Here is a 72,089-nt window from a genome sequence, read left to right as displayed (position 1 = left end):
ATGGCATAATTACAACATAAATACCCCAACTTAGAAATAATAATTCGACCATTATATAAGTTACCACCTAATTTTCATTTTACGCGATTAAGTCTTTTATCAAATCAGACACTCAAACGACCAAATTAAATCACGAAAGTTTCACATATATAAATTCACACAAAATAAACATAAAAAATATTTTTTAAATATTTTTCTTACTCGAATTAGTAGTCCCGAAACTACCATTCTGATTAGGGTCTAAATCAGGCTGTTACACACATGGGCGTGTGTCTAGACCATGTGTGACACACGGCCTACATGGGTGTGTGGTTAGGCCATGTGTCCCCTACATTTTAATTCTGTGAATCAGAATGCTCAAAATTGAGCACATGAGCAGAGACACGGGCGTATGTCTTAGCTGTCTGTGCTACACGGCCTAGAGCACAGGCGTGTGTCTTGGTCGTGTGAAACTTGCACCTAATTTTGAATTGAATTAATTAACCACACAGCCTAACACACGGTGTGTGGCATGGTCGTGTCCACAAGTCGGAGAGTTACATAGGGTCAAACATGGCCTCTAGCACGGGTGTGTCCTAGGGTCACACGGGCGTGTCCCTTGGACCATACAGGTGTGCGAGCCCTACACCTTGGAAAATTTTTGAAATATCACGAAAAATTCTTACAGCTCCCGATTAAATTCTAATACTAGTATTGGGCCTCGAGGGCCCAATTAAGGGATGTTTTGAATGATCTCGGTTAATGAATAGTAATTTACATAAGTTATTTGTAAAATATTCTAAAAGTTTTGATAATGCTCTGAAACCCTATTCTGACGACGGATACTGGTTAGGGGTGTTACAATGAGAGTTGAATTAAACTCACAAAGATGTATAAATTCATAATAGTATCAAAAGTTTTCTTAACCAAAATAATATCTTCTTACAATCTATTTATAGGTTTTGGATGTCTATTTGTGACCTTTCATCTTCAACAATTAACTAAGGTTATTACAAGTTTTAATGTCGTTTTTAACTCATATAGGAAATCCAATGGTCATGTCTCTTCATTTGATCCTGGTGTAGATGAAAAGGCATGACTCTATCCATTAATGAAGACTTAATGTGTTCTTATTGTGTTTGGTTGATGTCCCTTCAACACCCTTATAACCGAATCATAAAGCTTGTGTAACTTCCTCTTTTAATGTGTCATAATGAAGGAAAAGCTACCATAATGAGCTTTGAGTGCTTCAATATTCAACAAAAACTTTCCCTTTATGCACCAGCAATTAAGTGACCAAATGCACAATCTTTTATGCCAAAACTGAACAGCCATTTGAATGTGATAGCATTTGATTCTTCTTGACAAATGAACAACCCTATTGTAGCTTTAAAATATGTGTCCAACCTTTTGAACTTTCCTACAACAAAAATTGAACACACAATTAATTTTATTTAAGAAAATTAAACACACTATAACTTTTGTATTAAAAAGTAATGCTAAATTAAATAACACTCTAATACAAACAAATAAGATGTTTAAATCATAATTTAATTAAGATGTAAACTAAATGAACAAATGAGTTACTTAATGCATGACTTAATTTAATGATGCAAACTTAACTAACATGAAAGTTATATAATGCATGACTTTATTAAATGCAGAACACATATTAATGACGTTCAAACTATGACATAATTAAAGACACAAACTAAAAAACTAAAATGGATTGAAATCCTTATTTCTAGTAACAAAATATTGCTAAGTTAAAAACGAGCTGGAGTTGAGCTCAATAGGCTATGAATGAACAAGATGGGCCTGTAAAAGGTTGCAAGCTTAGTTAGGTGACTTGTCCACATTCGTTCAATGAGCCCAACAACATTCTCTCCCCATACTCGATCAGCTAAATCTGAAACAACCTCTTTGAATCTTTTTGCTTGAGCTCGAGTTATCGGTTCTAAAGGCAGCTCCAAAGGTTCCTTGTCAGCCCTTGATGAGTCTCGGGGCTTGGCCGTATCAAATGATATGAGCTGTATATGAGCACTCAATACACAAGAGGAATTCTTCCTTAAGTATTCATGCTTGGTCTAGGAGGGAAGAATGTGTCCATTCATGTGTTCATTGAATTTGATTTTATTCATGAATGTAATTTAATTTCCATGCAAGAATCACTTAATGGCCGAATGTGGGCTTTAGTCTCCTAGGTCTATATATTTTTTGTTATGCCATTGTAAATAGTTACACAATTTTGAATATAAAACTATTTGTGAGAACTTTCTCTCTCGATTCTTAACTGAACTTTAGAACTTATCAAAACTTAACGGTTTTGTGGCGTTCAGCTTTATCTTATAACTCTGTTCCAACCCATCCCATAATATGGTGACTTAACATACCAAGGTTTGTGATGCGATCCCGACCGCATCATGTTTTGAAATAATACAACGACATCGGGATTGGCCGAAACTCAATGGGCCCAAGTGCAAAATGAAGCTTTTGATTCCAGTTTGTTAATTTGGTTGCTGGAATAAAGACTTTGATTTATTTATTTTAGTTATTTAGTTATTATAATGTGAGTATTTAATTATGTCTTGTTTATTAAATGCATCTTTAATTAATGTCTTGCATTATTGATCTACATCTTTTAATTATTATATGCATTATGTGTTTTGCGTTTAATAAAGTCATGCATTATGTAACTCCCATGTTAATTAAAGTTTGCATCTTTTAATGAAGTCATGCATTAACTAATTCATTGTTCATTTAGTTTACATCTTAATTAAACCAATCATTTAAGCATCTTAGTTGTTAAATATGTTTGAGTTTGTTTATATCAGTATGTTATTTAATTTGGCTGTTATTTTTTAATGCTTAAGTTATAGTGTGTTTATTTTTTCTTAAATAAATTGATAGTGTAATTATTGTAGGAAAGTCCAAAAGGCTGGTCACATAGCTACAAAAGGGTTTTTCGTTTGCCAATAAGAATCAAATGCTGTCACATTCAATTGGCTGTCTAGTTTTGGCATAAAAGAGTGTGCATTTCGTCACTTATTTTCTAGTGCATATTTGGAACGTTTTTAGTGGATATTGAAGCACTCAAAGCTCATTATGGTGACCTTTCAAATGAACAAAGAGTGACTCTTCAAGTCTGATCGATTTCATGCACTCAAAGCTAGTTATGGTGTCAATCAAGAGATGAATACACAAACATTAAAGCATTTGGTTAAATGGAAAACGAAGGGACATCAAGCAGCACATTTAATGGACCATTAAGCCTTCATCAAGTGAAGAGGCATGACTTTTCAGCTATGCATGAGTCAAGTGAAAAGACATGACTCTTTGGCTACCCATTAAGAGTTATAACCGAATTTTAATATTTTGTTAAATAGCTGGTATGAATGTTGAACTTGAATAGTCATATTAGTGCCTATAAATAGCTTGTAAAAGGACAAGGTTAGGCAACTTTTGCTCAATTAATGAAATACTTGAAACTTGTGAGAGTTCAAATCTCCTTGTTCTTTTTGGGACTAATCTAACTTATCAAGCTAGGCTTGTGGCGTCTTATCCCTCCTTTGTTTACCGAACTTATCACTTCAAGTGTGGTGTTCTTTATACCTTCGGTTCCTATCTCATTAAATAGCATGTCAAGGTCTATCCTATCTTCCAAATCACCTTAAAAGTCCTATAAGTCTCGGGTCAACACTCATATATAGTGCTGGTTCATTCTTGACCCTTAAGCCCATTTCGTGCCATCACCCCAAACTTTATACATTTGGTTCTTACCTTCCTAGGTAATGGGTCAAGGTTTATTTGCTATTTCCTAAACCGAATTATCCAGCTTAGTGCTTTTAAGACTTGAGTTAAGAATCATCCATATTGTTGGTTCAGCCTTTGCCTTAGCCAAACTGATCCATCCATTTCCTAAACATTCCTTGAACATCTGTTTGAAGGCATCTTCTACCCGTTTGCAACCTTTCTTAAAACGAAGCACAACTTACTCAATTTCTCAATTGGGCAATCTAGACAACTCGAATCAACACCGAACCGAGTTCGTATCAGTTTGGGTAATTTGTCAAGTCTTTTATCTGGTCGGGTTCTATATAGCTCTGGTTCCTTAAAACTTCAAGTTACTAGACTCAAGGTTCCATACAATTGTTCCTAATCAATATGATCCTTAACAAAATAGTGAATTTTTTTAACTATCGAATACGAGTATCATTGCTTTATTATCGAGGTTCTATTCAGGTTTCAAAATTCATGTCAAGGAGTCCAAGAACAAGTGGGATAGGGTTTCTTGGATGAAAAGTGTAACAACCTATTTTTAGTAAAAGTTGAATAATGGTTTTGAGACCACAAATCGATGAGTAAATTAGTATTTTATTATTATTTTAATGTTTATGGATGTTAGTAAGGTAGTATTAAAATTTTGGTAAGAAATTTTAATGTTTGCATGATTAATTAGGTAAAAAGACTAAAATGTAAAAAGTGTAAAAGTTGAATTATAATAGCTAAAGGAGTCAAATAGCTATGGAACCTTAAGTTAAAAGACTTAAATAGTAATTAGTCCATTTAAGTAGTAAGTGGATATACATGGCATGTTTTTATTGAAATTTGAATGGTTTTAAAAGGTTAAATTAGTCATTTAGTAATTAAAAAGAAAATTATATAACAAAAGATGAGATAACATTTTCATCTTCATCTTTTTTTTACTTATAAAAACCTAAAAAAACACCATTGGAGAAAGGGGATATTCGGCCCAGCAATCCTTGTGTGCATGGCATGTAATTTTGCCTTGCTTTTAATGATTTTTATATTTTTGAAGTTGTTTTAACTAAATCTAGCTAGCCTGGGATTAATTTGTAAAACTATTAAAGGTTAAGGGTGATGTCATGAATGTTCTTGAATAACGTTTGATGTTTAACGCTAGATTATGAATCTTTATTGTTAAATAAACAAATTTTGTTAAGTGAGTTTTGATGAAATTTGTATCTAGGGATTGATTTGTAAAAATGGTAAAATGCATGTTAAATTTATGAAATAAGGGTTTATTTGAGTTGATATAAGTCCCCAGTAAACTTGGTTAGCTTGAATGGGGATTTAAATGTTTAGATTTCAATTTATGAGTTTAAGGACTAAATTATGAAAAGTTAAAATGATAGGGGCAAAATAACAATTTTGCATAAAAATGAATTATGGATTAAACTGATATAGAGAAGTAATCAATTGAATGAAACTATTGTTTTGAGCCGGCTTTGAGCCGGTGTATTAAAAGTTAACATCCATTTGAAAATTTGTAGTTGATAACAAATGAATCTATTATTGAACTTACTAAGCTCTATTGTGCTTATTAGTGTGATTTGATTTTGTAGGACTTTTGGAATCATTGCTTTGATTAGATCAACTCGAAAGCTCAGACACTATCATCATCATCTTGGTAGTCATTTTGGTTCTTGCTGTAGTTGGTTAAAGTGGCAAATATTAGGAAAGGTCCTTAGTAATATGATATTTTAGTGAATATGTAAATATTAAAAGTTGATATGTTTATGCTTGTTGATATTGAATGGTATTTGAACTGGTGTTGCATAATTAGGTAAGCCTTTTTGAACACTTATATGTAGAAGATGTATAAGCTTTTTGGTGCAAGTGTTAGAGTATGAATGCTTCAATTGTGTGTTTGTAGTAGCTTAATAAGTAATGAGATATGATGTTTGATTTGTGTTAGATTTTTGACATGTTTAGATAAGAGGTGGTTGAATGCATTTGAGGTGCCTTATTGGCATATTGCTTGGATGGATTTATGGTCTATTCAAAATTGGTTGTTTCATGTATGATTTGGTATGTTTTTGATGCCTGGAATTTGGGTGCAAAATTCCTGTAGGTATATGTTTGGGTTGGTGATGGAAATGGCTTGAATTTGGCCAATTTCATGTCCACACAGCCTAAGATATGGGCGTGTGTCTTAGCCGTGTGTGACATAGGGCCTTGCGACACGACCGTGTGTCCCCTGTAGGTTTTAAAGGCATTCAAGTCAGTCAGTTACATGCCCTAGCATACGGTCTAGCACACAGGCATGTGAAGCCATTTCGAGTGTTACACGGCTTGGCACACAGGCATGTGCCTTGGCTTTGTGACCCAATTTCAAAAGTTACACAAGCACAGACACTGGCTGAGACACGGACACGTGTCTCTATTTCGATTGTTACACAGCTTGAGACACGGGGGTGTGTCTCAACAGTGTGAGTCATACAGCCTAGCCACACGGCTGTGTGATCCCTACAATTCAATTTTTCCAACTTTTTCTTAATTGTTCCAAATGTGTTTGATTTAATCCTGATTTGTTTCTAAAGTGTTTCTAAGGCCTCAAGGGCTCGATTAAGGGATGTTATACAAGTATATGACTAATGATTGATATGTTTATGTTGAGGATTGAAATGTATGTTTTAAAGTTACGCTTTTACGGTAATTCTTTGTAACCCTATTTTAGCGATAGGTTAGGGGTGTTGTAACACCCCTTACCCATGTCCGACGTTGGAACAGGGTACGAGGCATTACCAGACTTAAACATACACATTCATGCAAAAATCAAGCCATAAAATCTCTTTTTATCCAAAACCTTTCAAACACATGTATGTCGTCGCTTATTTGGGTCTACGAAGTCCAAAACATTCATCGGAATAGATTCGGGACTAAACCGAGAACTTTAAGAAGTTTTATGAAAACTTAGAAAATTTTCCCATGAAACAAGGTCACATGCCCATGTGGACATAGGAACACACCCGTGTGCCTTTGGCATGCTCGTGTCCTCAGGCCATGTAACTCTCTATTTATGAAATCAGCATGCACATCGAACTACACGGTCAGACCACACACCGATGTCTTCAGGCCATGTCCCTCATACGGTTGAGACACACGGCAGTGTCTCAGCCCGTGTGGCCAACACTTAGGCTATTTTCCAAGCCTTCATGTTACCTATAATATTTTACAATGTTATGCACATCAAAATCGCAAATCATGGCATCATTTTAGTGATTAAACACTCTTTATTAAGACACATCCTTAACATTAACAGGTCCTCTTACAAGTAATGCATCTACTCATGCAATACCAATTCTAGACTCCTTATTTCACATTCATAAGACTTGTCATTTTGATGACCACTTTTATCATTATACTATGGTTTCCAACTTATTCATCAAGCACTCATGTTTAATCATTATCACATTGTGTTTATAACATGCAAATACTATATGGCTATGACCACCTCAGTTGGTCATAGAGCATACATCCAACACACATGTCATATTACTAACCATGCACGGTAAACAAACATAATCACATTATAAACATTAGACATGACATGAATAGATAGGCTTACAAGCCATAATCAATATGAGCCACATCTCATGGCCATATACATATAACTCAATATAAGCCAACACATTTGGCCAAAGCAAAATAATACATGTCAATCAACTAGATCCCTATACATGCCACTCACTTGAAATTTCTAATATATGCTTCATTATTCCAAAGATAGTGACTTGATAGTGTGATGCTGCCTCCGACTATCTCCAACCCCGAGCTAACCTGAAAACACTAAAGGAAAGGAAAGGAAGGTAGTAAGCTTTATATCTTAGTAATACCTATGAAAATAATAAGCAATTTGTCAACTTGCTTCTCATGGTAATACAACCATATTTGCATTTTCACTCATGTTCCAGTCAAGCTATTTTCTTGAGTCATAGTCACTAAATTATTTATATCTGGAGCTACAGAACACCAAATTAAATTCTGCTAATTTTCCCTGAAATTAGACTCACATATATTCTTACCATAAAATTTTCAAAATTTTTGGTTTAGTCAATTAGTATATTTTATTCCTTAAAGTTACCCCTTTTTCACTATCTATCAATTTCGATCCCTCTTCACTAGAAATTAATTATCTCATAGTACGAGACTCAGATGATGTTTCCATCTATTTCTCTTGAAAATAGACTCATTAATAATTATAAGCATATAAATTATAACTCATAACTATGTTTTTACAATTTTTAATGATTTTCTCAAATCAAAATAGGGGATTTCGAAATTATTCTGACTCTGTCTCACAGCAATTAAAATATTTCATAATATGAAACTCTTTTTCTTACACCATTTCTTCTATGTGAAGCTAGACTCATTAGGATTTAATTTAATATTTTATTCAGACACTAACTCAATTTCCACAATTTTTGATGGATTTTTAAATTCGGACTATGGTTGCTGTCCAAAACTGTTTTAGTGTAAATTAACGATACTATGTTTATCACACATTCATTTTCACCACATTGGTAAGGTTACAGATTCATACATCATAAGTATAGCCTATAATCACAAGGTCATCACAAAATCATTCTCATAAGCATGAATTTCCTATTTACATCTTCACTAAATGTGCATCATAAACTGAAATCATTTCTCATGAGTATGGCATACATACCTGTGTTACTAACATGCTCATATTCATTCCTTACTAATCATATAACATGAATTGAATTCACATCTCATCAATTTCATGTAAGTACCTGTACCACTCACAATATGGTCATAACCTTTCTCATTTAGCTTAAACCGTAACTCTCACTGTTGAACCATTCGGAAAGTTATCGGATATTCACTAAGCCTTAAACATAGGGTATAATGCCGATGCCATGTCCCATACATGGTCTTACACTGGCTCATCCATCAAGTCGATGCCATGTCCCAGACATGGTCTTACACTACCTCTGACATATCTGTGCCGATGCCATGTTCTAGATAAGGTCTTATACGGACACATCTTGTAGCCGATGCATGTCCTAGACATGTCTTACACTGGCATTCTATAATGCGGCCGATCATGTCCCAGACAGGTCTTACACTAGCACACACATATCACCCAAATGTCATGGCATGAATATCCGTTTATTCCTAAGGTTCAACCGGGAGGTTCCTCTACGTTAATTCTCATCATACATAATCATTTTCACAATCAAGAAATTTATGCTATATCTATTCAAATATGTGTAATAACGATGTAGTTATATTATTTACATACGACTTACTCATTTCTATGGGATATCACATTCCATTGAATTTCTAATGTATTCTACCATCACGTGAATGTTATTAACTTTTGGCATCACTTTCATCATACTCAATATCATCAACATATAATTCAATATAACCGAAGCAAGATAGATTCAAGTATATTAACAATAACATGGATAACATTCTTATTTATTCATACGAACTTACCTCAAATACGAAAATAGTAATTTTACCATTAGTCCATAACCTTGTATTTTTCTTGATTTAAGTCTGAATCTCGATTTCCTTAATCTATCATTTCAAATATAGCCCATTTAGGACTCACGTTATTCAAATTGACCCAAAAATCATATTTTGGCAAATTTATAATTTCGCCTCAAAACTTTTCCAAAATTATGCTTTTGCCCCTAGGATCGTAAAATGATTTTTATTCAATTTTCTTACTCTTTAAGCCTAGCCGAACCATTTTGATAACTATAGCAACTCAAGATTTCAATTATTACACTCATTTACTCTCTATTTTACAAACTTTATTAAATGATACTTTTAGGTGTTTTCATGCTAACACCTTTCACAAAAGTTGTTTATTTCACAACTATGATTCATTTTCTTCTATAAAAATGCAGCAAACAACATGAATATTCTCATGGTAAAACCCTAGACTTTCAATCATTTTGCAAAATACTCCCCTCATTAGCTAGATTAAGCTACAAAGGTTCCAAAAGTATAAAAATTATGAAAACTAAGCATCTAAATCACTTACTTGTGAGGGTGAAGAGTTTGCTGAAATTTCAAGCTTCCAAACCCTTATTTTTTCTGGTATATTCGGTGAACAAAGATGGAGAAGAAGGGTGGCTACTTTTGTTTTATTTTATTAGTGTTTGCTTATATCATCAAATACCAACCATACCACTTTTCAACTCTTTTGCTCCCCCTATGGCTGACCATCACTTATTTAATGGCCTAATTTCACTTTAAAGGCCCCCAATTAAGGTTCTCTAACAATTTGACACCTTTGACTATTAAAACAAAACTTTTGCCCTTTATGCAATTTAGTTCTTTTTCGTGATTAAACATTCAAACGCCAAAATTAATTCACCAAAATTTTCATGCACTTATAGAATCATGCTATAACACATAAAATAATATTAAAATAATTTCTTAACCTCGGATTTGTGGTTCTGAAACCACTATTCTGACTAAGCCCTATTTCAGGATGTTACAGGTGTTACAAGAAGAAACTATTCTTGAACCAGAAGAAGGCCTCCAACTAGATTTGATATTAAAAGAACAAAATAAATTGTTAGAATGAATTTTTAAGCCATAACTGATGCGTGATTGTAATCATGAATTCGATTACAATATGCAAAATTTCTCGATTGTCTAATTCTGTATCGTCTCGATTTAGCATTCAATGTGAAATTCTGGATCATGGAAACTTGGTTGATGAAAATGACAAAAGTAGGTTGGATGAATGAGTTGTATGAATTAAAACACTTAGAAATGAACCAATAATATGAGAGATCGTGACCCAATTTCTATAAAGTGAAACAACAAACAAATCTTTGAAGAAAAAGAAGTAAATAAGGAGAGAATGGAAGTGATAAGGTCAAAAAGAAAGGGTTTGACACCACAAAGAGAACCTTGATAAGTCCAAGTAAGTTAGACCAAGATCAAAAAGATAGAATTCTCACACAAAACTCAGAAATATTCATTAGCTCAATCAAAGTGTTGTTTATAGGATATTTATAGGCATTTTTGTGACTATTCAAATGCCTATGTGAGACTTTTCATATTCGGCCATTAACTAGTATTATTACAAGAACTTATTTCATTTTAGCTTTTGTAAGGAAGCCAATGAGTCATGTCTCTTCTTTGGAATCTGATGTAGTTGAAAACGCATGCCAATTCTCCCTAATGAAGACTTAATGAATCCTTAATGTGTTTAATTGATGTCCCTTCAGCTCCCTTGAAACCAAATTATAAAAGCTTGTGTAACATCCTTTTAAATGGCATCATGATGAAGGTTTAAGACACAAAAAACGTTCAGACTTGAAGAGTCTCCTTTGGTCCATTAAACAACTTCCATAATGTTTTTAAAAAGCTTTGAAACTGTCCAACTTAAAGAGTCTTTAATCATATGAAAAGTCATCTGCTGTAACACCACTCACCAGTATCTGACGCCGGGATAGGGCTCGAGGCGTTACTAAGATTTCACATTCATAAACGTATTAAATCAAGTCACTAAGTTGCGCTCTAATTTAAAACTTTTCAAATATGTAAATCCTTTCCCTTAAACAGGCCTTCGAGACCAAAAACATGCCTAGAGGCGGTGCGGAACAAAACCAAGAACGTTTGGTAAACTTTGGGCACCTCAGAAAATTTCTTTTAACTTGAAGTGTCACATGCCCGTGTGACTTGGGACACGCCGATGCAATCACCCCGTGTCCAAGACTTGAGCATTCTGTTAAATTCACACGACCAAGACACACGCCCTAGTGTCTAGCCCGTGTTCATTTAAAAGGCTTACCATTTTAGATGCAGGGGACACACGACCATGCCACACGCCCACGGGTGTGTCCTGTGGGACACACACGGCCTAGGCACAAGCTCGTGTACCCAACCATGTAGACCCTATTAGGCTATTTTCCAAACCTACGGTCACCCCCTTTTAACACTTATACTTAATGAATATTAAAAACAAAGTAAAACATAATAATGCTCTCATAAATGATCTTTGCAAAAACTTATTGCATGGAAACCTCATATCATTGGTTTTGTTCATGCTAGGTTATTTCCTATCTTGTATTCATGTGTTGTCATACCATTTTAATACATTCAAGATTGGCTCGTTCTTATGACTCATTACCAATTGGAATTCAACCATCGCACATGATTAAAAACTTGCATGGAAATTTTGTAAGTCATAGCCTACTTCAAAACAAGTCAATACATATGGCCATAAACAAAAAGATAGATTTATCTTTACAAGCCTTCATTTGGCAAATTAAATGACACATATAACAAAATACTCAAAAGACCTTTACATGCCATTGAACAATTTAGAAAGGTTTTTATACCAAAGCTGGTCTATTTGATAGTATGCTGACTCTCTAACAGTCTTCCAATCTTTACGAGTCCTCGAGCTCTGAGAGCGACAGGGAAAAGAGAGGGGTAAGCATTTTCATGCCTAGTAAGCTCGAATAACCGGAAAGTAAACTTACCAAGTAATTAGCCTGCAATCAAATTGGGTAATAAATTCAATGAGCATAGGATGGCTTCCCTAGCACTTACACTCAATCAATGAGTTAGTCACCTAACAATGCACTATGAAAGTTATCTTAGATGAGCTCATCATTCAACATCTCATTTGTATATATATATGTCACAATAATCTCGTTGAGTTTCTAGGAAATCTCGATGGAATATCCATTTACGGTCAATTCGTACTATGATCGTTTCAAATATGCACTCCCACGAACCTCACATCTTATGGCGGGATTACCAGTCCAAGCTAAATCCCCTATTTTATGAACTCATAAGGTGATGTTGGGATTACCAGTCCAGGCTAAATCCCTTACAATGACAAACACCTTTATTGAGCTCGGATCTGAGTTACCAGTCCAAGCTAAATTCAGATCCTAATCGGATTGCCCGTCCAGGCTAAATCCATAATGCACACATATTCTTCGGGAGGCTCGACCATTTAAAGGAACACCCGTCCGGGCTAGATTCTTTTGTAAATGAGATCAACAGATTACCCGCCCGAGCTAAATCCTTACTATAACACATGCAGGACCTCATTACACATGTCAATCATGGTTTATCCATCGAATTCCCTTTTTAACCTCAATCGAGACATTTATCATAATTCATACTTAAACATGCATTTCATAGAATTTCATGTTATTAATAAATGCAATCATCATGCATTCATAAATCATATAATTAGGCACATTGAGTATTTACTTTAAGTTATCCAAACTTACTTGGTATTTGTTTCAGTGTCGTGTTTCGGTTATTCCGAACCTTTCGTGTTCCTTGATCGACCTCTAGAATTTGTTCCTCAAGGTCTATAACAATAAAAATAGATCATTAACACTCCACATTATACATTTCAAGTCTAAATTCCACCCCCGGTCCAAATGACCGTTTTACCCCTAACCTCACATTTTTACGATTTAGTCCCTAGGCTCGTATAATGAAACGCATGCAATTTCTACCTTAAACAAGCCTAGCCAAATACTTTTCCCTCTTATGGTAGCCCACATTTTCCATTATTTTCACGTTTCTACCACACATTTTACAACTTGTGCAAAAAGGTCCCTTTAGGGGTTTTTTCATGAAAATCACCTAGGAAAAGTTGTTTAACACACCTCAAACTTTCGTATTCCTCCATAAAACTACAAGTAACTCATGCATGGGTAAATTTTTAAACATGAACCCTAGCATGAAATATGGGTAGAAATGGAGAGAGTAAGCTATCGAGATCTCAAAATTACAAAGAACAATAAAAAAAGGAGGCTTGGGAGCACTTACTAATGAGCTTGAAAAGCTTGGAAACCTAGCTATGGTGGCTTAGGAATTTTGGCTGGACAAGGGAGAATAATGGCTGATTTTTTCCTTCTTTTTCCCATTTTATTTCATTAATATGGCAAATGACCAAAATGCCCTTAAGCCCTTTCTTTGAAATTTCATCCATACAAGCCCATTTTTGTCCAAAAACTTAGAAATTAGGAAAATTTCTCCCTAAGACCTTCTATTTTATAAGCTGAAGCAATTTCATGCAAATTGCTTCTATAATCCAAGTTTTTCAATTTATTCAATTTAGTCCCTAATTTTCCAATTAGGCACTTACTCAAAGAATTCCTTCATGAAACTTTAACACATGCATATTCTCATATTCTAAGCATCGTAATAATCATAAAATAAATATTTTGATGTCAGATTTGTGGTTCGAAAACCACTATTCCGTCTAAGCCCTATTTTGGGATGTTACATTTCTCCCCCCTTAGGGACTTTCATCCTCGAAAGTCTTACCAGCGAACAGATTTGGATATTGGCTTCTCATGGTTTCTTCTTGTTCCTATGTAGCCTCTTCTACACCATGTCGATGCCATGAAACTTTTACTAAGGCCATATCTTTATTCCTCAGTTGTTTAACCTCACGAGCCAATATCTTAACTGGTTCCTCTCCATAGGTCATGTTTGGTCGAATTTCAATCTCAGTCGGTGAAATCAAGTGAATGGGGTCAGATCGGTATCGCATTAACATAGATACGTAGAACACATTGTGAATCTTTTCCAGTTCAGGTGGCAATGCTAAGCGATAGGCTAACGGTCCAACTCTTTCATTGATCTCCTACGGTCCGATAAATCGCGGACTCAGTTTGCCTTTCTGGCCAAATCTCAACACCTTTTTCCATGGAGACACTTTCAAGAATACTCTATCTCCAACTTGAAATTCAATTTCCTTTCTTTTTAGATCAGCATATGACTTTTTCCTATCCGATGCCACTTTCAAACAGTCTCGTATCACTTTAACTTTCTCTTCAGTTTCTTTAATCAAATCAACTCCATGAATATGATTTTCCTTAAGTTTTGTCTAGTACAATGGATTTCGGCACTTCCTGCCATACAAGGCCTCATAAGGTGCCATCTTCAAACTCGTCTGAAAACAGTTGTTGTAGGCGAATTCTACTAGCGGCAAATATTTTTCCCAGCTACCCTAAAATTCAAGGATGTAACATCGCAACATATCCTCAAGAATCTGAATCATCCGCCGACCGACCATCCGTCGAGGGTGAAAAGTCAGATAAAGCTTAACCCGTGCATCAAGGCTTCTTGTAATTTCTTCTAGAATCTCGAAGTGAACCTCAAGTTTCTGTTTGAAATAATCGACAGTGGTACCCCAAGCAATCTTACAATCTCAGAAATGTACAAGTCGGCCAATCTATCAAGGGAGTAATCTGTCCTCATCGGAATAGAATTAGCCGACTTCGTCAACTTATCTACTACGACCCATATGGCATCTTTCTTCTTCAGAGTCAATGGCAACCCTGTCACGAAATCCATAGTAACTCTATCCTACTTCGATTCGGGGACCATCACAGGCTGTAGCAAACCTGAAGGCACTTGATGTTCAGCTTTAACTTGCTGACATACTAGGCATTTCGACACAAATTCAGAAATATCTCTTTTCATGCCGTTCCATCAGTACGTTTTCTTCAAACCGTTGTACATCTTGGTACTTCCTGGGTGAATTGATAAATGGCTATTATGTGCTTCTTGCAAAAGTTTTCAAATAAGTTCATTATTTTTGGGTACAAAAACCCTATCTCTGAACATCAAATATCCATCAGAACCAATTCAAAAATCTGATTCAATACCTGACTCACTTTGAGTTCTTTTAGCATGTTAGTCATCATCATTAGTTTGAGCATCATAGATGTCTTGAAGAAATGTCGGCCTAGCTTCTAGCTCAGCCAAGACTGAACCATCATCAAGCAACGCCAAACGAGCATCCATGGCCCTTAATGCAAACAAGGATTTTCTGCTCAACACGTCAGCAACCACATTTGCCTTTCCCGGGTGATAGTCAATAATCAGTTCGTAATCCTTGATTAACTCTAGCCACCTCCGCTGCCTCAAATTTAATTCTTTTTGAGTCATCAAATACTTCAAACTCTTGTAGTCAGTGAATATGCGGCAAGTCTCACCATATAAATACTGCCTCCAAATTTTCAAAGCAAAAACGATGACGGCAAGTTCTAGGTCGTGTGCAGGATAGTTCTTCTCATGCGGCTTCAAATGTCGTAAAGAATAGGCTATTGCTTTACCATCTTGCATAAGTACACAACCCAGTCCATTTGAGGATGCGTCACTATAGACTACAAATTCTTTTCTCGACTCAGGCAATACTAAAGCAGGAGCTTCAGTTAACAGTGTCTTTAACTTCTTAAAACTTTGTTGACACCTTTCTGTCCATTCAAACTTAACATTTTTCTATAACAATCTTGTCATCGAAATTGCTATCATGGAGAATCATTTCACAAATCTTCGAAAGTAACTAGCTAAGCCCAAAAAGCCTTTAACCTTGGTTACATTTTTAGGTGGTTTCCATTTGATGATAACAGAAATCTTACTTGGATCGACTCGGATGCCTTCACCCGAAACAATATGACCCAAAAATCCAACTTTCTGATGTCAAAACTCACTCTTGCTAAACTTAGCATACAACTACTTTTCCCGCAAAGTCTATAACACAATTCTCAAGTGCTTTGCATATTCTGACTCATCTTTGGAATAAATCAAGATGTCGTCAATGAACACAACGAAAAACTTATCCAAATATGACTGGAAGATCCTATTCATTAGATCCATGAATACGACTGGTGCATTTGTTAACCTAAATGGCATGACGAGAAATTCATAATGACTGTACCTCATTTTGAAAGTTGTCTTAGGTACATCCGATTCTTTAACTTTCAACTGATAATAGTCAGACCTCAAGTCTATCTTAGAGAACACGGTGGCTCCTCTCAACTGATCAAATAAATCATTGATCCTTGGTAAAGGTTACTTATTCTTGATAGTTACCTTTTTCAGTTGGTGGTAATCTATACGTAACCTCATCGAACCATCTTTCTTCCTTACAGATATAACGGGAGCACCCCAAGGTGAAAAGCTCTGCCTTACAAAACCTTTATCCGTCAGCTCTTGCAACTATGCTTTCAACTCTCTCAGTTCAGTTGGTGCCATCCTATACGGAGTAATTGAAATAGGAGCTATCCCTGGTACCAGCTCAATACCAAATTCTATTTCCCTTTTAGGATGTAATCCGAATAATTCTTCTGGAAATACATCTAGGTACTCACATACTGTAGGCACAGACTCAATCTTCAACTCTATTTCCTTAGTGTTCAATACAATTGCAAGGTAGGCTTCATACCCTTTTCTCATTTATCTCTGAGCAACAATTGCCATGATCACAACCGGAGGCGTACCTAACTCTTTTGAATCAACCCGTAGAATCTCACCATCTGGGCATTTCAATTTAATATACTTACTACCACAATTTACAATTACATCATGTAGTGCTAACCAATCCATACCAAGTATTACATCAAATTCATCTGATGGTAACAACATAAGATTAGCCGAAAAATAATGACCCTGAATCGTCAAAGGACAATTCTTACAGACTTTATCAACCATGACTGATTTGCCTAGTGGGTTCAGCACTTTAATAATAAATTTCGTAGGATCAATAAGTATGTTCATTCTAGATACTAAGCTCATGCAAATGTATGAATGCGTCGACCTCGGGTCAATTAAGGCAATAACACATATATCGAAAAGAGAAAAAGTACCGTGATAACATCAAGAGCAGAGACTTCCTCTCCAGTGCGTATCGCATACGTTCTTGCTGGGGCTCGAACCTCTAGTTTTGCAGCGTCTTTAGCTGTAACTTGACTACCACTAGCACTTCTAGGATATCTCGGAGGTCTACCTTATGAAATGGGAGTACTCGACTTCGACGCTACTTCCACTTCTTTCTCGACTCACTCTGGGCAATCTTTGAGAAAGTGGTCAAGAGATCCATATCTGAAACATGCACCGCTCTTCACTCGGCGTTCTCCATAGTGAAATTTGTTGCAACTCTTACACTTCGGCTTTTGATCATCTACACTCCCCACACTAGTTACCATCGGGGAGGAAGACTTTTGGCTTCATCGTTTAGAGCATCTCGCTCTACCCGAATATCCTACTGATGAAATGGAGCGTTCATGCTAGCTCCTTGATTTCTTTGTGGGAAACAAGAGTGTTTTACCAGTGGACCTCTTGCTCGCGACTCGGGCGTCTCTCTTTGCTTGCTTTCTTTCGTTGTTAAGCTCCTCGTGTAATATCCTGATTTTGGGCCTAGTCGGAATAGTGGTTTCGTGACCACAAAATCCGAGATAGAAATAATTATTTTATGATTATTTTAAGGTCTATGATATGATTGAATAATTGTGTGAAAATTTCGTGAAGAAATTTTATGCATAAAGTGCTTAAATTGAAATTAGGGACTAAATCGAATAATTTACAAAACTTGCATTCTAGAAGTTTCTAGTATGAAATTGTTTTGAAATATTAATTAGGAGGTCTTAAATAGAATTTTACCAATTTATAAGTCTATGGACAAAAATTGGACATGGATGGAATTTTTGGAAAGTTTAGTAGTAAGGGCATTTTGGTCATTTAGAGGTAAAATGAATTAAAATACAAAATTAAAAGCCAATTTTGCTCATCTTCAACCCCATGGCTGACTATAGCAAGGAGAAACCATGGCTAGGGTTTTTCAAGCTTCCAAGCTTGATTAGCAAGGAAAATTGAAATTCGGGCTAAAATGGAAAAATACCAAGTTGTGGATGAAATGGTAAAAGTAGCCATTTTCGCATACGAGGTAAGTTCATATGTAAATGTTGGTAACATAGTTATTATTTTAAATGTTTTTATGTTATTTAAATGATATGATAATTATTATGAAATACTATACTCGTGATAATTGTTTGATAATATGTCAAATTGTGTGATATACTTGGAAAATGTGAAATACTACCGAGTATCGGTATCGGTATTCCGTAAAAGATGGTTGAGACACATGATTGGGAAAAAGGTCCCATTGAACCTTAGGAATGTATTAGGATACAAGTGACATGTCACTAGGATGTTTGGGCATCCGAACTCGTTGAGTTGAGTCCGAGTTCACTTATGGATGTGAATGTTTGAACTCGTTGAGTTGAGTCCGAGTTCGAGAGATGTAACTAGGCATCCGAGCTCGTTGAGTTGAGTCCGAGTTCACTTATGGATGCAAAAGCCCGAGCTCGTTGAGTTGAGTCTGAGTTCACTTATGGGCGGGTTACATGGTAGCTTGGCTACATATGTAGCACTTATGTGCAAACTTTCCATGTATCCGAATTATATTCCGATGTGTTCAACGGGTAAAATTCTACTCAAGCGGAGGAATACTCGAGATGAAAGGGATGTATTGGTAAGTGTTGTGAAATGAATACTTTGAACAGGTATGTACTTAACCCTCGCGTTGAAAACTCGATATAACAACAATATGGTAAGATGATAAATGAAAATGTGATATGAATGTCTCGGTGATGATTATGCAAATGGTGTTTTATGTTTGCTTATATAGTTATGTTACTTGCTATTTGCATGTGAACTTATTAAGCATTTATGCTTACTCCCTCCTTTTCATTCCTTGTAGTGTTGACAAGCCAGCTCGAAAATCGGAAACGGTCGGAGGCACGCTCACACTATCCGTATACCATCTTGGCATAATGGCTTGTATATTTTGAGTATGGCATGTATAGCATTATAACCATTTTGTGCATATGGTATTATGATATGGTTATTGAGTGGTATGGAAATGCTTGGTAATGATTAGCCATTGGAATGGCTAATCATGATCATATTTGGTGTTATGTATGCTAAATTACTAGCTAATCCATGGAAACCATGAAATAGGTAAAATTTACCATAAAATAGATTCAGACAGCAGCAGTGACGTGAGTTTGAAAAATCACTAAAAATAGTAGAGATACAATTAGATGATGAATAATATATGGAATTGAAGAATTATGAGTCTATTTTCATATGGATTGAACAAAACAGGTATATGAATTATATTTTATGAGATATTTGAATTTTTGTGAAACAGGGCCAGAGTGATTTCTGGATCCCCTGTTCTGACTTTAAAAATTTATCATAACTTGTATAAATATAATTAGAAGTCATTGTTTATATGTACAGATTCCTTATTGAGTCTAGTTTTAAGAGAAACAAACTTCATAGTCATTGAAATTCTATACAGAGAGATATCTGATTCGTAATACACAGAGGTCAGAGCAGTCGAACCCTGAAACAGGGGAGACTTTAACTAATAAACTGTACTAATTGGCTTGACCAAAAATTCTATAAAAAAATTAGTAAATAGATAAATGAGTATATTTTCAGGTAAAATTTACAGAATTGGATTTTGAGTTTCTTAACTCGAGATATGAATTTTTAAGCGACTGTGATGTAGATTGCTAGTTTAATTGGAAATTTTAAAAATAAATTGTTTGAGCTATTTAAGTAATGAATTAAGCCTGTTAACACCTCGTGTTGACTCTGCGATAGTCTTGGGTATGGGGCATTATATTTGGTGGTATCAGAGCAGGTTTAGTCGGTTCTCGAACTAACCTAGCATGTGTAAAAGTTTAGCTATACATGCCACTGATCTATGATAGTGTAATGTCTTCGACGCGTATGAGCACAAGATCATGCCTTATTTAGACAGATACTCTCCAACCGAAATGCTACGACCATGTTCAATGTTATGTGAATGTATTTGAGTAAAATTATGATTATGATAAGTCTCGGTTTAGAAAAGTATGAATAAAAGTTTATGATACATATGTGATAAATATCCATACTTGCTTAATGCTCATATGATGTAGTGTATATGGCTTACTTGATAAGATGAACGGAATAAATAGAAAGTAGTAGAGGTATGAATAAAAGTCATAATATCATGACACGAATGAAAATGTCCCTGTCTTGATTGGACGTTGAATGTTGATGAATGTTAATGATATACAATTTTTATGAGATAAAGGATTATAATGAAATGAACTTATCTATGTTAAATTGTTGGACTGAATTCTATGATTGTAATGATATGTATATGATGATGCACGAAATGAAAGTTGTGATTGTGATGCAAATATCTATGTTTGTTTGGTCTTATATGATGTCATGAGCATGAATTAATTTAATTAAATGAATGGATAAGTAAAGCTATCTAGAAAACATGGAATGTATGCATAAGTATATTGTCTAAATGGGACAATAGGAAAATTTGTGTAAGCCAACATGAATGTTGCATTGCCCAATGAATGACATGATTTTGATGATGTTGCTATGATGATGGAAGTTGTGTCATATGTGTATGTATAAGAAAGTCGAGTCGAGGTCCTACAACCCTCCCCTCACCAAGTGGTACTTATAATGGAATTTCATGAGATTTGTATTGAATAAGTTTCGGTTGAGAACCCAAAGAGTTCAAGGATAGAATAATTATAAGTATGATCGAGATTGAAAATGAGCTGATAAGTAAAGTCGAGCCAAGAAAGTATCGATTGATATAAAGATTATTGGAATTATGCATTGTCCCAGTTAGAGAAGGAATTCTCTTTGGTAAATCGAATTAGTCAGGTGCAAGGTCGAGAAAAGTGTAAATCAAAATTTATTCAGAACTGGCCTTCTTTAGTGAATGGTTTAATATGAAATTTGTGATGGCAGAACTAGTTGGGGAAATAATATTTGAAATGTGAACTATCTGAGTGTGATAGTTATGACTGGACAAATTTAGCAGTCTCTTTTGAGATGTTCTATGTGTTTACCCGTTCTCAGAAATATTTCTATGGCTATTGATCTTCTGAAGAAATTCTTGTTATATGGGAATGTCTTCTAATTCGGTGTTGGATGAAAGCATTGGTAGTCCGATCGGTTTATAATATATATTGCTCTATTTCATCGGGTATTCTATTTCATTTCGTCTGATAAGAATTGATGAGAGAATACGTAAGATATTATGTTTCTGTTTCTTCTACTTGATGCTTCATCTGATATATATGTATGGGAAGATATATTGTTCTTGTTATATTTGATTCCAGTGGGATTAAATGATGTTTTCTTTTGGACTTTCTTTCTTTGAAGAATTATCGGGGTATTCTGTATTTTCTCTATGAGTTTGGTTTTCGATTCTCCAGCATAGTATCATATCTTGGGTTTCTTTATCCTGGATCTCTTTATTCTGGATTTCTTTATTTTGGGTTTCTCTATCTTGGATTTCTTTATTCGGTTTTCTTGTTATTTTGTTCCATAATTTGTCAATTAAGACTCATGTTCGAAGTGCGTTCTTCAGCTCGTGATAATCATGTCAAATATGACTATACTTCTAATTTGATCTTGGTAATGTGGTGATTTTAGTATTGGGATTTTTCTAATTTCGTAAGGATTTGACATCAAGAAAGGCATAAGTGATAAAAGCGAGTTTCAAATCAAGAGGGTGAATTATTTATTTGAAAGATTTCATGTGACAATTATGTTAGGATTATTTTTCTCAAGTCTGATAATAGAATTTCATTTTGTACAGATAAAAGAGTAAATAGTCTGAACGAGAAGTGTATATTTATTAGAAAGAGTTGGATATTAGTTAAAGTTACTATGAATGATAAGGTTTTCGTCTTGTGAAAGCTGAAAAGTTTATTAGATGTTGATAGAGTTCGGATAGATGAGAATATCGGTAACCGAAGCGTCTGAACTAGACTAGTCTACATTGAGCAAAGAGTTCCTGACTTTCAGTAATGTACTGTTGTATGAATTGTGATGTGTTTCAAGATAGTGAGGTAATGTGATAGTTTAGAACATTCGATGTTACATAAAATCTGAGTTGTTAAAGAGGTTAAAGCCGAGCATTGGGATCTATCAAAATTATCCTTGCCAGTGTTGATATTGGGATGGAAATGAGAAGGATTATTCTTGAGGCCATATCAGAATTATTTCCATGGCGGAAAGAGGAAAATGTGATGTATCCTATTGTTAAATGTTTGGCGAGATCTATAAATCATATCAATATTGAATGAATTCCTACTCATCAGATTCATGGAATTTCAGGTCTTTTTGATTGTTGAATTTCTTGGAATTCTAGTCTCCATTAACCAAATTGAGATTTGGTTTTATGTCAAGATGACAAGGAAACGGAGAAGGGTTGAAAATTTAAGAATAATTAAGAGATGAGTTCGTAAACTTTCGAATATATGAGAAATTAATGAGATATATTGGAGGCACCACCGAGTGAAAGTTCTTCAAAGACCGAATATGAAATTGAGGAATCTAAGTGAAGACCACTTTTTCGGTAAGATTTTCGGGACGAAAATCCCTAAAGGGGGAGAGTTGTAATATCCTGATTTTGGGCCTAGTCGGAATAGTGATTTCGTGACCACAAAATCCGAGATAGAAATAGTTATTTTATGATTATTTTAAGGTCTATGATATGATTGCATAATTGTGTGAAAATTTCATGAAGAAATTTTTTTCATAAAGTGCTTAAATTGAAATTAGGGACTAAATCGAATAATTTGCAAAACTTGCATTCTAGAAGTTTCTAGTATGAAATTGTTTTGAAATATTAATTAGGAGGTCTTAAATAGCAATTTTACCAATTTATAAGTCTATGGACAAAAATTGGACATGGATGGAATTTTTGGAAAGTTTAGTAGTAAGGGCATTTTGGTCATTTAGGGGTAAAATGAATTAAAATACAAAATTAAAAGCCAATTTTGCTCATCTTCAACCCCATGGCCGAATATAGCAAGGAGAAACCATGGCTAGGATTTTTCAAGCTTCCAAGCTCGATTAGCAAGGAAAACTGAAATTCGGGCTAAAATGGAAAAATACCAAGTTGTGGACGAAATGGTAAAAGTAGCCATTTTCGCATAAGAGGTAAGTACATATGTAAATGTTGGTAACATAGTTATTATTTTAAATTGTTTTATGTTATTTAAATGATATGATAATTATTATGAAATACTATACTCGTGATAATTGTTTGATAATATGTCAAATTGTGTGATATACTTGGAAAATGTGAAATACTACCGAGTATCGGTATCGATATTCCGTAGAAGATGGTTGAGACACATGATTAGGAAAAAGGTCCCGTTGAACCTTAGGAATGGATTAGGATACAAGTGACATGTCACTAGGATGTTTGGGCATCCGAACTCGTTGAGTGAGTCCGAGTTCACTTATGAATGCGAATGTCTAAACTCGTTGAGTTGAGTCCGAGTTCGAGAGATGTAACTAGGCATCCGAGCTCATTGAGTTGAGTCCGAGTTCACTTATGGGCGGGTTACATGGTAGCTTGGCTACATATGTAGCACTTATGTGCAAACTTTCCATGTATCCGAATTATATTTCGATGTGTTCAACGGGTAAAATTCTACTCAAGCGGAGGAATACTCGAGATGAAAGGGACGTATTGGTAAGTGTTGTGAAATGAATACTTTGAACAGGTATGTACTTAACCCTAGCGTTGAAAACTCGATATAACAACAATATGGTAAGATGATAAATGAAAATGTGATATGAATGTCTCGGTGATGATTATGCAAATGGTGTTTTATGTTTGCCTATATAGTTATGTTACTTGCTATTTGCATGTGAACTTACTAAGCATTTATGCTTACTCCCTCCTTTTCATTCCTTGTAGTGTTGACAAGCCAGCTCGAAAATCGGAAACGGTCGGAGGCACGCTCACACTATCCGTATACCATCTTGGCATAATGGCTTGTATATTTTGAGTATGGCATGTATAGCATTATAACCATTTTGTGTATATGGTATTATGATATGGTTATTGAGTGGCATGGAAATGCTTGGTAATGATTAGCCATTGGAATGGCTAATCATGATCATATTTGGTGTTATGTATGCTAAATTACTAGCTAATCCATGGAAACCATGAAATAGGTAAAATTTACCATAAAATAGATTCAGACAGCAGTAGTGACGTGAGTTTGAAAAATCACTAAAAATAGTAGAGATACATTTAGATGATGAATAATATATGGAATTTAAGAATTATGAGTCTATTTTCATATGGATTGAACAAAACAGGTATATGAATTATATTTTATGAGATATTTGAATTTTTGTGAAATAGGGCCAGAGTGATTTCTGGATCCCCTGTTCTGACTTTAAAAATTTATCATAACTTGTACAAATATAATTAGAAGTCATTGTTTATATGTACAGATTCCTTATTGAGTCTAGTTTTAAGAGAAACAAACTTCATTGTCATTGAAATTCTGTATAGAGAGATATCTGATTCGTAATACACAGAGGTCAGAGCAGTCGAACCCTGAAACAGGGGAGACTTTAACTAATAAACTGTACTAATTGGCTTGACCAAAAATTCTATAAAAAAATTAGTAAATAGATAAATGAGTATATTTTCAGGTAAAATTTACAGAATTGGATTTTGAGTTTCTTAACTCGAGATATGAATTTTTAAGTGACTATGACGCAGATTTCTAGTTTAACTAGAAATTTTAAAAATAAATTGTTTGAGCTGTTTAAGTAATGAATTAAGCCTGTTAACACCTCGTGTTGACTCTGGCGACGGTCTCGGGTATGGGGCGTTACACCTCGGCCTTCGTGGCCCGATAAGCCAATGCAGTAAACTCCTGTATTTCTAGGATCCCAACCAACAACTTAATTTCCTCATTCAAACCTTCCTCAAAGCGTTTACACATTTCTGACTCAGTTTGGACCCATTCAGTTGTGTACTGACTTAGCCTCACGAACTCTCATTCGTATTCTACTACAGTCTTCCCTTATTTGAGTTCCAGGAACTCCTTTCACTTCGAGTCTAGAAAACGTTGGCTAATGTATTTCTTCCTAAACTCTGCTTGGAAGAAATCCTAAGTGATATTTTCCTTTGGCACTACTGAGGATACAGTCTTCCACCAATGATACGCAGTATCTTTCAGGAGGGACACGGCACACTTCAAACACTCCTCAGGTGTGCACGACAAATCATCTAACACCCGTGTAGTGTTCTCGAGCCAAAACTCGGCTCTTTCAGCATCATCATCAACTTTAGCTCTGAATTCCTCAGCCCCATACTTTCCAAGCTTATCAACAGAAGCTTTACCAATTCTTACCGGTGCCATACCTCGTGGCACATCCTCATCAGGTTGGTTAGGGGGCGGGGGAGGTCTTGGTATGTTGGGGCGATTCCTCAGGTAATCCCTAAACCATTCGTCCATCATATCAAATAAGGTAGCTCGGGCCTCTTAAGCCTTCTACTACTACTAGATACAGCTCATTGTACGAAAGCTGGAGCACTGCTCTAGGCTCCCTAGAACTCATCTTGTGCTTGATTGGAAGACATTTACTATATTCAAAACAATTTAAACAGTTAGGAGACATCACACTATTAATATTCGAATAATGGCATGTATAACAAACCTCAATACTCTCTATAGTAGTCCTAGAACCGACTAAACTGTAGCTCTGAAACCACTAAATGTAATACCCCTCACTCGTATCTGACACCGAGATAGGCTCGAGGCATTACCGGGATTTCACGTTCATAAACGTATTAAATCAAGTCACTAAGTTGCGCTCTAATTTAAAACTTTTCAAATATGTATATCCTTTCACTTAAACAGGCCTTCGAGACCAAAAATATGCCTAGAGGTGGTGCGAAACACAACCAAGAACATTTGATAAACTTTGGGCACCTTGGAAAATTTCTTTTAACTTGAAGTGTCACACACCTGTGTGACTTGGGACACGTCCGTGCAATCACCCCATGTCCAAGACTTGAGCATTCTGTTAAATTCACATGACCAAGACACACACCCGTGTGTCTAGCCCGTGTTCATTTAATAGACTTACCATTTTAGATGCAGGGGACACACGACCATGCCATACACCCACGGGTGTGGCCCGTGTGTCACACACGGCCTAGGCACACGCCCGTGTACCCAACCGTGTAGACCCCATTAGGCTATTTTCCAAACCTACGGTCACCCTTTTTTAACACTTATACTTAATGAATATTAAAAACAAAGTAAAACATAATTATGCTCTCATAAATGATCTTTGCAAAAACTCATTGCATGGAAACCACATATCATTGGTTTCGTACATGCTAGGTTATTTCCCATCTTGTATTTATGTGTTGTCATACCACTTTAATACATTCAAGATTGGCTCGTTCTTATGACTCATTGCCAATTGGAATTCAACCATCGCACATGATTACAAACTTGCATGGAAATTTTGTAGGTCATAGCTTACTTCAAAACAAGCCGATCTCTATGACCATAAACAAAAAGATAGATTTATCTTTACAAGCTTTCATTTGGCAAATCAAATGACACATATAACAAAATACTCAAAAGACCTATACACGCCATTGAACAAGTTAGAAAGGTTTTTATACCAAAGTTGGTCTATTTGATAGTATGCTGACTCTCCAACCGTCTTCTAATCTTTACGAGTCATCGAGCTGTGAGAGCGACAGGGAAAAGAGAGGGGTAAGCATTTTCATGCCTAGTAAGCTCGAATAACTGGAAAGCAAACTTACCAAGTAATTAGCCTGTAATCAAATTGGGTAATAAATTCAATGAGCATAGGATGGCTTCCCTAGCACTTACACTCAATCAATGAGTTAGTCACATAATAATGCACTATGAAAGTTATCTTAGATGAGCTCATCATTCAACATCTCATTTGTATATATATGTCACAATAATCTCGTTGAGTTTCTAGGAAATCTCGATGGAATATCCATTTACCATCAATTCGTACTATAATCGTTTCAAATATACACTCCCGCGAACCTCACATCTTATGGCGAGATTAACAGTCCAGGCTAAATCCCCCATTTTATGAACTCATAAGGTGATGTCGGGATTACCAGTCCAAGCTAAATCCCTTATAATGACAAAAACCTTTATTGAGCTCGCATCTAAATTACCAGTCGAGGCTAAATTCAGATCCTAATCGGATTGCCCGTCTGGGCTAAATCCATAATGCACACATATTCTTCGGGAGGCTCGACCATTTAAAAGAACACCCGTCTGGGCTAGATTCTTTTGTAAATGAGATCAACAGATTACCCGTTCGAGCTAAATCCTTACTATAACACATGCAGGACCTCATTACACATGTCAATCGTGGTTTATCCATCGAATTCCCTTTTTAACCTCAACCGAGACATTTATCACAATTCATACTTAAACATGCATTTCATAGAATTTCATGTTATTAATAAATGCAATCATCATGCATTCATAAATCATATAATTAGGCACATTGAGTATTTACTTTAACTTATCCAAACTTGGTTTCGTTTCGATGTCGTGTTTCGGATTATTCTGAAACCTTTCGTTTTCCTCGATCGACCTCCAGAATTTGTTCCTCGGGGTCTATAACAATAAAAATAGATCATTAACACTCCACATTATACATTTCAAGTCTAAATTCCACCCCCAGTCCAAATGACCATTTTGCGCCTAACCTTTCACATTTTTATGATTTAGTCCCTAGGCTCGTATAATGAAACGCATGCAATTTCTACCTTACTCAAGCCTAGCCAAACACTTTTCCCTCTTATGGTAGCCCACATTTTCTATTATTTTCACATTTCTACCACACATTTTACAACTTTTGCAAAAAGGTCCCTTTAGGGGTTTTTTCATGAAAATCACCTAGGAAAAGTTGTTTAACACACCTCAAACTTTCATATTCCTCCATAAAACATAAAAATACAAGTAACTCATGCATGGGTAAAGCTTTAAACATGGACCCTAGCATGAAATATGGGTAGAAATGGAGAGAGTAAGCTACTGGGATCTCAAAATTACAAAGAACATTAAAAACGGGGCTTGGGAGCACTTACTAATGAGCTTGAAAAGCTTGGAAACCCTAGCTATGGTGGCTTAGGAATTTTGGCTGGACAAGGGAGAATAATGGCTGATTTTTTCCTTCTTTTTCCCATTTTATTTCATTAATATGAAAAATGACCAAAATGCCCTTAAGCCCTTTCTTTGAAATTTCATCCATGCAAGCCTATTTTTGTCCAAAATCTTAGAAATTTGGCAAATTGCTCCCCAAGACCTTATATTTTATAAGCTGAAGAAATTTCATGCAAATTGCTTCTATAATCCAAGTTTTTCAATTTATTCAATTTAGTCCCTAATTTTCCAATTGGGCACTTACTCAAAGAATTCCTTCATGAAACTTTAACACATGCATATTCTCATATTCTAAGCCTCGTAATAATCATAAAATAAATATTTTGATGCCAAATTTGTGGTCCCGAAACTACTATTCTGACTAAGCCTTATTTTGGGATGTTACACCTACAAAATAGATATTTAAGCATTAAATAATAACTTAAAACACTTATAAAAATAGCATATTTAATAACACTCATGCACACGAATTAAGAACATGCAAGTTAAACCATACTCGAAGTAAATTAGCAAACGAGATGATTTAATGCATGACTTATTTAATTGTGAGGAACACATAATGCAGGTATTAAAGGATGCTAGTGTATTAATTCAAAACATTAAACAAGGATGCATGTAATAAACGATACACTTAATGCAAGTTTCTAAAGATGCAAATGTATTAATGCAAGACATTAGTCAAAGATGCATTTATCCAACAAAACACTTAATAATATAAAACATTAAAAGAAGATATATTTAACAAACACAAACATAATTAAAATTGAAACATTAGTTCAAATTAAACAATTTGCCACATGCAAAATGTTGCATGGACTTGGAGCATTATCTTGAGTCCAATAGGAATTGGACTTCCTTTGTTTGGCCCAAATTTACTGATCTCTTTAAGCTCATATGAACTAAACTCAATTTGGTTATAAGTATACAATTCAATAAATTGAATATATCAACATGTAACTCATATTAACCAACAAACCTTTCATGTATTCAATCATAAAATTATAATTGTCTTTCACAAATTTCTTCGATTGAAAGCTTATACGATTCATATACATACCTGTACCATCTCGTATCGATATTATTCTCAACCATGTCTATCATTTACCCATTGAACCATTCAAAATATTATCGGGTACTCGGGAAACTTGCACCCTAAGTGCCACGTATATAGCCGAAGCTATCTCAATCTCATATCACATATATGCTCACTCTCGAGCTATCAACGAACCTGCTCACACAAGCTGTGGGTCAAGACGTAGCTACATGGTGCTACTCACACAAGCTATCAAGTAACTGCAACACATGCTAGTATACTCAGCCATCAGTAGGATGTACAGGACCAACACCCGGATCACATAATCACAATAACCCCTAATGACATGTCATTCGTATCCTAATCTATTCATAAGGTTCAATTGGGAATTCCAATGCTAAAATCATCGTTGAATCATTATCGAACATGTCCGTAGTCTCGTATTCATAGTTAATGCAATATCAAAGCATTTAAAATATATTTACAACAATCTAGATCTGAGTATTTTGTTTTTCCCCCGATCTAGATCCGAGTTTCACTTTTCTTGATCTATATATAATCAAATTTAGCTTATTTAATTACTCTCTATTCAATTTAATCCAAAAATTCTCATTAAGAAACTTTTACACATGTGCCCCTAATGTTTCACATTTTTACAATTTAGTCCTTATTCCATAAAATCACAATTTCATCCAATTTCACCCAAACCCATGCTAGTCGAATTTCAATTAGGTCCCTAGTAGCCCGTATTTTTCATTTATTTCATATTTTTACCACAAAGTTCCCACATTTTACAATTTAATCCCTAATTTGCATTTTCACTAAAAATCACTTAACAAAACTTGTGTAACTATCACCAAACATTCATAATCTATCATCAATCACTAAAATACTTGCTTATTCATCAATGGCGACATCTTCAATCTTTAATAGTTTTGCAAAATAAACTCTGGGCTAGCTAGACCTAGTTGCAACGATATCAAAAACATAAAAATCATTAAAAACGGGACAAAAATAGACTTACAATTGAGCTATGAAGCTTGGATGATTATAAAGCCCTAACAATGGCTTTTCTTCTTGCAATATTCAGTGGTGGAAGAACATAAAAGATGATAACATTTGTTGTTTAATTAATTTATTAACATGTATTTACAAATTTACAAGCATAACCTTATTATGAAACCATTTAATATCATCCATTTTATGTCAATCTTTGTCCACTAAATATATTAATGGTGTAATTACAATAGAAGGACCTCCACTATTTAATTTCATAGCCATTGATGTGATCCGACTCGGGTGATTGAGTCGAATTCACCTAGTTGCCCGATAGTAGATGAGAAGAGTCGTTCGTGCCTCAGTCTCAGAAATAGAATTGAACGAATGAGAAGAGGGGTCTTCATGGATGAATAACTTGGTGTACACGAAGATCTACTTGGACAGTCTCGTTCATCACCGTAATAGGCTTCAAAGTCAAAACTTGTTTGATTTCGTCTCGAATTCCTTGATGAAAAAGAATCACGAGATAGGTCTTTTACAAAATAGTCATTGGACAATTGTTTTCTTGATATTCTTAAATCTGTCCCTCGACTTGATGATCGTTGCTCTCATTGGGTTCGTTCTCGATGATCTCCCTTTTTTTAGATAGGCTTAATTTTTCGGTTGAGCATGCACTCCATCTCTTTCAACAAATACTGAAATTCAAATTTTGAAAATTCTTCTTGTAACATGATTTAGAAAAAAAATATTAAAATAGAAAGATGAAATCCTCACCACAAACCTCACTAGTTCACTCGAAAAGAAAATAATTGATGAACACTCCACTCGTGTTTGTACTCGTTTTAGGCTTTTTCAACACTCGAATGCTCTCACACTCTCTAGCCTTTTACCACTCAAGCTTACTCTCGTAACCTCGTAGTTTGTTTCTCTTGACTCGTCTTGGTACTTTGGGGTCAGCTTCAAAATCGGTTACAAGGGATAAGATGTATTGGTGTACGGGTAGGCTAAAAAGAAAAAAAATTGGTATAGTGTGGCGTTTTGGAGATGGGGGGTTAAAATTTGATGAAAAGAAATCATTTTGACAATTGCAACAATAATATAAACAACAGAGAAGAGCTTGATCACTTCACCTTTTTTTTTTAATTTCTTATATTTCTTTTTTTTCTTTTTTTTAATACCTCACAATACCACTATTACAATGTAAAACGAAATTACAACTTGAATTTTTTTTAATTCAAATATTTTTACAATGAACCTATTTTGATCTTGATACGAATGTCGGCGCCTCTCGTTTTACAAGCTCTGATACAAATGATGTGATCCGGCTCGGGTGATTGAGTCGAATTCACATAGTTGCCCGATCGTAGATGAGAAGAGTCGTTCGTGCCTCGGTCTTGAAAATAGAATTGAAAGAATAGGTTTGAACAAGCGGAAGGTTTCGAATGGGTGTAAGATTAATGATAGGTTTGGTTAAGGGCAGCAAAGATGGTTGTTGGAAAGGTGGTTCGGTTTTGTTGATGAAAGAAAGAAATTTGGGAAAGTGGGGATGGAATATCGAACTTAACGTCAGGAATGATTCAAAACTAAAAAGTGTCACCCCAATTCCTATATTGTTAAGGTGGAAAGATGGATAGAAGATAGGTGAATGCCATACCAAGAATGGTGATAAGTTCAAACAAGGTCGATTGACGCCACTAGCAAAAACTAGATAAGTCTTTCAAAACTTGTACGAGATATGAGAGGAAGCAACCTCACAAGAACAATGTTCATTCAATAATTTGGCAAAAGTCCTTTTACAAAGAAATAAACAAACTATTTATAGTCTAACAATTGATAGTCGAATGGTCAAGTTATCTAGCTTAAAGGCTAAGTAATTTAGTTAAGAATGCACTAGAATATTCTAGAATAAATCATTAAAGGGTTAAGTCCACATTCAGCTGATTGGAACTTCAATGGGCAGCTTCATGGTTAAACAAAATTGACATGGATGAATGTGAATGAATGGTAGCTCAATAGCTTGTCTAAATTCATCCATGGACTGATTGGAGCATTAAAGAAGTGTCTTTTGGCTGAATAGACACCTAGAAAAGTCATTTGGGCAACAAATGATTCATGTATCAAGAACTAGACGCATTCTCCTATTCATTGTAGCTTGCTGTCCATGCATCTTCTCTTAGGCTTCATTCATGAATTGAATTTAAAAATTAATTTGCAGCTACCTTTTGGCTGAATAAGCACTTAGGAACACCAATGGTTCATCCACATACATTCGGCCATGCATGGAACTAGAAGGGGGACTTGAATCTGGCAATACATGAACATTCATTAAATGCTTTCCATTCATGCATGTGTGACGTCCAAAGTGAATGTATCTTCATGGATTCGTTGTATCATCCAAGTGGGAATGTATGGCATTAATCCATATACATGTATCCAAGCCGTCCATGAACATGAACTTAATTCCTCCAAACATTGAACCGAAACATGCATGAATTTCCCAATGTATTGAACTTGTTCGTACATGCACCTAGCTTTTAATGTACCTTCATAATCGGCTGAACCTACAAAGACATGAATACATTTAATTATATCATTTAATAATAATTAAACAGAAACTAACAACTTAAATAACAACTTAACTAATTAGGACAAATTAAATTAAAATTAACTAGCTTATTAATTCAGCTAGCTCAAACTAAATGAAAACATTTAATGAACTTATTTGAGCTAGGATTTTCGTTATTGAGCTATAGCAAACTAATTAGTATAAAACTAAAACTTAGTTTAATTTATTGAAATAAAGAACGAGCTGAAAGTAAGCTCGGTTGAGCTCAAACGAGCTCAAATGAGCTCAAATGAGTTGGATGGAGCTCGAGGAGCTGGAAACGAGCTAGGATCAGCTTGCCAACAATACATGGGTTCTTTGGATAGTTGCTTCAAGCTGATTTTGTGAGCATTGGGCCTTGTTTCGAACCAAGGTGTTGCACTAGAAGCTAAAATAGCTTCTAGGAAATGCTTAGCACAAGCTCGAGTTATGGGTGCTTTTGGAAGCTCAATTGAATCTTGATACGCACTTTAGGGAGCCCCGGGCGTGCATACATCAGCCATTTACTACTTCTAGCTATTAGAACATCATTTTTGCACTTTATGAGATTTAGTCCTTTTTATCAAATTAAGCATTCAAATGATAAAATTTCTTAACGAAAAATTCACAAAAACATACTATCATGCTGTAGACATTAAAATAATCATAAAATAATTATTTTGACCTCAGATTTGTGGTCCCGAAACCACTACTCTGATATGACTAAAAACGGGCTGTTACCCACTCCTAATTCATGATTTGGGCCTCGTAGGCTCGTGTTAGGGACAATGTGATTTATTATGAAAGATGTTTGTTTAGAAATAGAAAAAAATGTATGTGAAATGCATGATTAATTATGAAATAAGTATAGTAATACTCCGTAACCCTATTCTGGTGACGGATACAGGTTAGGGGTGTTACACATTTGGTATCAGAGCTATGAAAATCTAATCCAAGTACCGTATTAGAAGTTTCAAAATATAAAAAAAGGCAAAAAAAAATCGAAGTGAAGAAAAATTTGAAGTTGAAAAAAAATTGTAAAAAAAAATTATATCTTGGAGTATATCTTATATTATCCGACAAGTTGTCACACTACTGAAATCTTTTGATTAAAATAAAACCTTGTTTGTAACACCCCTTACCCGTATCCGTCGCCGGAACAGGGTACGAGGTATTAACAAATTATAGTATATACTATTAAATAAAACCCAACAAAAATATGGCGGGCAATTTGATCATGAATCATTATAACATATGCCATTAACAATACAAACCAATTTCAAAGGCTTCGTACAAAATGATTAGTTTGATACTATAAGTAGTATTTTAAACCTAGACAATTATGACACGTAACAAAATAACTAAGTCTGCTATACATGCCATATTTCAAAATGATGAGTTCAGATACCAAGAGTATTGATAGTGCGGGCGGATCTTCAACGATCTCTAACTCCCTGCTAGTGGATGACACTATAAGACAAAGGAGAGAAAAGAAAGTAAGCTTATAGCTTAGTAAGTCAAGATATAAATAATGAGATAAGAAATCTAATATGTTTACAACATAACTCAATTATATCATATTTTTAATTTTTTTTTCTATTTACTCTGGTTTGATCAAGCTGTCCCTCTTGCGTCATGATCACTAAATAAATCATAACTCGAGTTACGAAACTCAAAATTCAAATCCGTAAAATTTCCCTGAATCTAGCCTCATAAAAATTCTTACTAATTTTTTTCTAGAATTTTTGGTTCAGCCAATTAGTACAGTTTATTAGTTAAAGTTCCCCCTATTACACAGCTCAACTGATCTGCCCTCTGTTCACTACGAATTAAATTTCTCTCAGTACACAATTCAAATAACCATGAATTCTGTTTCATTTAAAACTAGGCTCAATAATAAATTTATTCATATAAACTATATTTCTTAATTTGTTTTGTACAATTTTTAATGATTTTTCAAAGTTGGAACAGGGGATCACATAGTCATTCTGAGCAAGTCACACACAATTGTAAATATCTCAAAATATAGAATTCCTTTGCTTGCTCTATTTCTTTTATATGAAAATAGACTCATTAAGCTTTAGTTTCACATCTCATTCAACCTCTAATTAAATTCCTTCTATTTTTGGTTATTTTTAAAAATCACATCACTGATACTGTCCAAAACAGTTTTAATGCTAATTTCACTCTTTCACACATTCTTTCAAAAATCATTTTCACTACATTTCATACACCACAAGTATAGGTCCATGACTACAATGTCACCACAAAGCCATCCCATTGAACAATTTGGGTTAATCCTCGATACTTGATGGTTTCAGCACACAGCCCCACCATCATATTTCATTTAATTCGGCTCTCTTGTACACATGGTGAACACTTAGTACCACTTATGCGACCTAGCCGATTTGTCTCGTAGCTCTCTTGTCTACATGGTGTCCTTCACTTGGAATCACGCATGCTACCTAGCTACATTTATCTCTCACGTAGCTCTCTTGTCTAGATGGGATACATCCCGTATCACACATGTGACCTAGCTACTACATAGTATCTCGTAGCTTTCTTGTACACATGATGTGCACTCGGCACCATACATGTGACCTAGCTACGCCCCCTCTATTTTATTCGATCTTTCCGAATGTTCAACCGGGATCTCTCTCTCTATTACTTATTTCCATTCTTCCAATAGTCGATTTATACTTCAACATCATCTAATATATATATAATAGGCTGAAATATAAGAATGTAAATGAAATTAATGTATTATTTACATACAAGCTTACCTCGGTGCAAATTATGGGGATTTTGTAATTTAGTCCAAAACTTTCTCCTTCCCCCGTTCGAGGTCGATTCCACGCTTTTCTTGATCTATAACAACATATTTAGTTCATTTAACACTCGAACTATTTATTTTAATCCAAAAATCACATTATACAAAAATTACATTTTTGCCCCCTAACTTTTACAAAATTATGATTTTGTCCCAAGGCTCGGAAATTTAATTTCAGCCCTTATTCTTATGTTTAATGACCTACTGATCATTTTTCTCTTCTATGGCAACATCAAATTCTCACTCTAACACATAGTTATGAACAATAGGTATTTTTATCGATTATGCCGTTTTGCTCGTTTTCATTAAAAATCGCTTAGAAAAGATCGTTCTCCTAACTTCAAACATTCATATTCTACCATCAAGCAACACAATACATGCCTATCATTCATGGGTAAATTTTTAAACATACACCCTAACTCGAAATAATGGTAGAAATAAGTAAACCGAGCTACGAGGATTTAAAAAATGTGAAGAACATTAAAAACGGGGCTTGAAATCACTTACTATAAAGCTTGAAATTTGAAGAAACCCTAGCTATGGAGGAGAGTAAATTTTGGCAGCAACTAATGAAGATGATGACCAATTTTGTGTTGTTTTTCCCATTTTATTTCATTTAATATACAAATGACCAAAATGCCCTTACTACTAAACTTTCCAAAAATTCCCTCCATGTCTAACTTTTGTCCATAACTTAGGAAAGGGTCAAATTGCTAGTTAAGACCTCCTAGTTAATATCCCAAAACAATTTCGTACTAAAAACTTCTAAAACACGAGTTTTACAATTTATTTGGTTTAGTCCCTGATCTCAACTTAAGCGCTCAATGCATAGAATTTCATCACGAAATTTTCACGAAATCACGAAATCATATCATAAACACCAAAATAATTATAAAATAATTATTTCTATCTCGGATTTGTGGTCAAGAAACCACTATTCCGATTAGGCCCTAATTCGGGTTGTCACAATTCTCCCCTTTAGAGATTTTCGTCCCGAAAATCTTACCCAGAAAGAGGTTTGGGTACTTGTTTCCTCATAGCTTTCTCGTGTTCCCACGTAGCCTCTTCTATCCCATGTCTCGTGCCACAATACTTTCACTAAGGCTATACTTTTATTTTAACTGCTTAATTTCTCGAGCCAAAATCTTTATTGGTTCCTCCTCATAGGTCATATCCGTCGAATCTCAATTTCGTTGGAGAAATCACATGTGAAGGATCGTAACAATAACGTCGCAACATTGATACATGAAACACGTTATGAATTCTTTCTAACTCTGCCGTAGAAGGCCAACCGATATGCCATTGGTCCAATCCTCTCAAGAATCTCAGACGCCCAAGAAAACGCGGACTCAACTTGCCTTTTCGCTAAATCTCGAATCTTTTTCCATGGTGACACCTTCAAGAACACTTTATCACCCACCGAAATTCAATCTCTTTTCTTTTTAAATCAGATATGACTTTTGTCGATCTGAAGCAACTTTCAAGCAATCTCAATTACTTTTATTTTCTCTTCGGTTTCTTTAACTAGATCAACTCCGTGAATCTGCTTCTCACTAAGTTCGGTCCAATATAAAGGAGTCGACACTTACGACCATACAAGGCCTCAGACGGTGCCATTTGTATACTTGATCGATAATCATTATTGTAGGCAAATTCAATCAAAGATAGATATTTCTCCCAACTACCTCCAAATTCTAAGACACAAGATCTAAGCATATCCTCGAGTACCGGATTACTCTTTCCGATCGACCATCTGCTTGTGGATGAAACGCAGACTAAAGTTCAATTTTGTACCCAAAGCTTCTTGTAACTTTTTCCAAAATCTCGAGGTAAATCTCGGATCTCTATCTTATATTATAGACATAGGTACTCGTGCAACCTCACAATTTCAAAGAATATATAATTCGCTAATTTATCAAGTGAGTAATCGGTGCGTCTCGGTATAAAGTCGGTGACTTTGTTAATCTATCAACCACTACCCAGACAAAGATCCTTCTTTTTAGGAGTCAAAGGCAAACCGGTTACAAAATCCATGGTAATCTTGTCCCATTTCCACTCGGTACCATTACCGGTTGAAGTAGTCCTGAAGGCACTTGATGTTCAAATTTTTACTTGTTGATGATCAAACACTTGGTTACAAATTCGAAATGTCCTTTTCATACCGCCACCAATACAACTTCTTTAAATCATTATACATTTTTGTGCTACCAGGTGAACGATAAATGACCATCGTGCGCCTCATGTAATATTTTCGAATCAATTCATCGTTTTTCGACACATATCCTGCTCCAAACATCAAACAATGTCTGGTCCAACTCGAAAATCGATTCAGAACTTTGATTCGCATTGAGTTCTCTTGGTTCACAACTCACTATCGTTCTTTTGAGCATCACAAATCACTTTGGAGAAATAACGGTTTAGCCTTCATCTCGCTAAGATTGACCCATCATCGACAATGCTAACCTCATATTCATGGCTCTCAAAGTAAAAAGAAATTTCTGCTCAAGGTGTCAAGAACTACATTTGCTTTTCCCGGATGATAATCAATCACTAGCTCATAATCCTTTAATAATTCAAGCCATCTCTGCTTCAGCAGATTCAAATCCTTTGATTCATCAAATACTTCAAACTTTTGTGATCAAGTAAAATTCGCATTTTTCACCATACAAATAATGTCGCCAAATCTTCAAGGCAAAGACAATAGCGGCCAATTCCAAATCATATGTAGGATAGTTCTTCTCATGCGGTTTTAACTGTCTCGAAGCATAAGCTACCACTTTACCCTCTTGCATCAACACACATCCAAGGCCTGTCAATAATGCATCACTATAAATTACGAACTCCTTTCCTGGCTCGGGCTGTACTAAAATTGGTGCTTCACTAATCGTGCTTTCAACTTTTCAAAACTCACGACATTTATCATCCATTCAAACTTAACATTCTTTTGCAACAACTTAGTCATAGGAGAGGCAATCATCGAAAATCCTCAACAAAATGTCTATAATACCCGGCCAAGCCTAAAAAGCTTCTAACCTCGGATACATTCTTTGGCGGTTTCCAATCAACGATCACAGAAATCTTGCTTGCATCCACCCGAATACCATCACCTGAGACTATATGTCCCAAAAATCCAACTTCACGAAGCCAGAACTCACTTTTACTAAACTTAGCAAACAGTTTCTTTTCTCTCAAGATTTGCAATATGGTTCTTAAGTGTTCGTCATGTTCAGACTCATCCTGAGAATAAATTAGAATGTCATCTATAAACACTACTACAAATTTATCCAAATATGGCCAAAAGATCCGGTTCATTAAGTCCATAAATATAGCTGGAGCATTTGTTAAGCCGAAAGGCATCACAAGAAACTCATAATGTCCATACCTTGTCCTAAAGGTGGTTTTCGGCACATCTGACTCCTTAACTCTCAACTGGTAGTAACCAGACCTCAAGTCGATCTTTGGAAACACTGTGGCCCCCTTTAATTGATCGAATAAATCATTAATCCTCGGCAATGGGTACATGTTCTTTATAGTCACCTTATTAAGCTGACGGTAATCAATGCAAAGTCTCATTGAACCATCCTTCTTCTTTACAAACAATATAGGAGCACCCCAGGGAGAGAAACTCCGTCTCACAAATCCCTTATCTGTTAACTCTTGCAACTGAGCCTTCAATTCTTTTAAATCAGTCGAAGACATTCTATATGGAGCAATCGAGATTGGTACAGTACCCGGCAACAAATCAATGGCAAACTCTATCTCTCTGTTCGGAGGCAACCTGTGCAATTCCTCCGAAATACATCCGAAACTCACGACTATCGGATCGATTCAAACTTCAGTTGAGGCAACTCAGTATTTGTAACACTCCTAACCTATATCCATTGCCGGAATAAGGTTATGAGGTATTACTTGACTAAACAAAACTTCTATAAGGTCAAAGATACTTACCTGACATAAATTATCAACAATGCAAACATGTCTCATTGATTTTCCATAAGAGCTCTTATAAATTTCTAAAATGACTCACTATCAAAACATAACCGAATATCTAATAACAAATTAACTACTATCAAGTTATAACTAAAACATTTCACCACATTAGTTCAATTATAAGGCTTCTCTAAACAAAATGAGCAAGCCATCTTCGCATGGCTATAATGTATACAAAGTCGAAATAGCATTCTACCTATAGTCTATCCTATACATGCCTTAAACCATGATGATATACAATCTTCTCAACTCACATAATGACAATAGTGTGATGATATCTCCGGCCCTTCCAACTTGAGCTAAAGTATATACCTATAAGAAATGGAAAAGAGAACACGGAATAAGCGTCAATGCTTAGTAAGTTTTAAGCAATGCAAACAATTAATTTACTTATAGATCGATTATTCAAATTTTCAAGAAATCATTCCTAGATAATTGCCATTTTGGCCAAGTATCCATGAACATAATGCATATTTAGCAAATTCACCTCACTTGAATCTGAACTCAATTAAAACCAAATATTGAAATTTCAAATAAGATCATAAGAACTCGAAAAGCATCTCATTAACAAGTTTTAACCATGTTTGCAACAAAATCACAAATTCACTACAAGTTGTCTTCCTGCGTAACAGTCACTAAATTATTTATAATTGGAGCTAAGAAATGCCAAATCAAGTGCCGTTAATTTTCCCTGAAAATAGACTCATATATCTTCCATCCATAAAATTTTCATAATTTTTGGTTTGACCAATCAATACCAGGTTTTTATTGAAGTTTCCCCTGTTTCACTGTTTGACTAATCTGACCACTCTTCACTACGAATCAAATTTCTCATTATAAAGAATTCGAAATATGTTATCGTTTATTTCATTTGAAACTAGACTCATTAAGGAGTCTAAGAATATAAATTTTATCTTATAACCATTTTTGTACCATTTATAATGATTTTCTGAAAACAGAATAGGGGACCTCGAAGTCATTTTGACTCTATTCCACGCCACTTCAAATATCTCATTATTGGCAACTCTTTTGCTTACACGGTTTCTTTTATAAAAACTAGACTCATTAAGATTTCATGACATAATTTATTCAGCCTCTAACTCAACTTCCACAATTTATGGTGATTTTCCGAAATCATGTTACTGCTGCTGTCCCAAGCAGATTTATTACCCATTCTTTGGATTCATATTATTTAACATGTATATCACCAAATCAATCTCATATAATCTTTCACCATAACCGAATACACACATACACATATGAGATTGTCACATATACTTCTCATTTCGCATTCATGATTCAATTCCGATCAATCTAACATATAAAAGTATATAATACATACCTGACCGACTTAATGTATTGAACATATTCAATGGTAGTTTACTACAAACATTCGAAATCATAATCTTACTCCAATCATCGGCATTAAGTCTGCTAGATTTAAAACCAAAATCAAATCACCACCACAAAGCATGTGGGACTTTAAGCCCGGATATAATACCAGCACGAATGCCTTCGGGACTTAGCCCAGATATAACGCCAGCACGAATGCCTTCGGGACCTAGCCCGGATATAGCACCAGCACGAATTCCTTCAGGACTTAGCCCGGATATAATACTAGCACGAATGCCTTCGGGACTTAGCCCGGATATTTTACCAGCACTTAGCCTACGGACTTTAAGTCCGGATATATTTCCAGCATAAAGCCTGCGGACTTCAAGTCCGGATATTTTTCCAATACCATGCATACTTAGTTATATATTTAACACATCTCAATCAACCTATCACTTAGTAATCATTTAATACATTCGGATATAAGTTCAATAGGCACATCATCATTAACATTTCAACTCAAAAATTATACCTAATATCACACAATCATTTTGCCATTCAAGCTTAAACTCAAAGTTACCATCGACCTCAAAGTCATATACACCCATTGTTTATTAAACAACTTTGTACAAGTGCTAACTGAATTTCAATTCACCTATTATACTCTTATAAACCAGCATCAATTATATATTAAAGGAAACTACTCAAAACTTACCTCGAATATTTTGAACAATTGCGGATAGGCTACTCGACTGCTTTTTCCTTTCCCTTATCTGATTTAGACCCTCTTTGCTCTTGAGCTTAATTAAAACAAATAGATATATTTAATGACTTATTCAACTTTACTAAATACAAATATCAATTTTTTTCAAAACAATATTCAAACATTATATCCAATGAACCACAACTATCGAGTATTTAACTTATAATCGGACATATGATATTACCCGTATGTCATAAGCTGATTACCGAACCTATTACTTCAATTCATGTACCTATCGAATGGAGTAATCCTTACTTGAACTATTAGTCAACCTTATCAAATGGACAAATATACTTAAGATACCTTATATATATATATATATATATGTGCATAGATACCATGTTACCGAAAATTATTTTCTAGCTTAGTTGCCGAACCAATATACAAAACCCATATGCTAAACAACTCGTCAATGTTACCTATATATATATCAAATTCATTCCTCATCCATTCGACTAGCTAAGTTAATATCACGACACACTATCATATAATCCTTACGGCCACAAAGCATGCTCATTATTTATTATTTCCAAACCAATTTATAAGCTAATTTATACAATCAAAACAAGTCTATAATAAACCACAACCTAATCATATCCACCAATCACATTTACTTTACTTAAACCGAATAAGCAAGCACATTTAGTCCTTGGCGAATATCACTAAACACAAGTCAACAATAGTCTTAATATTTATCCCCCTATATATATCATTTGCAAAAGAAAAGAAAAAAAATGGATTAATCATACATATATACTACAAAAGCCGAATACAAAAATTTAACCTATGCATAACATTACTTACATTCCAATACTCAAATTATTCAAAATCAAACTCTTAAAAGTTATGCACAAAACGGAATCCCTAATATGAAACAAACCTCAAATTCATTCATTTCAAGCATCCACACGGTATTTGTTCAAGTCATTAAGTAAATTTATGTTCGGCTATAGTACTCATGAGTATTAAAAATTTATAACTTAACTAACTCCAACCTTCCTCTTCAACAATTCTTCATAAAACATAAAGACTATAATCTAATCTGCTCCTTTAATAACCAAAATCGAATGCTCAAATCATCACCAAATTTCAAAATTTTGACATGGGCTATGTATGAAACTATCTAATTAACTAAAATCAAGCTTAAAATTTCAAAAACTAACATAATTTACTAACCTTCCCCAAGTTTAAAGTGATCGAAAATCTTGTCCCTTTTTCTTTCTTCAATTCGGCCAAGAAGAACCAAAAAAATATGAAGCTTTGTTTTCATCACCACTTTTTCTATTATTTTTTTTATATACATTAAGACTATAAAATATAAAGCCACTTCAATAATAAACAATACATATATTCTAAATAAAACCACATCATGGCCGGCCATTACACAACAAAATAGATATTTGACATGCAAGTCCATCTTTTTGTATTTATGCATTAATAGGCCACTTTAAAATTAACCTAACATATTTCACAATTGTCTCACCTATGTCCTATTTAATAAATTTCACATACAAATGACAAAATTAAAGCATGAAACTTTCACACTTGCATGTACACATACTATAAGCATAGAATATAACAGTTAATTATTTTTTTATGACTTGGTTTTGTGGTCCCGAAACCACTTTCCGACTAGGGTCAAATTAGGGCTATTACAACTCTCCCCCCTTAGGGATTTTCGTCCCCGAAAATCTTATCAACAAAAATATTTTCCATTCTAAAAACGTTTTCAAAAATTTGAGAATCACAAATTTCCATTCATCACATGTATCTCCTTTTACCAACAATCTCTAAACTTTAATTCACACTAATAGATCACATCGGCAGACTATATTATGAATATCTCAACAACTTTGTCGATCGGAATTTTGTACATACTAAACTGAAGACACAGATTCTTCCTTGTTAAAAGATTGATCATGACCCAATGACATTTCTTTTTCAGAAGACAAATAAAATTTTTATTCGGTTTGGATATCAATTCTGTCTCATAACCACTTCTAATACATCACTGATCGCTTTTATTCCATATACACAAAATTTCAACTCTGACAAATAGCAACTTGTCATCTGAATATAGTTCTGAAATACGCTACAATACACAGTCACTTATACACCTGATCCATATATCTCAGATATTTATTTTAACTCGAGATAAACAAAATTTCACAATGGAGCTCATATAAAATCCTTTAACCCATCTCAATACTTATTCCATATAAGAACAATAATAACATTAATGAAATTTCATATGTCCGCACATCCATAATCGAATAACTGTTACTCTGAACTCATTTTGAACTATCACATCTCAATATACTTTTATACTTCTCAATTTCACTAGAAGAATAGACCTTGCTTAACATTCAATACTTTTATTAAACATCGGAGTTAGATAACATTCTCACTTTATAGCATTTTCATCAGAAAAAGGAACAATCACACATATGTCTCTGAAAATAAGAAATATATAGAATATTCAAAAGAAATCATCGAAATTCACTTGACTGTAATTATCCAATTCAGACACTCTTACTATTCATTCGTCATTTCGAATTCCACTCTATTTCATTCACTAATGAAAACCACTCAGGAAGAATTCACAACAGATACATACCTAGACATCATATCTGATTGAATTAAATTACCAGACCAACTTTCTTTTACTAATGACAATATTCAATCTGAAGAACCTACGGGACATTGTACAAGTCCTTCCAACCTTAACTCATTGCCAAATCGTTCTGAACTTTACTTACTTTATCGTTATCTCACTATTTAACTCTTTAATCTTTCTTTGCAAACTCGTTCTATTTCGTTCCAGTGAAACCTTATAATCATATCATCGGTAAGGGGGTGAGGTCGTTAAGCCTCGAAAGGGAGTTTCATATTCGAATACACAGATAAACTCATCACTCATCATCATAGTATTACACACTTGGATTCAAACACTTCATTCAAACATTTCAATTTTTTTTTTCATCTTGTTACAAACACATTTTCACATATCTCAGTTTCACATGCAACTTTATTTCATGTGAGTATTAACAAAACATAAGTGAAATTATCACGATTCAAACTTTCATTTCTATTACTCAAATTACTAAGTAATTTCTTATCAAATTTCCACATTTAGTCTTGATCATTTGTCAATATTTATCCCATTGAAAAACGTCCTACGGTTTTGAGTACGTTGCTTACTTGATGCCATAGTCCAACTATGGTCTTATGCTAACTTTGCTCTGCCCATGTTGATGCCTATTTCCGATAGGTCTTACACTAGCTTATTTGTCTCATGTATTGCCATGGTCTAACCATGTTCTTTTCTGTCAATTCATTATTGAACGATCGTACTCATTCCCTGCATTCTACCAAATTTGATCTTTCATTACCATTTACTTTATACAATCTCATATATATCTTTACACTGATGCACACATATCATAAAATTCTTTTCATACCTTTTCAATTCCATCATATCACATATATATTACAATCAATTCAATATCAATTTCAGATCAATTAATAATAACTCGGTTGGAACACATCAGTACCTGAGCAAAACAATTTATAACAGCCAGGAGACCTCACACCATCACACTTTACTTACGGCATGTATAGTTAGACTCTTACACTTGCTATGTTAGTCTAAGAACCGACTAAACCATAGCTCCCAACTCAGTATTTGTAACACTCCTAACCTATATCCGTTGCCGGAATAAGGTTATGAGGTATTACTTGACTAAACAAAACTTCTATAAGGTCAAAGATACTTACCAGACATAAATTATCAACAATGCAAACATGTCTCATTGATTTTCCATAAGAGCTCTTATAAATTTCTAAAATGATTCACTATCAAAACATAACCGAATATCTAATAACAAATTAACTACTATCAAGTTATAACTAAAACATTTCACCACATTAGTTCAATTATAAGGCTTCTCTAAACAAAATGAGCAAGCCACCTTCGCATGGCTATAATGTATACAAAGTCGAAATATCATTCTACCTATAGTCTATCCTATACATGCCTTAAACCATGATGATATACAATCTTCTCAACTCACATAATGACTAGATAGTGTGATGATATCTCCGGCCCTTCCAACTCGAGCTAAAGTATATACCTATAAGAAATGGAAAAGAGAACACGGAATAAGCTTCAATGCTTAGTAAGTTTTAAGCAATGCAAACAATTAATTTACTTATAGATCGATTATTCAAATTTTCAAGAAATCATTCCTAGATAATTGCCATTTTGGCCAAGTATCCATGAACATAATGCATATTTAGCAAATTCACCTCACTTGAATCTGAACTCAATTAAAACCAAATATTGAAATTTAAAATAAGATCATAAGAACTCGAAAAGCATCACATTAACAAGTTTTAACCATGTTTGCAACAAAATCACAAATTCACTACAAGTTTTCTTCCTGAGCAACAGTAACTAAATTATTTATAACTGGAGCTAAGAAATGCCAAATCAAGTGCCGTTAATTTTCCCTGAAAATAGACTCATATATCTTCCATCCATAAAATTTTCAGAATTTTTGGTTTGACCAATCAATACCAGGTTTTTATTGAAGTTTCCCCTGTTTCACTATTTGACTAATCTGACCACTCTTCACTACGAATCAAATTTCTCATTATAAAGAATTCAAAATATGTTATCGTTTATTTCATTTGAAACTAGACTCATTAGGGAGTCTAAGAATTTAAATTTTATCTTATAACCATTTTTGCACCATTTATAATGATTTTCTGAAAACAGAACAGGGGACCTCGAAGTCATTTTGACTCTGTTCCACGCCACTTCAAATATCTCATTATTGGCAACTCTTTTGCTTACACGGTTTCTTTTATAAAAACTAGACTCATTAAGATTTCATGACATAATTTATTCAGCCTCTAACTCAACTTCCACAATTTATGCCAATTTTCCGAAATCACGTTACTGCTGTTGTCCCAAGCAGATTTATTACCCATTCTTTGGATTCATATTATTTAACATGTATATCTCCAAATCAATCTCATATAACCTTTCACCATAACCGAATACACACATACACATATGAGATTGTCACATATACTTCTCATTTCGCATTCATGATTCAATTCCGATCAATCTAACATATAAAAGTATATAATACATACCTAACCGACTTAATGTATTGAACATATGCAATGGTAGTTTACTACAAACATTCGAAATCATAATCTTACTCCAATCATCGGCATTAAGTCTGCTAGATTTAAAACCAAAATCAAATCACCACCACAAAGCATGCGGGACTTTAAGCCCGGATATAATACCAGCATGAATGCCTTCGGGACTTAGCTCGGATATAACGCCAGCACGAATGCCTTCGGGACTTAGCCCGGATATAACACCAGCACGAATGCCTTCAGGACTTAGCCCGGATATAATACTAGCACGAATGCCTTCGGGACTTAGCCCGGATATTTTTCCAGCACTTAGCCTGCGGACTTTAAGTCTGGACATATTTCCAGCATAAAGCCTGCGGACTTCAAGTCCGGATATTTTTCCAATACCATGCATACTTAGTTATATATTTAACACATCTCAATCAACCTATCACTTAGTAATCATTTAATACATTCGGATATAAGTTCAATAGGCACATCATCATTAACATTTCAACTCAAAAATTATACCTAATATCACACAATCATTTCGCCATTCAAGCTTAAACTCAAAGTTACCATCGACCTCAAAGTCATATACACGCATTGTTTATTAAACAACTTTGTACAAGTGCTAACTGAATTTCAATTCACCTATTATACTCTTATAAACCAGCATCAATTATATATTAAAGGAAACTACTCAAAACTTACCTCGGATATTTTGAACAGTTGCGAATAGGCTACTCGACTGCTTTTTCCTTTCCCTTATCTAATTTAGACCCTCTTTGCTCTTGAGCTTAATTAAAACAAATAGATTTATTTAATGACTTATTATACTTTACTAAATACAAATATCAATTTTTTTCAAAACAATATTCAAACATTATATCCAATGAACCACAACTATCGAGTATTTAACTTATAATCGGACATATGATATTACCCGTATGTCATAAGCTGATTACTGAACCTATTGCTTCAATTCATGTACATATCGAATGGAGTAATCCTTACTTGAACTATTAGTCAACCTTATCAAATGGACAAATATACTTAAGATACCTTATATATATATATATGTGCATAGATACCATGTTACCGAAAATTATTTTTCTAGCTTAGTTGCCGAACCAATATACAAAACCCATATGCTAAAAAACTCGTCAATGTTACCTATATATATATATCAAATTCATTCCTCATCCATTCGATTAGCTAAGTTAATATCACGACACACTATCATATAATCCTTACGGCCACAAAGCATGCTCATTATTTATTATTTCCAAACCAATTTATAAGCTAATTTATACAATCAAAACAAGTCTATAATAAACCACAACCTAATCATATCCACCAATCACATTTACTTTACTTAAACCGAATAAGCAAGCACATTTAGTCCTTGGCTGAATATCACTAAACACAAGTCAACAATAGTCTTAATATTTATCCCCCTATATATATCATTTGCAAAAGAAAAGAAAAAAAATGGATTAATCATACATATATACTACAAAAGCCGAATACAAAAATTTAACCTATGCATAACATTACTTACATTCCAATACTCAAATTATTCAAAATAAAACTCTTAAAAGTTATGCACAAAGCCGAATCCCTAATATGAACAAACCTCAAATTCATTCATTTCAAACATCCACACGGTATTTGTTCAAGTCATTAAGTAAATTTATGTTCGGCTATAGTACTCATGAGTATTAAAAATTTATAACTTAACTAACTCCAACCTTCCTCTTCAACAATTCTTCATAAAACATAAAGACTATAATCCAATCTCCTCCTTTAATAACCAAAACCGAATGCTCAAATCATCACCAAATTTCAAAATTTTGACATGGGCTATGTATGAAACTATCTAATTAACTAAAATCAAGCTTAAAATTTCAAAAACTAACATAATTTACTAACCTTCCCAAGCTTAAAGTGACCGAAAATCTTGTCCCTTTTCTTTCTTCAATTCGCCAAGAAGAACCAAAAAATATGAAGCTTTGTTTTCATCACCTCTTTTTCTATTATTTTTTTATATACATTAAGACTATAAAATATAAAGCCACTTCACTAATAAACAATACATATATTCTAAATAAATCCACGTCATGGCCGGCCATTACACAACAAAATAGATATTTGACATGCAAGTCCATCTTTTTGTAGTTATGCATTAATAGGCCACTTTAAAATTAACCTAACATATTTCACAATTGTCTCACCTAAGTCCTATTTAATAAATTTCACATACAAATGACAAAATTAAAGCATGAAACCTTCACACTTGCATGTACACATACTATAAGCATAGAATATAACAGTTAATTATTTTTTTATGACTTGGTTTTGTGGTCCCGAAACCACTTTTCGACTAGGGTCAAATTAGGGCTATTACAGTATTCATTACATAAGCCAGATAAGCTTCACACCCTTTCCTCATGTATTTCTGTGCAGACATGTGCGAAATCACCATAGGCAATTTATTCGATTCATCTGTTTCAACCCACAGAATTTCTCCATTTTCACATTTCAACTCTAAAGTTTTTTGTTTACAATCTACCTTGGCATCATACAATGTCAACCAGTCCATTCCCAGGATAACGTCAAACTGATCAAATGGTAACAAAGATCGATTAGCGAAAACAAAGGACCTTGAATCATTAATGGTCATTTCTTGCAATCCTTGTCAACTAGCACATATTGGCCTAAGGGGTTCGACACTTTAATCGTAAACTCAGTAAACTCAACAGGCAACTTTTTATTAGATACTAAATTCATGCAAATATAGGAATGAGTGGACCCGGGATCAATCAATGCAATAACAATAGTATCATAGAGAGAAAATGTACCAGTAATGGCATCGGGAGATGATGTATCTTCTCGGGCACGTATAGCATAAGCTCTAGCAGGTGCTCTAGCTTCTGATCTCGCTGCTGAATCTTTCATTGCTGTTTTACTGCTAGTCGCACCTCTAGTATTTCTCGGTGGTCTACCTTTACTAGCGGTGGTATTCTGTCTAGCACTCTGAAATCTTTCTTCTTTAACTTTCTCTGGACAGTTTCTAATAAAATGCTCATGAGAACCGCACCTAAAACAAGCTCGCTCGTTTCCCCAACACTCACCATAATGTTGCCTGCCACATTGTTGACACTCGGGCTTTCTAGGTCGCACATTACCCACACTTGCCACTAAAGTAGCTTGAGCTTTAGACCCCGAATATGCTCTACCACGATCTCTGTGTGAATCCCCAGTTGAAACTGTCTTTCGAGGGTTTGTCTCTTTGGACCTCTTTGATTGAGATTGAAAAGACTTGCTTATCGGCCTTTTTCTGGCGTCTCGAGCCTCAATAGTAGCTTTTCTTCTTTCTTTGTTCAATTCTTCAACTTTAAGAGCTCGGTCAACCAATACTACAAATTCGTTCAACTCCAAAATTCCTACAAGCACTTTAATGTCCTCACTTAGCCCATCCTCAAACCTTCTGCACATAATGGCCTCAGTGGACACACATTCCTAGGCATACTTGCTGAGTCTTACAAATTCACGTTCATACTCTGCCACAGACATCTTGCCCTGCTTTAATTCAAGGAACTCCTTCCATTTTTGATCAATAAATCGCTGACTTATGTATTTCTTTCTGAATTCTTCCTGGAAGAAATCCCAAGTAACTCTTTCTTTTGGCACCACTTCTACCAAAGTCTTCCACCAGTGGTAGGTCGAATCTCTCAAAAGTGATACAGCACACTTTAAGCACTCCTCGGGTGTACATGAGAGCTCATCAAATACACGGGTAGAATTTTCAAGCCAGAACTCCGTTTTCTCAGGATCATCATCGATCTTTACTCTAAACTCTTCGGCCCCTTGTTTTCGAATCTTGTCAACCGGAGGCTTGTTCGTTCTTACCAAATCTATGCCTTGAGCAACTACAGGAATCGTTTGAGGTATGGGAGGGGGTGGAGGAGGTTGAGCATTTAGATTTGCTCGAATAAATTCAGTATACCAATTGTTCATCATTTGGAGAAAGGCATCCCGAGCCTCATCTCCTTGTCTCAATGTCTCAGGTCTACTTTCCACATGTGCGGTCCCTTGTGCGGGAGCCGGCGCATTACTAGCAGCATCATCAGCCGCAGTTCCTTCAGGATCCATTACTATGTTAAAACAAAACACAGTTTAGAATAATCAGGAGTCACCACACTATCACAATATTTTTATGGCATGTATAGCTAGACTTTTACACACACTTTATTAGTCTGAGAACCGACTAAACCATAGCTCTGATACCACTAAATGTAACACCCCTTACCCGTATCCGTCGACGGAACAGGGTACGAGGTATTAACAAATTATAGTATATACTATTAAATAAAACCCAACAAAAATATGGCGTGCAATTTGATCATGAATCATTATAACATATGCCATTAACAATACAAACCAATTTCAAAGGCTTCGTACAAAATGATTAGTTTGATACTATAAGTAGTATTTTAAACCTAGACAATTATGACACGTAACAAAATAACTAAGTCTGCTATACATGCCATATTTCAAAATGATGAGTTCAGATACCAAGAGTATTGATAGTGCGGGCGGATCTTCAACGATCTCTAACTCCTGTGCTAGCTGGATGACACTATAAGACAAAGGAGAGAAAAGAAAGTAAGCTTATAGCTTAGTAAGTAAGTATATAAATAACAGATAACAAATCTGATATGTTTACAACATAACTCAATTGTATCATATTTTTAATTTTTTTTTCTATTTACTCCGGTTTGATCAAGCTGTCCCTCCTGCGTCATGATCACTAAATAAATCATAACTCGAGTTACGAAACTCAAAATTCAAATCCGTAAAATTTCCCTGAATCTAGACTCATAAGAATTCTTACTAAGTTTTTTCTAGAATTTTTGGTTCAACCAATTAGTACAGTTTATTAGTTAAAGTTTCCCCTGTTACACAGCTCAAGTGATCTAACCTCTGTTCACTACGAATTAAATTTCTCTCAGTACACAATTCAAATAACCATGAAATCTATTTCAATTAAAACTAGACTCAATATGAAATTTAGGCATATAAACTATATTTCTTAATTTGTTTTGTACAATTTTTAATGATTTTTCAAAGTTGGAACAGGGGATCACATAGTCATTCTGAGCAAGTCACACACAATTGTAAATATCTTAAAATATAGAATTCCTTTGCTTGCTCTGTTTTTTTATATGAAAATAACTCATTAAGCTTTAGTTTCACATCTCATTCAACCTCTAATTAAATTCCTTCTATTTTTGGTGATTTTTAAAAATCACGTCACTGATACTGTCCAAAACAATTTTAATGCTAATTTCACTCTTTCACACATTCTTTGTACTAACCTCATTTTAACTTATATATATATATATATATATATATATCACAAATCATTTTCACTACATTTCATACATCACAAGTATAGGTCCATGACTACAATGTCACCACAAAGCCATCCCGTTGAACAATTCGGATTAATCCTCGATACTTGATGGTTTCAGCACACAGCCCCACCATCATATTTCATTTAATTCGGCTCTCTTGTACACATGGTGAACACTTAGTACCACTCATGCGACCTAGCCAATTTGTCTCGTAGCTCTCTTGTCTACATGGTGTCCTTCACTTGGAATCACGCATGCGACCTAGCTACATTTATCTCTCACGTAGCTCTCTTGTCTAGATGGGATACATCCCGTATCACACATGTGACCTAGCTACTCGTAGCTTTCTTGTACACATGATGTGCACTCGGCACCATACATGTGACCTAGCTACGCCCCCTCTATTTTATTCGATCTTTCCGAATGTTCAACTGGGATCTCTCTCTCTCTATTACTTATTTCCATTCTTCCAATAGTCAATTTATACTTCAACATCATCTAATATATATAATAGGCTGAAATATAAGAATGCAAATGAAATTAATGTATTATTTACATACAAACTTACCTCGATGCAAAATATGGAGATTTTGCAATTTAGTCTAAAACTTTCTCCTTCCCCCGTTCGAGGTCGATTCCACTCTTTTCTTGATCTATAACAACATATTTAGTTCATTTAACACTCGAACTATTTATTTTAATCCAAAAATCACATTATACAAAATTACATTTTTGCCCCCTAACTTTTACAAAATTATGATTTTTCCCCAAGGCTCAGAAATTTAATTTCAGCCCTTATTCTTATGTTTAATGACCTACTGATCATTTTTCTCTTCTATGGCAACATCAAATTCTCACTCTAACACATTGTTATGAACAATAGGTATTTTTATCGATTATGTCGTTTTGCTCGTTTTCGTTAAAAATCGCTTAGAAAAGATCATTCTCCTAACTTCAAACATTCATATTCTACCATCAAACAACACAATACATGCCTATCATTCATGGGTAAATTTTTAAACATACACCTTAACTCGAAATAATGGTAGAAATAAGTAAACTGAGCTACGAGGATTTCAAAAATGTGAAGAACATTAAAAACGGGGCTTGAAATCACTTACTATGAAGCTTGAAATTTGAAGAAACCCTAGCTATGGAGGAGATTAAATTTCGGCAGCAATTAATGAAGATGATGACCAATTTTGTGTTATTTTTCCCATTTTATTTCATTTAATATACAAATGACCAAAATGCCCTTACTACTAAACTTTCCAAAAATTCCCTCCATGTCCAACTTTTGTCCATAACTTTGGAATGGGTCAAATTGCTATTTAAGACCTCCTAGTTAATATCCCAAAACAATTTCATACTAAAAACTTCTAAAACATGAGTTTTACAATTTATTCGGTTTAGTCTCTAATCTCAACTTAAGTGCTCAATGCATAGAATTTCATCACGAAATTTTCACGAAATCATATCATAAACCCCAAAATAATTATAAAACAATTATTTCTATCTCGAATTTGTGGTCACAAAACCACTATTCCGATTAGGCCCTAATTCGGGTTGTCACATTGTTACCTTTTTCCTTTCTATTTTTCTAACCTATTCTACCACATATCAACCGTTTGTTGTTAACTGATGCGAACCTGGTTGCATCATGTTACGACCCAACTTGTTGACATTGAGATTGGGCTAAACTCGAGGGGCCTAAGTGAAAAATGAAGTTTTTAATTTCAGTTTGTTAATTTGGCTGCTGGAAATAAGGACTTTGATTCATTTATTTTAGTTACTTTAGTTATTTTAGTTTGTGTCTTTAATTATGTCATAGTTTGAACATCATTAATATGTGTTCTACATTTAATAAAGTCATGCATTATGTAACTCTCATGTAAGATAAGTTTGCATCATCAATTATGACATACATTATGTAACTCCCATGTTAGTTAAAGTTTGCATCATTAAATTAAGTCATGTATTAAGTAACTCATTTGTTCATTTAGTTTACATCTTAAACCACGCATTTAAGCATTTTAGTTAAATATTTTTGAGTTTGTTTATATAAGTATCTTATTTAATTTGGCTATTACTTTTTTCTACATAAATTAAAGTGTGTTTATTTTCATTTTAAAACAAATAAGGTGATTTGAGCAGCATGTTCATTAATAAATTTGTGTATGAGTGTTTATAGTGTGTTGATTCTTATGAGTGCTTAATTATCTACCTTGTAGGTGACTATTCATATGGCTAATTGGCTCTTCAAGTTTTGGATGTTTTTCAAGCCTTTAAAGATCATCATGGTCGTTGTTCAAATGGTCCAAGAGTGTCTCTTCAAATCTGTTCAGTTTAAAAGCAATCAAAGCTAGTTATGGTGCCAATTAAAGAGATGAATGCACAAGACTTTTGACATTCGGTTTAAGGGAGATGAAGGGACACCAAACAACACATTAAGGGTTCATTAAGTCAATTATAAAGTGAAGAGACATGTATTTTCATCTACACCAGAATCAAGTGAAGAGACACGACTATTGGTTTCCCTACATGACTTAAAAACAAAATTAAAGCTTGTAAAAACCTTAGTTAATTGCTAAAGGTGAAATGTCACAAATAGGCATTTGAATAGTCATAATAGTTCCTATAAATAGATTGTAAGAAGATATTCTTTTGGTTAGAAAGGCTTTTGATCCTTTGATTAATGTTTTATAACATTTTGTGAGTTTTCAACTCTCTTATTTCATTTAGACTCAGCATGACTTATCTAGTTTGCTAGTGGCATCATCTTGTTTCTTTTTGAACTTATCACTCCTAAACCGAGTGTGGCGTTCACCCTTATACCGATTGGTTCCTATCTCTATATAGATAGTGGGTCACGGTTTAGCTATCCTTCTATCCACCTTTAAGTGTACTATAATATTTGGCTTAGTACTCTATTTTAGTACTAGTTCTTTCTTGACCTTAAAGCCATTCGAACCATCCACATTACCATTTTTAAAACCACCCGAGTTCCTTTGTTAAGCCAAACCATATCCCGTAAATATCTTAAACTATCACATACCCCTTTTGTTTAAAGCCTTACTTAGCCGAATTCAACCAATACTTTGTTCAAGAACGATACTTCTCCATTTTAATGATTGGGCATCTAAATGACTCGAATCATCACCGAGGCGAGTTCGTACCATTTGGTATCAGAGCTAGCTAAAATCGAGGAGTATGAACATTCGTGAAGTTTCCAGAGTAAGTATTTAAAAAAATTCAAAAAAATTTCGTGAAAGTGATTATACAAGTGTTGAATGTATTTGTATTGAAAAAAAAAAGATACGAAATTGAAAAAAAAAGAGAAATTTCGGAGATAAAAAAGAAATGCTTGAAAAGTGTTTATAAGTTACCCGATCTTCAAAACTGTTTCTCCATCAAATTCAAACCCAAAAGCCACACTTAACACCCTTTTTTTTATTTTCTTTCAGCCTACCAAAACTAATATCATCAACCATCGTAACCTTTTTGAAGCCGACCCCTAGGCTTGCTTATAAGTCTAGTCGAGTCTTCTACAAACTTCGAGAGGTGAAATGAGTGGTAAGAGGCACAGGAGTAAGTGAGAGCATTCGAGTGTAGAAAAAAGCCATAAAAGAGTGCAAACACTAGTGGAGTGCCATATTTTTTTCTTTGTGAGTGAATAGTGAGGTTTGAAGTGAAGTTCAATAAAAATGTCTCTAAGTTTTGAAAGAAGAGTTGCTGTTGTTGGTGGCTGGTTCGATCCAACATACCAAGCATCCAATCAAAGTGAAAGGTGACACATTCATAGAAACTGAGGCTCTAGAGAGCATGAACTTATTGATGGCTATTTAAAGAATCACAAGTTAGCCATTCAACCATTTCAAGGTTGATCCGACTCAGAGGTATACCTTGAATTGGAAAAGAAGGTAGAATTAGTTTTTGAGTAACACGACTACTCGAAAAGCAAGAAAGTGAGGCTTGCGGCGAACAGTTTCTCCGATTATGCCATGACTTGGTGGGATCAATTTACCACGAGTTGGAGATGAAACAGAGAGCATCCAATATCCACTTGGTCTGAAATGAAAGCCGTAATGCGTAAGTGTTCCTCCCATCTTCCTGCCATCGAGAGCAAATTTCACCAACTCGAGGAATTGAGATAAGATCCTCACGAAGACAAGTATCCCATGAGTATTTAAGAAGAGATCCATATCGCAAGTCTTATATGCCAATGAGTTCAAGACAAAGTAAAGTAAACTTCGAGTTTGATTCCCTCTGAGATGACAAACGAAAAGGTAGATATGTCTTTACAAGTGCATCAATTTATTCATCCGTGGGGGATTGTTTACGACGTGGTGAACGTGTTTCAAAAACATCAAAGTACTCGGCCATGGAGGATCTATCACGAAGAGAAGATCATCTTTTGTACGAAGATCCCTACTCTTATTCTCTGTAACACCCTTTACCCGTATCCGACACCGGAACAGGGTACGAGGTATTATCGGACTTGACTACTTGTAATCATTTAAAACCGAGACATATAATTTCATCAAATTTTAAACTTTTCAAACATATTCAAGATTTTTCTTAAAAAAAACTTACAAGGCCAATATCATGCTTTAAAACTTTTATATATCGATCAATAGTTTGATAGTGTGATTTAACCTCCGGCGACCTCTAACTCGAGCTAACATCTGCGACACTATAGGAAAAAGGAAAGGAAAGGAGTAAGCATTCTAGCTTAGTAAGTAAATATGTAAATATTAATAAACAATACATTATCATACATTAAACAAAGTCATAATATGTTACCGGAATATTACCATCACAAACACACATACTCAGGTTCAAAATAAGTTGTCTAGCAGAGTTCTAGCAGCTAAATTATTTATTTCTGAAGCTACAGAACCCCAAATTACAAACTGTTAATTTTCATTGCAACTAGATTCACATATATTTTTACCATAAAATTTTAAGAATTTTTGGTCTAGCCAATTAGTACAGTTTATTCATTGAAGTTACCCCTATTTCACTGCTCAACTGTTCTGACCACTCTTCACTACGAATCAATTTTATCCTCGTAAAAAACTCATATGATCTTATAGTTTATTTTATTTGAAAATAGACTCATTAAGGATTTCAAACATATAAATTATATCCCATAATTATTTTTGTACAGTTTTTAATGATTTTTCAAAATCAGAATAGGGGATCACGTAGTCATTCTAAACCAATCTCATAGAAACTTAAATATCTCAGAATATAGAATTCCTTTGCTTTCTTTATTTCTTTTATATGAACATAGACTCATTAATCTTTAATTTGATATCTCATTCAGTCTCTGATTCAATTTCTACTATTTTTGGTAAATTTTTTAAATTCTCATCACTGCAACTACCCAGAACAGTTTTATTGTCAATTTTGATCTTTCACACTTCAATTGTATTCATCACTTACCCATAACAATCTTTCCAATTTCCAATCACATATCGAGCATATTGCTCATACACAAGTATATACTTACACTAATCATCACAAAGTCATACACAATTTCATTTAATCAATTTCCCAATTGAACGCTTCGGAATAATAACAGATACGAGATGGTATCGCACACAGCCCACCTTTAAAATTGAAGCTCTCTTGTACATATAGTGGCCTTCACTTAGCACCAATCATGTGACCTAGCTCAATTGCACACATAATTTTGGCTCTCTTGTACACATGGTGAACACTTAGTACCACCCATGTGACCTAGCCACTTTATCTCGTAGCTCTCTTGTTTACATGGTGTCCTTCACCTGGAACCACACATGCAACCTAGCTACATTTATCTCGTAGCTCTCTTGTCTACAAGGTGTACACATAGTATCACCCATGCGACCTAGATACCTCATAATGTCTCGTAGCTCTCTTGTGCACATGGTATACATCCTGTATTACACATGTGACCTAGCTACATACCATTTGTATCTTTCGATTCCGAAGGTTCAAATGGGAAGTATCTCACTTTCTAATACTTTATTCCATTCTTCTAATAGTCAATTATGATTCAAAAATCAGCTACAATACATAAAATATGCTGACATATAAAAAGTAATAAAGATAATGTATTATTTACATACAAACTTACATACTTTCTCAATTCCATGTCGAATTAATATTGAACATTTAAATCATCATAATTATACTTACTTTCAACACCTCGGCAATCATAGTAAATATATCAATTTTACATTGAAACATGCATAAATTAATGCTTATTATACATATAAACTTACCTCGATACTAAAACAGCCATTTTACCAACTTTTTCGATTTTCGATTTTTCTCCCATTCTAGGTTCAAATCTTATTTTTCGGGATCTAAAATATCATATTTTACTTATTTAATTAATGTACTATTCAAAATAGTCCTTAACTCAAACTTTTGCAAAATTACAATTTTGCCTCTAAACTTTTGCATATTTATACTTTTTCCCCTAGGCTCGGGAATTAAACTTCATCCCTTATTCTTATGTTTTATGACATGCTGATAATTTTTCACTTCTATGGAAACATTAAATTCTCACCCTAACACATAGTTATGAACAATAACAACTTTTACCGATTAAGTCATTTTACTCATTTTTGCTTAAAACCGCTTAGCAAAAGTTGTTTAACATAATTTTAGCCTTCATATTCTACCATAAAACATCAAAATAAAGACATTTCACCTATGGGTATTTTTCCAAATATGAACCCTAGCTTAAATTATTGCTAGAATAAGCTTAATCAAGTTACCGGGATTCCAAAAACGTAAAGAACTTGAAAAACGGGCTAGAACGGACTTACTATTGAGCTTGGAAAGCTTGAAAACCTAGCCGTGGCTTCCCCCATCTAATTTCGGCCTCCATGAAAAAGATGAGTCAATTTTGGCTTTATTTTCCCTTTTTATTTCTTTAAAATTTTGTCCTATTCATGCCCATTTTTGTCCGAATGAAATATAATGGTCTAATTACCATTTAAGGACCTCCTCTTTAAAAGCCCATTTCAATCAAGTACTTATGAATTATAACACATATTTTGCAACTTTTGCAATTTAGTCCTAAAAGTCTAATTAAGCACTTTATCAGTAAAATTTCTTAACGATATTTTTACACAATATTTTAATCAATAAATAAACCTTAAAACTTAATCAGAATAAATTTTTTGACTTCTAATTCGTGGTTCTAAAACCATCATTCCATTTTAGGCCCTAAATCGGGATGTTACAACAACTTCTACAAATAAGCCCTAATAGGCAAATTAAACATGCAATCTATAAAATTTCTTATCAATACTCTAACACATGCATCTAATCACTCGAAAAATCATAAAAATTAATGAAAATAAACTTTTCTATCTCAGATTTGTGGTTTCACAACCACTATTCCATTTAGGCCCTATTTTGAGATGTTACATTCTCAATGAAAAGTTTCTCATTTTGATTTTTCCTTGTTTTCTTCTTTTTGTAATGACATCGAAAAAGCATGTGAAAAAGAAAAAAAATTGAAAAATAATTAAAGAATAAAAGAAAGAAAAAAGGAAAAGAGAACGAACGAGAGCAAAAAGAGATTGAGAACGAAAAATAATGTGAGAAAGAAAAGAAAGTTGACAAAGAGATTGAGATTGAAGAGAAAAAAAAAAGAGTATGCAAGAAACGAGTGTTGATGAAAAAGAAATGAGTGAAAAGGAAGAAAGTGAACAAGAAAAAGCGAGGAGTGTTTTTACTAACCATCATGTGAGTTCTCTTTGTAATGTTTCTTCTTTTTAAGTTTCTCAGAATCCCATTGATAAATTTTAGCTTCATTACCTATCCGATGAGAGGTGATTTTGATTGCTCGAAAAAGGTAAGAACATAGATGACCTTAGTCCACAAGCATCTAAAGGTATGCAAGGTAAGGGTTTCATGTTATCTGAGTCTCAACAATTTCATTTGAAAGGTATTGATAAGAAAGCCAGAGACTTAGTTTGTGAAAGAGGTAATCATCTTGATTTGGTTGAAAATCATAATCTGATTATTGAAGATTTTATTTTGAATCATGGTTTGAAGAACTTTTCTATTGTTGAGAATGGCGTTGGCAAGTTTGTTGTTGAAGAAGGATTAATTCAGCACAAACAACATCTGATCTCGTATAATAAAAAGTTGATACATAAAATGCCTAATATGTTTGTTTGTGATGTTATTGAATATCCTTTAAATTGTGCGAGATTTACATGTTTGTGCGAGTTTGTTCACATGAGATCTAAGAGGCTCGATTGTTTGAGTATATTTTATGCTTAATTTCTTTTTGCTTAGCATTCATGGTTTAGTGATGAAAAAGGAATTCTTGCTGTATTTTGGGAAGAATGATCAAAATCATGTGTTTAATCCTAGAGTTTGTTATTATGGACCATCCATGAGAGAAAGCAAGCATCGTAAATTTTGTTTGAATGAATGTGTAAATAATTTTTGCTTGTGTGATGTTTTGTCTTTAAATCTGAAAATAAAGTTATTGAATTGTGATAAGATGCAAATGCAAATTCTAACCTTTGATCCCAGAGATTGTTCTATGACATGGTTAAAAGGATTCGCATATTCTTTGCACGGTTACATGTTTCACTTACTTCATGTTCCTCCCATGATGTCGATCATGAAATTTTCAAGTCAAATTGAGATGGTAAACAAAAAATTTGTCTTTGATCTCGGTGAATGTTGTGTCATATCATTGTTCAAGAAATTTGGACCATGGAATTTTAATTTTTGAGATTATAACCTTGGAATACTTTGTGAATCTGGTTTGTTTCCATCGAAGAAAAAGGTAAGACTGATTTATATTTTTGATCCTGGTATTGGTTTATTTGTGAATAAAATCTCGAAAAGTTCTTTTGTGTTTAACCTTCATCGTGTCACTAATTTGTTTTCTTCTTTTGTAGGAGACAACGTGAGGTGGACCCTCCTAAAGAGGGAGGGTATGCAAATGACATTATTTCTTTCCGAGCCATTTGTGGCTCTCAGATTGTTGAAAATGATTTTGTCTGGATCATGAACAAGGGTTTATGATCTTGAAAATTTTTTTCGAGCAAATGGCCCGATTTGAGGACAAATCGTCTTCAAGAGGGAGGGAATGATGCGAACATGATCGCATCATGTTACGACCCACCTTGTCGACATTGAGATTGGGCTAAACTCGAGGGGCCTAAGTGCAAAATGAAGTTTTTAATTTCAGTTTGTTAATTTGGCTGCTGGAAAATAAGGACTTTGATTCATTTATTTTAGTTACTTTAGTTATTTTAGTTTGTGTCTTTAATTATGTCATAGTTTGAACATCATTAATATGTGTTCTGCATTTAATAAAGTTATGCATTATGTAACTCTCATGTAAGTTAAGTTTGCATCATAAATTATGACATGCATTATGAAACTCCCATGTTAGTTAAAGTTTGCATCATTAAATTAAGTCATGCATTAAGTAACTCATTTGTTCATTTAGTTTACATCTTAAACCATGCATTTAAGAATCTTAGTTGTTAAATATGTTTGAGTTTGTTTATATAAGTATGTTATTTAATTTGGCTGTTACTTTTTACTACATAAATTAAAGTGTGTTTATTTTCATTTTAAAACAATTAAGGTGATTTGAGCTGCATGTTCATTAATAAATTTTTGTATGAGTGTTTATAGTGTGTAGATTCTTATGAGTGCTTAAAATTGTCTACCTTGTAGGTGACTATTCATATGGCTAATTGGCTCTTCAAGTTTTGGATGTTTTTCAAGCCTTCAAAAATCATCATGGTGGCTGCTCAAATGGTCCAAGAGTGTCTCTTCAAATCTGTTCAATTTAAAAGCACTCAAAGCTAGTTATCGTGCCAATTAAAGAGATGAATGCACAAGACTTTTGACATTCGGTTTAAGGGAGATGAAGGGACACCAAAAAGCAAATTAAGGGTTCATTAAGTCAATTATAAAGTGAAGAGACATGTCTTTTCTTCTACACTAGAATCAAGTGAAGAGACATGACTATTGGTTTCCCTACATGACTTAAAAACGAAATTAAAGCTTGTAAAAACCTTAGTTAATTGCTGAAGGCGAAATGTCACAAACAGGCATTTGAATAGTCATAATAGTGCCTATACATAGATAGTAAGAAGACATTATTTTGGTTAGAAAGACTTTTGATCCTTTGATCAATGTTTATAACATTTTGTGAGTTTTCAACTCTCTTATTTCATTTTAGACTCAGCATGACTTATCTAGTTTGCTAGTGGCGTCATCCTATTTCTTTCTGAACTTATCACTCCTAAACGCGTTCACCCTTATACCGATTGGTTCCTATCTCCAAATAGATAGTGGGTCACGATTTAGCTATCCTTATATCCTTCTTTAAGTGTTCTGTAAGATTTGGGTTAGTACTTTATTTTAGTACTAGTTCTTTGTTGACCTTAAAGCCATTTGAACCATCCACATTACCATTTTTCAACCATGCGAGTTCCTTTGTTAAACCAAACCATATCCCTTAATTATCTTAACCTATCACATACCCCTTTGTTTAAAGTCTTACTTAGCCGAATTAAACCAATACTCTGTTCAAGAATGATACTTCTCCATTTTAACGATTGGGCATCTAAATGACTCAAATCATCACTAAGGCGAGTTCATATCATTAACTGACTATTGCATGTGCTCTTTGATCAGGTCCTAACTAGTTCGATCTAGAACTTTGAGAGAACTTGAGAGGTAAAAGGCAAGAGTGGTGAGATTAAAACAATGAGAAAAAGCCAAAGTTGAGTGAAACACGAGCGGAATGAATTTTTTTCTTTAGAGAGGATTTTTGAGGATTTTGAATTTGGTGAGGTTCATATTCTATTTAATTCTTCTTTTGTTTTCTAATCCTTTGCTAAAATCATGTCCTAAGAACTTTTTGAGTTGGAATTGCAAATGATGTTGAAAGAAATGAGAAGGATTATGTGATCTGAAATCAGGCAAATACAAAACAAAAATTAGATTGTATAGAAGAAAGATCGTCAAGGTCTTATGATTTCTTGAGAAATGATCATTTTCATGATTCTTATTCGTCGAGGAATTCGAGTCGGGGTAAAGCAAACCACAAGTTTGAAGCCTTCCGAGGTAACAAACAAGAAGGCACAAATATCTCTTCGAGTGCACCAAAGTACTTATCCATGGAGGTTTAATCACGAGGAGTTGATCGTGTCTCATATGTAAATCCTTCCAATCTTACCCAAAAAAATCTTCTCATTCCAATTCTTTGATGTCAACCCCCATCTTGTAACAAAATTGAAAATGAAAAAAAAAATGAGAAAAGAGAGAGAGAAGAATGTTTTATGAAAGAAAATGAGCGAAAAATAAAAGAAATTGAGAGAAGTAAAAAAGAAATGATAGAAAAAAGTAAAAGAAATAAAAAGAAAGTGTATGAGAAAAGAGAATGAAAAAGAAAAAGAGACTGAAAGAGAATGTGAGCTTGAAAAGAAAATTGAAAAGAAGTGCAAGAGAGAAGAAAAAGAAAGTAGAATTGAAAAAGAAGAAAGTGATCAAGCAAAAGTGAGGAATGTCCTAGCAAACCCACATACGAGTTTGCCTTATGATTTTTCTTCTTTTCAGGTCTCTAAAGATTCATTTGACAAGTTCCAACTTCAATACCTTACCGATGAGAGACGATTCTGATTGATCGAGAAATGTAAGATTGGAAATGAAATTAATCCATAAGTGCTTAAAGGTAAGCAAGGTAAGGAATCTTTAGCAATTGAATCACGACAATCTAATTTGAGTGTTGTTGATAAAATTATCGATGACATAGTTTTTGAAAGATCTCCAGACATTGCTTCGATTAATTGTCATTCTTTTATTGTTGTTAATGATTTTGTCTCAAGTACTGTCATGAAGAGTTTTTCTCATGATGTGTATTGTTTTGGTAAGTCTGTTGATGTCGTTGGATTAAATCAACATACAAAAATTTGATCGCATGTGATAAAGAATCTTCACGTAAAAAGCTTAATTTTTTTTTATTTTGATGGTTATGTGAATTCTTTAAATCTTTGTGCAAAATCCTCATGTATATGCATGCCTGTTCGGATGAAATTTGAGAGGTTTGATTGTTTGAAAGTCTGTATGCCTAAATCTTGTTTGTTTAACAAGTGTGAATTGTTGCTGAAAGAAAAGTTTTTATTGTATTCGAAAATAAGTGATCAAAACCATATGTTTAAACTCGAAGCATGTTTTCTTAAGTTATTGTTAAGAGAAGGTGAGCATCATAATTTTATTTTGTATAAATGTGTTGGCCAATTTCATTTGCTCCATGTTTTATCATTATTTTCGAAAACAAAATATTATGGTTGAGAGGATTCACACATGTTTTGCATGATTATAACTTTCAATTGCTTCATGTTTCTTCTATGTTGCCAGCCACGAAACTTTCGAGTCAGATTGAAATGGTAAGACAAAACTTCGTTTTTGATCCCGGAGTTAACTTGAGTTTACAACATATGGAAGGAACGCTTGATATTCATTATGTTCATACGAATTGCAACATCTTTTATTTGTTCCAAGATTGTGTAAGTGATGGATTGAAAGAAATCCTTCATTCTGATTCTATTTCGGAAAATTCTTTTTATTTTTAGGTTCCGAAAAGAGTTGTGTTCAACTCAATGAAAGAAAGATATAATTCAAGGAAATATGCTCAATAAAGATATTTTTTCAAGCAAATGGCCGGATTTGAGGATAAATCATTTTGAAGAGGGAGGGGATGATACATGCATAGGAATGATTAAAGTGCATTTGAGTTCATTAAGTGGACCAAACTCCAAGTTTCCTGTTTCAAGAGAGGGTCCGATTGAAATTCTCATTGGGTTTATAACACGTGCTAGATCAAAGAAGTTTAAAGAGGCGATGATGGGCCTAATTCAGCAAGTTTGGGCTAAACATGAGATGTTCAACCCTTATTGGACCCAAAATAACGTCACAAGTCCACGCAATGTTTTGCATGTGGCTATTATTTTAGTTTAATTAATTCTACAAATTGTAATTAATGTCTTGAATTATTAATCTGCATCTTTTAATTGTGACATGCACTATGTGTTTTGGATTTAATAAAGTCATGTATATGTAACTCTCATGTTAGTTAAGTTTGCATCATAAATTATGACATGCATTATGTAACTCCCATGTTAGTTAAAGTTTGCATTATTAAATTAAGTCATACATTAAGTAACTCATTTTTTCATTTAGTTTGCTTCTTAAACCATGCATTTAAGCATCTTTGATGCGAACTCGGTCGCATCATGTTACGGCACAACTCGATGCCATCAAGATTGGCCTAAATGCGAGGGGCCCAACTGCAAAATGAAATCTAATTTTAGTTTGTTAATTTGTGTGCAGGTTTTAATTGATAGAATTTGGGGTGGAAACTATTGCTGGAATAATCAAACAATCAAAGAAGTCCGATTCAAGTGTCCTATGCAATTTGCTACAAGCTCATTCAGTTTGTTCATAGTTCATCCAAGCTCATTGAGCTTAACATTAATCAGTTTTAGCTTGAGCATCAACTTGCTGGAATATCTAATTCGGTTTCAGTTCAAACTTAGCTTTATTTAATTTATGCATTTTTGAGCTTAAAAGTTACTGGAATAAACTTTTAATGTGTTTAGTTATTTTAGTTTAAATTATTAAGTTGTTTTTTAATTTTCTTTAGTTGCTTAAATAATTTCGGCAATTAATATGTTCCAGCTTAATTAAATTTGCTACAGCCATTTAACTTGTTTAATTGTGCTTATAGGAGAATTAATCATTGAACCAGCTGTTACATGGATTGGCATTAAAGGAAGAAATGAATTCAGTTGTTATGAATATGAATTAAAGGCCAACAACTGTTATGGGCTTATTCAAGTAACCCTTTGAAGATTTTAATGGACAAGGAGTTGATTACACAAGCCATTCAGTTCCAAACATTTTTATGTGTTAATGGCTATTTCAATTCATCCATTTACACCTTGAATTAGTTTTCTTCAAGAATTCATGCAAAGAGGCTATTCGTGTGCCAAATTTAAGCCAATTGTTGTTGCGGTCCATTCAGCTGCCCAAGAAGAAATAAAAAGGCTGTTACAACCTTTTTAGCTGATCAAGCATTGAATCAAATTCATTCAACTCATTAGAGCTAATTATTAGTTGATTGGGAAGATTAAATAAGCTATTCATAGCCATTACATATGTTAGAGTTTCTCAAAGGTCTCTTAGTTTTTAATTAGCTTAATTAAGTTCATCAATAACTCATTTAAAGCTGATTAGTTTGAGTGGAACATGTTCAGCCTATACATAGTTTGTTTTTGTAATTATTTTAAGAAGACTTTTGCTAAGTATATGAACTTTTGTTCTTTGTGAGAATTCAACTCTCAGTGTTCTCTCTTGGACTAAAATGACTTATCAAGCTCAGCTTGTGGTGTCATTCTTTCCTTGTTATCTGAACTTATCACTTACCAAACTGTGGCATTTGCTATACCTTTGGTTCCTATATTGATAGGTAGCGGATCAAGGTTTTATTTGCTATTTTCACCTACCTATCCATCTAAGTGCTTTTAAGACCTGGGTCAACAATCTTATATATTGATGGTTCAGCCTTTGCCTTAGCCAAACACTTTCCATCCATCTTTTAAACTATCTTTGAGACCTTTATTTGAACCTAACTTCTAGCCTTTTCAAATTTATCTTTCCATTTTTCCAACCTATTTTGATTTAATTGAACGCTTACTTAAACGACTTGAATCATCATCGAACTGAGTTCGTATCAATCTTAGTTGTTAAATATGTTTGAGTTTGTTTATATAAGTATGTTATTTAATTTGACTATTACTTTTTAATGCATAAAAGTTATAGTGTGATTAATTTTTCTTAAATAAATTAATTGTGTCTTCAATAGTTTGTTGTAAGAAAGTCCAAAAGGCTGGTCACATATTTTAAAGCTACAATAAGTCTGTTCATTTGCCAAGAAGAATCAAATGTTGTCACATTCAAATGGCTATTCAGTTTTGGCATAAAAGAGTGTGCATTTGGTCACTTAATTGCTGGTTCTTAAAGGGAATGTTTTTGGTTGATATTGAAGCACTCAAAGCTCATTATGGTGGTTGTTCAAATGTACCAAGAGTGACTCTTGAAGTTTGATCAGTTTCATGCACTCAAAGCTAGTTATGGTGCCAATTAAAGAAATGAATACACAAGCATTAAGGCATTTGTTTAAGGGGAAAATGAAGGGACATCAAGCAACACATTTAAAGGACCATTAAGCCTTCATCAAGTGAAGATGCATAACTTTTCAGCTATGAATGAATCAAGTGAAAAGACATGACTTTTTGACCGCCTATCAAGAGTTATAATCGAATTTCAATATTTTGTTAATAGCTGGTATGAATGTCAAATTTGAATAGTCATATTAGTGCCTATAAATATAGCTTGTAAAAGGACAATGTTAAAAAAGACTATGTTAAATGAATGTTGAATGAATATCTTGGAGTTATTGTGAGAATTCTATCTCACTGTTCTTGAAAGAACTTACTTAGACTTATCAAGGTACTCCTTATGGCGTCAAACCTTTTTATTTTGAACTTATCACTTCTTTTCTTTCTTTATTCTGAAGTGTGGCATTCTAACACACTGTTGGTTCCTATTTTGCTAAATAGCGGGTCACAGTTTACTTCTTCTTCAAAGACTTGTTTGTTTCACTTTATAGAAATCGAGTCACGATCTTTCATATCATTCACTCATTTCTAAGTGTCTATTTTGTGCAAGTTATCCATCCAAGACCATTTCCATCCTTTCCATTGAATCAATAACCATTAATCCCATTTTCACCTTAAAGTCTATTTCAAATGAATCAAATTCACGATTACGAGCACGCATCATTTGGTATCAGAGCTACAAAAATCTAATCCAGGTATCGTATTAGAAGTTTCAAAATATAAAAAAAGTAAAAAAAAATCGAAGTGAAAAAAATTTGAAGTTGAACAAAAAATTGTAAAAAAATTATATCGTGAAGTATATCTTATATTATCCGAGTTGAAATCTTTTGATTAAAAAAAACCTTGTTACTTTTTCCGTTTCTATTTTTGTTTTGAACCTATCCTACCACATATCAATCGTTTCTTGTTAACCAACTATTTCAAGTGTTATTTGATCAAGTCCTAACTAGTTCGATCTAGAACTTGAGAGGAAAAAGGCAAGAGTGGTGAGATTAAAACAGTGAGAAAAAGCCAAAATTGAGTGAAACACGAACAGAGTGAATTTTTTTCTTTAGAAAGGATTTTTGAGGATTTTGAATTTGGTAAGGTTCATATTCTATTTAATTCTTCTTTTGTTTTCTAATCCTTTGCTAAAATAATGTCCCAAGAACTTTCCGATTTGGAATTGCAAATGTTATTGAAAGAAATGAGAAGGATTATGCAATCTGAAACTGAGCAAATACAAAAAAAAAATTAGATTGTATAAAAGCAAGATCGTCAAGTTCCTATGATTTCTTGATAAGAGATCCTTGTCGTGATTCCTATTTGTCAAGGAATTCGAGTCGGAGTAAAGCAAACCACGAGTTTGGAGCCTTTCGAGGTAACAAACAAGAAGGCACAAGTATCTCTTCAAGTGCATCAAAGTACTAATCCATGGAGGTTCAATCATGAAGAGTTGATCGTGTCTCATATGTAAATCCTTCCACTCTTACCCAACAAAAATCTTCCCATTCCAATTCTTGCATGTCAACCCCATCTTGTAACGAATTTGAAAATGAGAAAAAAAGAATGTAACACCCCAAACCCAGCTTGGACGTTATGGCCGAATCTGGTGATGTCACATTGAAGTGTTTTTCGTAAAGTGAGATATCGTTGAAAAACCTGTTCTATATTTAACCTTCTTGTGATCTTAACGATGTTTTAGGGTGTCTCGTCCACTTTCCAAAATGCAAGTCGTTGGAAAAAAGTTAATCATATTAAAACATCATTAATTTATAAAATGTTATTTCTTGTAGAAGCTCTTAAAACAGGTTACGAATTTGTGGTATTTTTGAAAACATTTATCTTTTTGAAAAATCGCGTCTTTTCCTACTGCTAGCAATTACAAATGAAAGAAAATAAAAATCCCAAATTAAAAATAAAATCCAAAGAGACCTTATTACAATAAAAATCACCCAAAATAAAATTACTTATAATTTATAAATCAAATAGGAAAATATGTACGGTTGTGTGGCCACCTTTGAGTCCCTCGCAGCACCGATTCGCCTACAACTAAAGATTACCTGTATTGATAAATAGATGGGGAGTTATGAAAATTCAGTGTGTAATCCCATATCAAATAACCAAACAGTGGGCCAATTCAGTAAAGGTTCAGTCTCAATTAGGGTTTTAGCCTATTACAATATCAGTATCAGTTTGGGCCTGAGCCCATCTTAGTGACAGTAATAGTACATAAATGCAATCAAGTGATCCTACCCAGCTAGCCTCTACACTCCATCTCTGTCCAACCCTGCACTCCATGTGGGGATATAATGAACCCACCCATCCCTACACTCCAAATAGTACCGGTTGCGGCACTAAGCAGTATTTGCAATAGAGCTGCCAGTACAGTACAATTCCTCCAATAATAAAACCCAATCCCCATGCAACACATCATGCATCATGTCATGTCATGTCATATTATCATACATGTACTCAATACGTCTAAAATGGCAAGCTTAACATAATCATTCATCACATAGGGCATAACAATCAGTTTAGTGCATAGGGGTATAGTAGTCATTTTATCAATTAGGGGGCCTAGGTATACTTACTGACCCAACAGTAGGTCCACAGTCTCCTCGGGCGACCCATGCAACCTTAACAGTCCAATAGTGAAAAATGGGCCTAATGCTTATATTACGGGCCCATGTGGGCCCACACACTCGTGTGGCCCATATAGCATAGAAATAACCTTGGCCTTGCAAATTACACAGCCTGGCCCAACATTCTCCACATGTCCGTGCGGTTTACCTAAGTGGGGCCCATATGCCTGTGGGCCTACACGGCTTAATTCGACCCAAAATGGCCTAAAATAACCTCGGCCCATGAAATCGCTCATGGCCAGCCTCAATGACCAAACGCCCATGTTTAGTCACACGGACCACCACACAAGTGAGCCCACGCCCATGTAGCATCATGGTTAACTTATTCCAGCTTTTGTTGATATCCAAAGTTGGGTTTGTGGTTACACACCTTGTTACGAAAGTGCGCAAATGGTCCACAAGTGCTCCAAACCTATATTCAACACAACACTCCATTAATCATTTACAATAGGATTAAACAACCCCTTTTATAATACTAATCCAAAGTAATAATTATCACTTGCCTTGATTGAACGATTGAGACTTTGCACAATTCAACCATTACAGAGGACTGATTACTAGCCATAAGAAATCACCTACATTCCAACTGACTCTTATTAACCTTAACCAATATTGTTCACACAAACAGCTTGAACCAAACGTATACCACTTACCGAAAATGCAAAACCAAGAATAGGAGAATGAAGCAATTGGCCTACACCTAACACGAAAGTCGGAAACCCTCACAATGATAGAGGCAAAAAATGGAACACTCACACCCCTAGTAGTAATCTGCAGCAAAGGAAAATTTTAGGTGAAAGACTATTATGGCAAAAAGAGGGAGAGAGAGAAAAGAACCGCACCCGAACCCGATTGATCAAACAACAATTGCCAAAACCGACAACAAAAATAGAGAAAGAGCTGAAGTATTCGGCAAAAGTAACAAGATGAAGAGAGAAAGAAATCTGTTAAAACCAAAAGAATTGAAGGAAGGGGAAGAAGGTGTATTTGGCCAAAGCAAGGATCAATTGAGAGAGGGAGAGAAGAAGACGCAACTGGTCAGCAAGAGAACATTAGGGAAGAACAAACTCAGACTAAGCCAAAAATGATAAAAACCCAAATGGTCCTTAGCAATTATTGGTCCCAAAAGAGAGAAAAATGAAATATGGAGAATGTAATGCCCCAAATCCTAAAAACCCCTGTTAAAATTATTTTTGTGTGTTTGTGATGTGGATGTATGTTTGCCTTAGTGGTTTAGTGCTCTAGGAGTGTCTGAGAAGTCATGGGCTCAAGCCTTGGCTTGAGCAAAAATTTTTCTTCTACTTGAATAAACCCTTGCCTCCAGCTAGTAGACTCTTAAATTAATGTGAGTAAAGCATGACATAAAAAGCCTGCTAGCCAAGTGGTAAGTGGCGTGTGGAGTGTGCAAGGGGTCTAAGGTTCAAATCCCTGCTTATGCATATGGAGATTATTTTTACTGATGGCCCTGGGAGGAGGTTATG

The sequence above is a fragment of the Gossypium arboreum genome, chromosome 10 (genome assembly GCF_025698485.1).
Source record: "Gossypium arboreum isolate Shixiya-1 chromosome 10, ASM2569848v2, whole genome shotgun sequence".
NCBI classification, from domain to species: domain Eukaryota; kingdom Viridiplantae; phylum Streptophyta; class Magnoliopsida; order Malvales; family Malvaceae; genus Gossypium; species Gossypium arboreum.
Note: the sequence above shows the minus strand (reverse complement) of the source record.